The following is a 72,089-nucleotide window of genomic DNA, read 5'->3' as shown; positions in this document are numbered from 1 at the left end:
TTCTTCGGAGCCTCACTTTTCAGGCATCTTGGTATGTGCTTTGAACAAACTGTTTTCTTCCCGTCTTCCTGTTTCACCTCCTCCCACACGCCAAAGGAGCACTTGCAGAACAATCCTACGCACATTTACTCAGTTAGTAAGCTCCATTGAGTTCAGTGGGGCTTACTTCCAGGTAGGAAGATCAGAGAATTCTTGCAGAAATGGAAATGGGAGCTGAAATTGCCGGTGTTAGTTTATTTGTTGCATAGCCGGAAAGGAAATTGATCCAGAAAATACGATCGGTATTTGCTGTTATTGCTTTCAATCAGCAAACAATATCTAATTGAAGACTCCCCCCTCCCATCCCGCAAACCACCATTTGCACTGCATTTCCTTTGCACATAAATGAATGGTGTGGTATAACACAATGATTTTGTAATTACTTCTGCTATTATGTAACATTCTGCTACAGCGGACAGCGAGATGAGTAATGTATCTTTTGTTGGAAGCTGGACTGCAGTGGAATGGAAGCAGTGCTCCTGTCCTGTGGAACACCCTCCCATCAGATGTCAAAGAGATAAATAACTATACCACTTTTAGAAGATTATCTAAAGGCAACCTTGTATAGGGATTTAAAAAACAATAACAACATGTTTGATGTTTTATTATGTTTTTAAATTGATTGGAAGCAGCTGAGAGTGGCTGGGGCAACCCAGTCAGATGAGCGGTTGTCAGAGACCAGGCTGAGGAATATGCTCTGATGAGGAATAGTGGGAGACTCCCCCTCCCCCTGCTCCTAAATAGGATCCTGAAGCTGCCCAGGAGCAGTGGAGCAGTATAGATTTGGAACAGCGGTTTGCAGAGGGGCATAGTTCTGAAGACAAAAGTTGGGATGACCTGGGGGGTGAACAGCAAAGTGAAGAAGAACTGGAAGAGAGAGAGAGCTAACAGACTGTCTTCCTGGAATGTGTCCAGCCTATCAGTCCAGGGTCACGTAGAGCAGATAAGATGGCTACACAAAAAGCACAGTGGATGCGAGATCAGGTTGCAAGACACGAAAGTGACTAGAGGGGAAGTGGGTGGAAACCTTAATCGGGAACACTGTCATTCTGAGAATGGCTGCTTTGTTCTTTTGCTGTGATCATGAAAGACTCTTTAAATGGTAAGTGACTCTTTTTGCTTTGTCCTGCTTATCTACAGTCAAAGGGGGAAGGAAGCCAAGTCCCTGAAGCCTGACAGCGGAATACAAATAATAATATCACCACCACCATCATTAGACGGGATGGTGCTGTGGTCTAAACCACAGAGCCTAGGGCTTGCGGATCAGAAGGTTGGCGGTTCGAATCCCTAGGATGGGGTGAGCTCCCATTGCTTCGGTCCCAGCTCCTGCCAACCTAGCAGTTCGAAAGCACGTCAAGTGCAAGTAGATAAATAGGTACCGCTCTGGCGGGAAGGTAAACGGCGTTTCTGTGCACTGCTCTGGTTCGCCAGAAGCGACTTAGTCATGCTGGCCACATGACCCGGAAGCTGCCTGCTTACATCCCTCCTCTGATGCCTTCTTACATCCCTCTTCTGAGGTTGGTTGTGGATAGGATGGCAGCCTTAAGGCCCCTACTCATGTTACGTTTACGGAATGGGAGGTCTTTTTGCAAAACTCCCGTTCACACTGTAATGGCAGCATCAGAAGCAAAGGTCCCCCCCCCAAACCTTCTCATAGCAATATTGCTCCTCTTGGAAACCTGGTTTCTCCGTCATGGTCCAGCAGGGTCAGCGTGGGTTGTTTTGCCATTTGAGGTGGGCAAGCGGTGGTGAGCATCATGCTCCTCAGAGCTTGGATCTGCCACCTGAGGCAAAGCCATTTCTGACCCCATGGGGGAAGAGAGGGGGTTGCGGTCTTGCCCCTCCCCCCAAGCGCGGGGGCTGGCCTGCTGCCCCCGCGAGAGTTGGGGGAATCCCTGGGCGTGCCTTCCACCCGTCCACCAATCGGCGGGCTGGGGGAGGCATGGCCTTGGCATACTTAAGGCCAGGCACGCCCAGGGACCACCCTCTTTACTCCTGGCCAGCTGAGAGGTTTTCCCGTCCCACCCACCCTTAGGTATAGGTTAGCTTAGGTAGATATGACCTTGCTATGGACTTCGGTTGGTCGCCGCAAGGGGCCTGGTAGGAATTTTTCCAAGTTGGCGAACTTACGGCCTTTTGGTTTTTTCGCCTACCTCGTAGCAAACGTCACAACTTTCTTTAGTATTGGCGGTTAGGCATTGGCTGGGGGTTCAATTGTTATGCAAATGGATCGGGGGGAAGGTACGCCATCACCTTCCCCAAGAAAAGGGGTAGTCCGGTAAAGGACTCCAGGGGGCGTTGTCTTGTCCGAAACCTGGGAATGTAAGGGCCTCCGGCACGCCCCCGAGCGGTGACACCCGTGGGATCCTAGTTGGCGTACTTCAACAGGACCCCCCACGGTTCGTGTTAACCCATCCCGGTCACCATGCCGGGTAGTGGATAGGTGCCAATGCCTAAGGCCAATACCTTCAATTCTCTAATCAATAAAGTTGTGGCCTTTTCATGCCCAATTAACTTAATCAACGTCTCCTGTGTCTTTATTTCTGGGGGGGGAGGGGTATTGACACGCAACTGCCTCACCTTGCCTCATGGGTGGGCTGGTCCAGCTTTCATTATCTCACCTTTGAGCTTCTGGGAGAAAGTGTGCCATTGTTGATTCCATACTGCAGATATAAAGCAAGAAGAAGACACAGGATGAGACTGTGGCATTCTGGAACATTTCATTTCAGATTGCAGGCAGGGCATAAATCTACTGGACAATTTCACACAGTTTGCTTAAAAGAGAAAAACTGGTCTGATTTGCACTTCCTGGATCACAGGCGAGAAACCTATGGCCCTCCACATGCTGCTGGACTCCAGCTTACTTCATGTCTATCTAGTGGACACGGTGGCTGAAGCCAGTGGGAGTTGGACTTCAGAAACATCTGAAGTCACCCTTGTTCTAGAACAGATGCAGATTAGAATGCTGTTATCCATCACTGCTCACATGTCTCTGAATTTTGCAATATAATTATTGAGTAGAAAACTGTTCCAAAATGTGTATAGAAATGCATATTTTAGAGTCAAATCTGCAATTTCTTTATATACAAAAATCCATGTACAAAAATGTGCATTTTAAGGGGGGCGGGAACAGAATCAAACCAGCATTTTGGGTGCATTCTTAATGAAATCACAGATGGATGCTTAAATGAGGGAGAACAGACTTTTTGATGAACTCATGCAAAACCTGACATGAAGCAGAAATAGACTGAGCCATCCATTCCTGGAGGAGTGTGTGGCATATCTTGTTTTTCAGTGCTCACCATGGGGGGAGGGACTCTCTGCATATAAGCAACTAGTGTATCAAGGAGAGGGCTATTTGAGAATGAGCTAGCCAAGACAACTTCCTGTTTTTGCATTCATGAGACATGGCCACTGCCTGGATGCCCACCCCTCCTCATTTAAGGTCAAGTATGTCCAGTGAATGCAACATGTGGCTTCTTCTTGACTGAGGTGTTATTGATCAGTGGTAGGTCATTCTTAAATCATCATGAGTCTCGGTTTGTAAAAAAGACACAACTTTCAATAATAATAATAATAATAATAATAATAATAATAATAATAATAATTTATTATTTATACTCCCAGCCACTCTGGGTGGCTTTCAACAGAATATTAAAATACAATAATCTATTAAACATTAAAAGCTTCCCTAAACAGGGCTGCCTTCAGATGTCTTCTAAAAGTCTGGTAGTTGTTGTTCTCTTTGACATCTGGTGGGAGGGCGTTCCACAGGGTGGGTGCCGCTAGCAAGAAGGCCTCTGCCTGGTTCCTTGTAACTTGGCTTCTCGCAGCGAGGGAACCACCAGAAGGCCCTTGGTGCTGGACCTCAGTGTCCGGGTAGAACGATGGGGGTGGAGACGCTCCTTCAGGTATACTTGACCGAGGCCGTTTAGGGCTTTAAAGGTCAGCACCAACACTTTGAATTGTGTTCGGAAACGTACTGGGAGCCAATGTAGGTCTTTCAAGACCGGTTTCATGTGGTCTCAGTGGCCGTTCCCAGTCCCCTGTCTAGCTGCCACATTCTGGATTAGTTGTAGTTTCCAGGTCACCTTCAAAGTTAGCTCCACATAGAGCGCATTGGAGTTTGGATTTGGATTTGATATCCCGCTTTATCACTACCCAAAGGAGTCTCAAAGTGGCTAACATTCTCCTTTCCCCTCCTCCCCCACAACAAACACTCTGTGAGGTGAGTGGGGCTGAGAGACTTCAAAGAAATGTGACTGGCCCAAGGTCACCCAGCAGCTGCATGTGGAGGAGTGGAGACGTGAACCCGGTTCCCCAGATTACGAATCTACCGCTCTTAACCACTACACCACACACCATTGCAGTTGTCCAAGCGAGAGATAACCAGAGCATGCACCACTCTGGTGAGACAGTCTGTGGGCAGGTAGGGTCTAAGCCTGCATACCAGATGGAGCTAATAAACAGCTGCTCTGGTCACAGAATTGACCTGCACCTCCATGGAGATTTTTATTGTATTAGGTCTGGGGAGAGAGCCTCAAGCCCAGGAGTCCAATGTGGAGGCCTAACCTAAGGCTCTCTGGCCCTTGAGACTTTCCCTGGACCACACCCATTTATGAAGCCACATTCTTCTCCCCAGGACACCCACTTCATTGGTTCTGCTCCATGCCCTCCTTGAATGCTTTTGCCTGGGTAGAATTTGTCCTTGAACTGTGTGATAATGCCTCTGGGTTGTTTGGACAGAGGATTGTGAAGGTTGTTTTTGTGTTTGTAGAAGCCTCTGACTTGTGTGGCTGGAAGGTAGCATTTCTCTGCCAATTTTGGTCTTTAGCCTCACTCACAACTGACATGCAGCCTCCAGAAGGTCCCCCAAGGGAATTTGAAACCTTCAGGCTGAAAAAGTTTCTCTACCCCTGGCATTCAGGAGTATTTTAAAAATGTATTTATTTAAAACAAAAAAAAATCCTTCCAGTAGCACCTTAAAGACCAACTAAGTTAGTTCTTGGTATGAGCTTTCGTGTGCATGCACACTTCTTCAGATACACACGAAAGCTCATACCAAGAACTAACTTAGTTGGTCTTTAAGGTGCTACTGGAAGGAATTTTTTTTGTTTTGACTATGGCAGACCAACACGGCTACCTATCTGTATTTATTTAAAGTTAGCCGTGCTTTGGTTTTAATGCCATTTTTCTTGTTTCCGACCTGTCATTCACAGACCTTGGTGGTTTACAGAAAAGTAGCCTAATCATCAGCCCCAGCAGGTGCCACACACTGTGGGCAGATTAATTTGAGAGCAGTGGTGGGTTGCTATAATATATCAGCAACAGTTGCTGTAAATAAGTAAGAAGGGAGTCAGACAATTGTCTTGGCATGCAAATGCACTGAGAATGGGAAAGCTAATATTGCCCTGTTTCTTCTTCTGAATATGCTAGTGGGATGGGGCCAGTGAAAATAACTCAAGATGGGAGCACCCAGGATGGCTTGGCAAATCCGCCCCCTCCCCACTGCTTTCTCTGCAGATCAGTTCTTCTTTCAGCCTCTCCATGACCCAAGTCGCTCTTACTCCAGTGACTAAGGCTGGGACAAATGGGACATGACAAATGAACATGAAATTCCAGTTGCAGGGAGGAAACCATTGTCAGGGAGAGTCAAACTAGGTTATTAAGTCACAGGGGTAAATGGAGCCCCAGGACTCATCGTATGCCTTGTTTTGAAAAACAATCGCAGCTCCAAGTCGCAGCAGACATCCCCCACATCGCCGTACACATGCACAAGTCTGTACATTTGTGACAGTAAAATCAGTGTAGGGCCACGGAGTAATCTCTCTGAGCTCCCTTTGGACAGCTATCACTGCCAAAGGTGTGGATTTGCATAAATACGCCTTTTCAAAGGCATTAGTGGAATCTCATGTGGCTAGTTCTGTCTCTTATGAGTTCGTGTTTTCCGCTCAGTCAGCTCTGAAGTCTAGTAGACAGCATAATTTAGAAATCTCTCTGGTGAGGTGCAGTTGGCAACATGCGTGTCCCTTGGGGAGAGTTACAGCTCCACCCATCTCCTTTCTCCATGACGGGAACATGCATCTCATCAGAAAACAGGATGCCTGTTGGGGGTTCTTAGCTATCTTGGTGGCCTTGCAGGACTGAGGTAGGAAAGCACAATGTTGTCAGACTTCAACTACCATCAACCCCAGCCAGCAGGGCCAATGGCTGGGGATCATGGGTAGGTGTAGTCTAGCAATATATGGAGTTGACTCAGGCATGTTTGATGCTGGTGGGATGAGCTAAAGAGCAGGAGGTGGACCCTCTTCTACCATCCTTACTGCAGATGACTTTTTTTGTTTTGTGGTACTAGGAGTGGATGACGTGAGTGGAGCTGCACGGTCAGGGGAAAAACAATGTTGTCCAGGGTTGTAAAGACTGTGGAGAGAATAATTGGGTGCACTCTCCCCACCTTGGACCAAATCTATGCTTCCAGGTGCCATAAGAAAGCTGCAGAGATAGTGCAGGATAGCGTGCACCCCGGAAATGATCTCTTTCAGCTTCTGCCTTCTGGAAGAAGGTACAGGGTTATAAAGACTAGGACTAGCCACCTGAGAAACAGTTTCTATCCAAATGTGATTTTGCTTTTAAACACAGTGTAAAGTAGTCTCTATGGGAGTATATTGTATTTAATTATGGGGTATTAGAGTTTTTAGGGTGCTGACCAGGCTGGGACAGCAGGCTTGTTGGTTTCTGAATGTCTGATGTAGATTTTCAATTTCGTTGTTCTGTATGGGACAATGACAACAAAGATTATCGTATCGTATTATCGTAAATGCCTTATCTGTTTGCTATATCGCTGAGATTTTCCTCACTGGCATGTTAGAAGACATCTGGGGTTGCTTTGGGACCTGAGGTGGGCTGGGTGAGATGGTGCTGCAGTCAAAAAGAAGTGGCGAATAGCAGGGTAAGGAAGTCTGTTCTGGCACAACACTCCTTTGCTTCACATGCCACCCCCCCCCACACTTCTTAGCAGAAAAAAATAATGTGTGGGCTAAGATTAGTGAGCTCAACTGTCTAACTTGATCTTCTATGTAAGACATTTTTTAAAAAGAGGGAAAGAGGCACTGGACTAAAAATGCACTGAAAAATAAATACTTCAGCTATCCATTCCTACTCAAAAGCAGTACATTCACCGCCTCCACATTGCCAAGGTGCATCTTGTTGCCTCTTTAAAATATATGAAATGGGTGCTTTACCTGCTTTGAAATTTGTTGTTGTTGCTGCTGCTGTTTAATTTGATTATTTTTAATTACCTGCCCTTTGCCCCAAGGTCCCAAGCTGGGTTATAGCAAATAAAACACAATGTTAAAAACTGTTTAAAACAACTTATGATCCCAAAAATGAATACACTGTGCAAGATACATTGTTTGAAATACAACACATTCTTTCATATCCATGCCAAGGTAAGTTTCGCCTGCTAAATATCTGCGTGCTAGGCAGGTGTTAAAGGCACAGATGCCTCTTTTATTTAACATTTATAAGATTTACAGCTTCTTGAATGGTAAGAACCATTTCTCAGTAGTCACGCCCACCCTTTGGAACACCCTCCCATGAGAGGTCAAGGAAATAAACGACATCTGAAGGCAGCCCTGTACAGGGAGGTTTTTAAATGTTCAAGGTTTTTCGTGTTTTGTTATTTTGTTGGAAGTTGCCCAAAGTGGCTGGGGCAAGCCAGTCAAATGGGCGGCATATAAAACAGCAACAACAAAGAACAGAAAAACTACAACAACCTCTTAGCGCCTTGAAAATTTACCACCACACTTTGTCCTATTACTATAATTTATTAAATTTGTATACCACCCTTCATTCATAGATCCCAGGGCATTTCACGACATAACATTCCTATTATTTGGTCCCTTACAGAGCAATCCTATTTAGCCTAAAAGAATTCTCAAATGTTGCCCTGTATTTGGATGGTTATGAAGAGTGACACAAGACTGGCAAAGGGTTTGTGGAGGGAACCACTGAAACAAATACAGTGGTACCTCGAGTTACATACGCTTCAGGTTACATATGCTTCAGGTTACAGACTCCGCTAACCTAGAAATAGTACCTCGGGTTAAGAACTTTGCTTCAGGATGAGAACAGAAATTGCACTGCGGCGGTGCGGCAGCAGCGGGAGGCCCCATTAGCTAAAGTGGTGCTTCAGGTTAAGAACAGTTTCAGGTTAAGAACGGACATCCAGAATGAATTAAGTACATAACCAGAGGTACCACTGTAAGCAAAATCGGTTGCAAAATCGGACGCAATGGAAAGATCCGTTGTCTATCCTTAGGAGAGAATCACCTCATTTGCTTCATCCAATTTGGTTGCTGTGTGAGAAGCAGTATTTGATGTGAGTAACTTGAAATGTTAACAAGCATGTGCTATGCAAATGCCACCTACCACTGAGATTGGAAATAGAGTCAGAAGTGTTTTGGGTTGATGGAAGAAGCAGCACACTGTGGTGTGCTCTGGCCTCAAAGGCCACTAGCACATCAGGTAATTAGCACAGTGATGGACTGAAATACTTTGTTCCTTAAGATCCCCTGGCTCAATAAACCTATCTGCTTTTTAATAAGTGTGAGATACATAGAGGAAGGGAGGGAGGGAGAGAGGATATTATGCAAATGTACTAAAAGCTTCCTCTTTTACTGTCATTATCTATTCTAATACTATGGTCCCGTCTCAGTTTTTCTTTTAGTTAAGCAACAGAATCCACTTTGTGTCTCCTGAAAACTACACGCTAATTGGTTGCTCTTTTAGCTAATTAGGGCATATTTTATGCAGCAAGGAAATGATTCCAAATAGCTTAACCATTATTTTGTCATCAAAAGTAGAGCCATGAGGGAGACAGTATTAATTAAACTTCAGCTTTCGTTAGGAAAATGGCAGGGTCGGCCTCAACCTGCTGCTTCTAGGGTTGTACAAAAGTGGTTTCATCCATTCTGATATTCATTCACACTTTCCTGTGGCATTTTCTGTTCTGCTGCAATGGACTTGTTGTTAGTTTCTCCTGTTTCGTGATCAGCTGATGCGGAAATATGTGTATTTTTGCCTATATTAGTTACAGATAGGTAGCCGTGTTGGTCTGCCATAGTCAAAACAAAAAAAATTCCTTCCAGTAGCACCTTAAAGACCAACTAAGTTAGTTCTTGGTATGAGCTTTCGTGTGCATGCACACTTCTGCCAATCACCCATTCCCACCACCCTTCTGAGTAATACCCCTCCCCACCTTCTCACTATATAGAAGGGTCTGGAAACTTCTGTTTCAGTGTATCTGAAGAAGTGTGCATGCACACGAAAGCTCATACCAAGAGCTAAATTAGTTGGTCTTTAAGGTGCTACTGGAAGGATTTTTGTTTTGTTTTGCCTATATTAGAACACACATAACAGACATGCATGTCTCAGCCATCAACAGATACTTAAAAATCTGTTGTCTTCCCATTTAGCTTTTTGTAGCAAAAACAAAGAATTTGGCAGCACTTTAAAAACAGAGATAATGAAATCGTCTATGGCTAGGGATGTAATGTTTTCCCTCCCATACTGGGTTGGTTGCGATGAGCATTGAGTCTACTATGCTGCACTTTGACTTTTGCTAAAACCTCTGCTATTCTTCTCTTTATCCACTGTGGCTGAAAATTACATAATTAATGATGTAATTAATTTCAATGCATTTCAGTGAAAGGAATACATAAAAAGAATGCACCAAACAATTGTTTATGAAACATTTGCAGACTAAAAGCAACAACAATATTTGCACATATTTGATTGCATGATTTCCATTCCTAACTTCAGAAGATCATGGAAAATGTGGAAATTTCAGCTGCCATTTCTGCTTCTGGCAGAGCTCTCTGACACCCCTACTAGTGGCCAATCACAATACATCTTATTGCTGCAATTCTAACCATCTTCTCAGAAGTAAGTTTAATTCAGTCCAATGGGGTTTACACCCAGGTAAGTAGGGTTAGGATTGCAGCCTGCCTTGCTCGCTTAACCACATATATGACATGTCTTATTGCAACATTTTCTTTCATAAATGCATATTTTAAACAGAAAATTTCTCTGCTGAAACACTCCAGCTAATTTAACTTTGAGATGTTTCCAGTATACATGATTCTGTGTTTGACAGCTTTAAATCCCCTGTTTTGTGCCAAAGTATTCCTGCCATGTGAAGCAGAACAATAATGAATGATGTGTTTAATCGGTTTTAAAAAGCTATGGAGATTTTCCTGGGAGTAGGGCAAGGATGCTTTTGAAACAAAATATTTAAAACAAAGATTTAGGGGATGGATGGATGGTCGAAGATGAGCAGTGAAATCTGGTTATTTCTGACAAAGAAAAAGTCTACAGGTAGCAAAAGAAATCATATATTTCTTCTCAATACTGAAGCACCTTGCATTTTCAGCATTCCTAAGCTCCTGATTTTGGAGCATACAGTTGCCTCTTCACGATGATTGCGACAGGGACCTTGCAGAAACAGTGCTGAGTCTTTGACCACCTGTGACCTCAGGCTACCACACCACTGCATGTAATTAAATCGAACACTTAGTTAGGGCTATGCACGCTCTAAGCAAAAATACTTCGATACCACTATTTGAAAGAAGTGGTTGATGGAAGCATGAAAGGGCTAACAGTACCCACCTCTTCTCCTTCTTTGGTTAGCTTGTAGAGTATGTTGTCATGGATATTAGTCTCTGCTCTGGAGGAGATTCATGCAGTGAGTAAGGATCATCCCACCCCACACATCCAGCCTCTCCATTCCCTTAATGGAATGTGGTGACGTGTAATGTTTCTGTTTTTCTGCATGCAGGTGACCTATGAAACAATCCATGAGTAGCAACTGAATTTATACAAGTAGCAAAGACCTCTCTTTCCGCTTCTTCTTTGCCAGCTTGGCTCAAAAGCAAACACTGTCCAAATGAAATATTACCAATGACTCCAAATTTATTTTTGGTTCTTTGGACAAATGTTAAAGAGCCCAATACTTCCCTGTGCAGGAATTCTGCTTTGTGGGTTGCCGTGGAAGTAATTCTGACAGAATGAATACCGTTTGCTCAAAGAAAGGAAGGATAAGAAGCAGGGACAGAATGCATCAATAGTCAGACCCAACATCAGCACTTGAAATCCTTGGACAGCTGCTAGAGCCTCAATGCTTTTTATTTCATGGGCCTGGTGTTCCTAGAAGCTGTGTCTATCTGAATAATCATAGTTTAGAGGTCCCAGGCCCTAAGGAAGTCAGATTATCCTCCACCAGGGCCAGGGCCTTCTCAGTGATGGCTCCATGGTGGAATGCTCTGTCCCTTGAGACCAGGGCTTTGTAGGATTTAACTTCCTTCCACAGGGCCTGTAAGAGAGCTATTCTGCCTGGCTTTCAATTTGAACTTAGCCTGATCTTTTATTCTCCTTCCATCCTTCCCCCTCTCCTTTTTATGAAGATTACCCACTCTGGGATCCCACAGCTAATTCTCCCCTGGTCTCCTCGCTGGCCCAAATAGGACTAATTTAGCCAGCTAGTCCTGGTGATCATCTAATGTTTATTGGATGGATTTCCCCCCTAAATTGATTTTTGAATTCTGAATTTATTGTTATCCATGTTTTATACTGTATTTTATGCTGTTTTTTTGTTGCATCAATTAAGTGTTTTAAATTTGTTGTTAGGCACCCTGAGCCCGGTTTTCTGAACTGGGAAGGGCAGGGTATAAATTAAAATTTATTTATTTATTTAAATTTACCACAATCCTTGGGCATTGTGGGAAATTTAAAGGGGCAGCATCCAATCACTTGTCCAGTGACAGCTTCCCAGTATCACTGCCACATGAGCCTGCTAGGGCCGTCCAGGTGAAGAGGGTTTAACAACAACTTGTGAGTATGCCTTAAGCCTAACAAGACCAAAACACTGAGGTAAAAAAAAAAAACAGAGCAGCAAGCTAAAACAGTTGAAACTGATAAAATTTGGAACAACAACCAAACAAACTTACATACAAAAGCAGGCAGGGAGGGAGATGGGCTAAGATGAACCCACTGGATCCCAATATGGTCTTACTACCATTGTGCAACAGCATCAGGCCCATGTGTGGCAGGAAAGTTGGTTCAGTGGTGGCTCTGCTGCGTGTAAAGCCCCACCAACACAGTGGGGAAATTTGGATTATGCCCTGGTGTTGGTGTCAGGTAAGCTTCCCTGGGGAGAGCATTTCAGAAATGAGGTGCCACCACTGAGGGTGCCCTGTTTTGGGCCATCACCTGCTTCATCTCTGAACCCAAGGAAGGGGCTCAGTCAAGATCTCATCCTGTTCTTATAAAGCATCTATGGATATCTGCCAGTTAAGCCTAAATTCTGCTGACAGAATAAACCAGCTGCCTGTAGAGGGAAATAGTATCTAAAGTAGGGTGATAAAGAAGAGAAGAAGAAGAGTTTGGATTTGATATCCCGCTTTATCACTACCCGAAGGAATCTCAAAGCAGCTCATATTCTCCTTTCCCTTCCTCCCCTACAACAAACACTCTGTGAGGTGAGTGGGGCTGAGAGACTTCAGAGAGTAGTGTGACTGGCCCAAGGTCACCCAGCAGCTGCATGTGGAGGAGCGGAGACGCGAACCCGGTTCCCCAGATTACGAGTCTACCGCTCTTTACCACTACACCACGCTGGCTCTCTGAGGAGGTATGCGGGTACTAATCATCTTATGCGTCCCACCTTGATCAGTCAAATGCATGCCTAACTCATGGCTTGCTTTTGAGTTTCCTTATCAGACACTGCACATGCGTTTATAAGCTTTCCTTCAGAACCATAAGTATTTGAAACTTTTCTTTCTCTCTTTCAAAACTGAGAGTCTGAAGATACCAAGCTTTGCGCCAGATGCCGTATTTTGCAGTTCAGAACTGAGGGTGTACAGAATACACAGAGTCCCATTTGAGTGCATATTTTTATCCACATCACAAAATATTGTTCAGCAAGACCTAAAATCTATTATAATGTCAGAAGATTGTGTTTGAAGAGAATTTCTTTAAAGAGGAGAGTGGGAAACTTGCTTTGCATCTTATTGTCCCATTCTGCCAAGTTTATTTGGGCTACCTGCCAAATTACACTCCAACGAACCTCCTCTGCAAAAGCCTTGGCAGATCAGCACAGGCTGTTCGGAGGGCACAGGATTTGAAAGACAGCAAAACAATTTTAAGTGCTCAGTAGGTATTCAAGGAAGCTAATTATAATGGTGGTAACTGCGTATAGACCATATGGAATCAGAATCAGATAATGGAATGATTCTTGATGTCTTTTCAAGGTACCACTCATCCATGCTCCATAATCATTGCCCTGGCATACAAAACTTCATCCCACAAAAATCTATCTCCAGCACTGACTTACCATTATAAATAATCTTACATTCAGCCGAGATGCAAGAATTCATTGCCAACTAAATTTTAATGAGTACTTTTCTCCTGTTGTGATCGACATTAGATCTTACTTTCAGAACAGAATGCACAACACCATGATTTCATCAGACTGGAAAAACACACACACTTCTATTACAGTCTAAGACAGGGCAGGGATAGCCTAAGACATCATGTCCCTCCAGATGTTGTTGGACTACCAGGATAGGCAATCTGTGGCTCTCCAGATGTTGTTGGACTAATTTCTGACCATTAGGCATGCTGACTGGGGCTGATGGGAATTAAACAGCATCTGGAAGGGCCAGCCCAATAAATTTTGGCACCTGAGGTGCACCGTAGAATGCGGTCCTCCTCCCTGCCAGGGAAGAAGGGGTGAGGGAAAATCTACATCAGGAACAAAGGGGGGGGGGAGGGAGAAATATCTACATTGGGATCTGCTGCCCCAATGGACCCTGCAGCCTGAGGCAGCCACTTCACCTTGCCGCATGGGTGGACCGGTCCTGGCATCTGGAATGTCATAGGTTACTCATCCTTGACTTGGACAAATGGAAACAGTTTCCCCTTTTCCTCTAGCTTAGCGGTTCTCAACCTGTGGGTCCCCAGATGTTGTTGGACTACAACTCCCATCATCCCTGAGCTCTGGCCTTGCTAGCTAGGGGTGATGGGAGTTGTAGTTCAACAACATCTGGGGACCCACAGGTTGAGAAAGGTTGCCTAGCTTGACAGCATAAAAGCCACAACTGCTTTCCACCCTGTATAATTGTGGCTGTTCTTGATCACTTTTAGAGCCATCTGACATGATGACATAATCATGATAAGACCAGAATTTATGCATGACACCATTTTATTCCCTGATGGACTGGTGTTTTCTGGAATGCCAATCCAGATAACAGGGGGGAAGGGGTAATGCTCTTGCTCATTTGCTATGCTTTTTGTAGTGAAATGTAACCCAGAGACACATTTTATCAGTCAGCGATTCAGGGTTTTAATAATATATAAATGTGCTTCTCCTTTTTCATTTGATTTGGCATGTGGTGCATGCTCTGTCCCTCTCCTTCTTTTTCTCTCCTTTTGTTTCTTTAATCTGAAGAAGGAATTAGCCAAGGGAGAGATTCCTAGGTTCCTTGTCACTAATGTCAGCAAATCAAAATAAGTACAAACAAACAAACAAACAAACAAACAAACAGGAATAGGGTTTTCTGAACATTTCAGTGTTTTTTCTTCCCTAATTTCTGCCTTGCTCCTTAATCTCAGTGAAAGATGAGATCCCCACACACCCAGTTCTACTAAAAAAAAATATGAACAATTCTTGTATACAATATGCATTAATTTTTATATAATATTATACACATAGACTCCAGATTTTCTAAAGCAAACAGCACATTAGCAGATACATGCAACAATGCAATTATGTAGAAATACAGATTTATTAACGCACTTGTAGATCTCTGCTATGGAAATATAGTACAGCAAAGGGCTTTGTACGTGTTATACATTTGTATGTGTTATACATATAATATACATTTTGTTTTGTGTCTGATTTAGCATATAACTGGTGAGGCTTTTCAGACAACAATTGGCAAGGCATGTGTGGCTTGACAGAAGCAGCCACTCATTGGTAGATATTCAGGTTCTGTTTAAAAAAAAACCCACCCCTGAATTAGAGGGATGGAAGTGGATACTATTAGTGCATCAATCCAAATGAAAACGTAACTAATTTTTGGTGTGTCCAGGAAAAGAAACACAATGGGCTGTATCTGATGAAGTCATCCCATTAGTGCAAGGTCTTTGCCTTGTTCAATTTCATCTGTTGTTGTTGTTGTTAAAAATACTTACATACCACATAATATCATGGCAGCAAACAGATACAGACAGATATACCATATTTTTCCATGTATAAGACTAAGTTTCCCCCAAAAAAATAATGTCCAAAATTTGGGGGCATCTTATACATGGGGGCCATCTCCCCCCCCCCCATTTTCTTAAATTGGAGTCCCCCAAAATAGAGGTTGTCTTATACATGGGGGTGTCTTATAGAGGGGAAAATACGGTAGATAGATGCGGGGGAGAGAGAGAGACAGACAGACATGAATGAGAAACCTCCTCTCATCCTCCTCTTCCCAATAGGCAGGGCACTGGGGTAACATAATAATACATTAAGAGCAACTAAACTGCCATTGAATGTAAATACTTCTTTGCACAAAAGCCCAGCTGGCAAATGTATACTGTGGTATCCAAATATTTGCAGAATCAATAGCTGCAAATCTATTAAACAATCACCACTGTTAGCATTGGGAATTTTATTCCCACACCTGACACATGGCCTAATTATAATCAATGGTACAAGAATCAGAGGCCTGTAACTGTTGGACAATCTCCCAATAATGTTAATTTCTAGAACTGTGTGCAGCTTCTCTTTAATTTTTTTGCCCCAAGGCAATGCAAATATAATGAAATACGTGCAATGCATATTCAACCTCACTTATGCATTTGAATTTGAGCAGTGACTTTATTCTGCTATATTTGTTAGGAAATTAATTCAAGCAGAAAGAAATTGGGTACCACAACCTCTATACCTTTGGTCTCTATGTAAGGGCACAAAGCAGATATTACTGGGAGATGACATTTGGAAGATATTTCCTAACCGCATGAAAAAAAGCTAACTGAAGTTACTTCAGTGATCTATTTAGAGAAAGGCCATATTGCAAAAAGTTGCAAAGTTGCCATCAGTCTGTCTCTGGAGACAATGGAAGAGTGCGCCTTCAGAAGTAAAGTCAAACAATTGGAGAGTTACAGTGACTGCTGTGGTTTTAGAGACCATTACAGGAGAGAGATGTTTTATTACAGGTGGGACAGATGAAGGCTTCCGGTTTTGCTGTCATAGGTAGGTAAAGGTATAGGACCCCTGGAAGGTTAAGTCCAGTCAAATGTGACTATGGCTGTGTTGCTCATCTTGCTTTTCAGGCCAAGGGAGCCAGCGTTTGTCCACAGACAGCTTTCCGGGTTATGTGGCCAGCATGGCTAAACTGCTACTGGCTCAACGGGGCATAATGACGGAAGCCAGAGCACACAGAAACCCTGTTTACCTTCCCTCTACAGCAGTACCTATTTATCTTCTTGCACTGGTGTGCTTTCGAACTGCTAGGTTGGCAGCAGCAGGGACAGAGCAATGGGAGCTCACCCTGTCACTCAGATTCAAACTGCTGACCTTCCGATCAGCAAGCCCAAGAGACTCATTGGTTTAGACCACAGCGCCACCCACTGTCATAGGTGCAGCTTGGTGTTTCTTCTCTCTGTGCTCCTCCCAGTGATCATTCCTCTTCTGGTCGCTGCTGTGAATATACAACCTGACCCTGTGTCTCCAGGCGCTGTGGTCACCTGCAAGAGATTATCATATTGGGGTTAATGTTGTCAGACATCATGTCATGTTTGCAGACATCTTTGTAACTGAAGTCAAGACACATACATCTCTCCTCTGGCACCTCATAACCCACCTACTTTCAGCAGCCAGAAACACCATAACCAGACACTGGAGAGACCTGTCAGGAGTAAGCATGGACCAATGGTACCAAATAGTATGGGAAACAGCCTTACTAGAAAAATTAACCAATAAACTGAAACTGACACGGGGACAAATAGAAGAAGACGCCTTCACCCCGGTATGGCTCCCCTTTATCACATACACAGCCCAACAAGACAATGACAATAATCCACCAACAGCATACAAATCAATACGGCTAACCTGATCCAAAACACCCACCCACCTCACCCACACATGAAAACAAAGATCACCACAGCCAATCACAAACAAACAACCACACCCTAGGCCAACCCCAAAGGAACACAAATTGCACAGAACCTGCACAAGCGATGCTGACACAAAACCCCACATATATTAAGTATATTAGAAACACCGCCACCCGACCCCACCCCACCCATCTCCCACCCCTTTCCCCTTCTTCTTCCTAATGTCTCAACAAATGAAACTGATCTGTAAAAAATGTTACTTGGAGAAAAAGAGAGAGAGAGATTGCACATACTAAGAAAATCTTTAATAAAATCTTTAATAAAAACACATTTAAAATCTCTCCTCTGGCACCATGAAATATGTGTCTACACCAAATGTGGGAGACCTTTGGCATCTTAGCATGAGGAGGGTAGAATGCTTGAGCCCCTCTTTGGTTTTTCTACAGGAACTGGGAGCCATTCACTCGTCCTCTGTCTGCTCTTGAATGTGACACTCAAAGGTGTCTTCTGTTAAAGGGGTAATACCATTAACAGAATAGAGATTATTTGTTTTCCATGTCTAGCTTTGATTATAATGAATGGCACTAGACAATACCACTAGTCGAACCATACAATCTATGCACAGTCAGAAACAGTAACACTTCTGAATACCGTTGCTGCAAACCACAGGGGAGAGTGGTCTTGTGCTTGGGTCCTATTCGTGCGTTTCTCTCAGGCATCTGGTTGGCCACTGTGAGAACAGGATGCTGGACCAGATAGGTCATCCGCCTAATTCAGCAAACTCTTCTTAGGTTCTTATGCAGCATTGGTTCTGCACACTCCAGCCAATGTGGTGTTGTTGGACTCCAGTTTCTATCAGCCCCAGCCATCATGGCCAATGGTCAGGGATGCTAGAAACTGTTGTCTAGAAACATCTGGAGAATATCACATTGGCTACCCATGCTTTTAGTCCCATGCCTTCAAAAATGTAAGCCAGCGTGGAAGACCATGGTGAAGGGGTAGAGCTTTGTGGGTGGTCACTGATTCCCTTCCTAGTGGATCTGATGAATTGGCTGCAATCTGGGAGGGGAAACCTGCTTCTTAGCCAAGAAACTGAAGTGATTAGAAGGAAGGGGAAGGTAAAATGTCAACATACAAGTGTCAACAAGGCTGCCATCTATTCATAGTGGCCGGGAATAAAGACTTTACTGGGGGACACCATTCCTTTGGGAGAAAATTCCACCCCAATAAAGGATGGTCTGGTACTCAGCAGCAGACACCATTATTATTTAGTATTTATTAAATTTGTTAGTCGCTTTATCTCGTTCAAGGCAAAGAAAAGCACCATGGGGAATGCGCCATTCTGGACATACCTTACAATGGGCCCTTCAACGCACCATTCCTCTCTCTACAAAAATCAGTCATCACTAAGGTAAGAATTTTATTTGTACAGAGAACAACCTTTTTTTTGCGTATTCAAAGCACCATGCATGTATGTGCTGTTTTTGGACCCATAAGAGGGCAGAACATGGCAGGGCAGGCTTATGCATGCTCTGCTGACAAGCATGATGACCTGAAATGCAAATCCCACGCAAATCGGGGGTAGCCTGCACTACAAAAGCATGCATGGGTCTCTCATTCTTTGAGCTCATCTCTAAAGTATTATGACTCAAGTCGGCCAAAAATTCTCTCCCTTCCCCCTTCCCCCCGCATCCCCAAGCTATCAACTGCAAATTTTTTGGTCTTCCTTTTAAAACAGCAGCACACAACTTTTGAGCTGCTGAAGGGTTTTTATCAATGAATTCCAGAACTTCCTCTTGCATTCTTCCAGCTTCATTCCTACCCATATTTCCAACTTCCTTTGAGTTACTGGTGTGGGGAATCACTAAGACACCCTGCTATAAAACTGACAGCTAAGCTGGATTGTCTTCTTGTCACACCAATTTCCCCAGGACACACGGAGGAAATGACAGCTATTCATTGTTCCCCTTCTCTTCTGCCGTCACGTCAACAAAGAGCTGGAGCGATCTCTAATGCACCTTCAAATTTGGGCACATGGATTTTCCTTGTCCCCGCTCTCCAATTATCACTTGTCATGTGCAATATGAATGACTTCCACTTTGTCTTATTGTCCAAAGAAATGTGTTCTCTTCAAATGAGATACAGTGGTTTTCAAAGAGTCAAGCTATACATTTGCTCTGAATGGGACCAGCCGCTGTGAGAATTACATGTCTTATCATTTGTAGAAGGCAATGTGCATTTTTTCCAAATGGGCGTCATGTTTCTGCAGTCATTTATAATCTATCAAACACGCATTAATTCTCCAACTGAATATTTTATATATACTTTACATCATTATTATGGTTGTTGCTGTTTATGTGGGGTTTCCCCCCTCTAAAAATGAAACTCAAAGCAACTCGCAAAAACAAACGTTGCAAATAAGAATGGAAACAAGATTAAAACAGCTGAAAATAAACAATATATAAAATAAATGAGCAAATAATATATAAAATACAGAGCCAACTCCACCCCACCCTGCTAAAGTTAAGATCCAAAGGCATGGCTGAATAAGAATGTTTTTAAGGGTAGGAGCACCTGGGCAATCCCAACCTGAATTTGCTGGGATGTGATTGAATTCCACTGCAAAATAGAGACAGCCCAGCATTGCCCAGAATCTGTATCATAGTTAACAAAGCACTGAATTTTTTTAAAGTCACTGCTTAGTTGTATAATGTTCTATTTTGCTACACAACGCCTTGCTGGATTTGAAGCAGCCTTTGTTAGGACTTGGTTGCAAATCTATGACTGCAGTAACAAAATACCCTAAAGAAAAATTGGCATAATGAATGACCCAAATCGTAAACCTTTCAAGCACATTAGGAGGAGGATTTGATGCAATCAAACATTTACAGTTAAATTGAGGCTGCTTAACACAATGGTTTTCCCACAAGACAATAAGTGTTGGAAATAATGAAGAATTTAGTGCTCAGGCTTCACTGCACATTTTTGAAAGACTTTAAAAGACAAATTTCTAGCTAGTTAGCCAAGAAGGGCTTAGCTCACTGCTGGCCTTCCATTTAATGCTGCATAGGGATGTTATATCACCAGCTGAGGTTAATGCAGGAATACCGTGCATAAATGCTGGCACAATATTGATTTGACAGTCTTAGCATAAATTAATACAAATTCAAAAATCTGCTTTGCTTTCAGTAACCACATAGAAGGTCTCATCTTCCACAGCCACCACCAGTTCTGTTACAAAAAGAACCATTGTCAGCAGAGCCAGTGCAAGAGGTGCTGCAACATCAGTGAGTGTGCACACACTTCTCAGGCTAGTTGAGCCCTGTCATATCTGCAAGGAGTGGGTACACTGCCAGCCTCATTCTGCACTAGCTGGTGCTCCTGAATGATGATTAAGGATAGGCCCATGGAGAATATGCTGCAGTAATCAAATTGGGAGGTTACCAATGTGTGGACCATAGTGACCAAGCTATCATTGTCCAAGAAATATGGTGCAGTTGATGTACCAACCAAAGCTGCTCATAGGTTATCTTTGCCACCAAAGTTACCTGGGCCTCTGAGGAAAATGGCGGAGCTTTTTCCAAAGGAGTTTCAAAACATCTAGAACAAATTTACCAAGTCTCAGACTGGTCAGCCTCAGAGTCTCTGTCTTATTCGGGTCCAGTTTCCGTTTATTAGTCCTTATTAATGCATGACCTCTTCTGGCCATCATCCCAATTCACTTCATCCCAATTCTCCTATTGCCTGCTCCCAATGGCGTCATGTAGATGTTAAATACTGTTTGGGGGTAAGATGGTATTCTATATCACCCTACAGCAAAGCTGCCAGGATGACCCCATAAGTAGGAGCAGATCCACTGTCACACAATGCCTTCAACCCACAACTCATTGTGATAGTCCAAGAGGATACTGTCATTAATGGTATCAAAAGCCACTGAGAGATCTGGCGGGATCAATTTCATCTGCCTTTATCTTCGAGGTTACAAAGATGTCTGCAAATGTGGCATGAAGGCTGGCAACATCAAGCCTGCAATGTGGGAACCCCTTGCAAATGACCACAGTGCCTGGAGACAGACGGTCAAGGGGTCCATCCATAGCAGTGACCTGAAGAGAAAACATTGCTGGGACATGGTGCATCTACAGTACCACAACCAGATGCCTTCATCTGCCCCAGCTGCAACAAAACATGTCTCTCTGGTATTGGTCTCTACAGCCACAGCAGGTGCTGTAACCTTCCAACAGTTTGACTTCGCCTCCAAAAGTACACTCCTCCATGGTCTCCGAAGTCAGATGGATGCCAACAACATCCATCAGAGCAACCAAGACTGGGTTTTGTCTCAAAATGGGGTCTGAACCAGATTGAAATGGGTTGTAATAATCGGTTTCATCCAATGATTCAGGGAACTCTATATTTACTGGACGTTGGTGAAAGAGACGGACAACTTGGAGAACAACTAGCTTCAGAAATGGGTTGGTGGGAGAAAGGCTCAAAGGAAGCAGGAGGTTGCTTGTCCTGAAAGTGTGCAGACCCATGGAAGATTGAAGAACCATGCGTGATTGTTACAAGCTGCATATGCTTGGCTTGGCTGCAGACTTTTACCTTTGCCAAAGTAAAAGTTAAAGGAGAGTTCAGAGCAGGGTGGGCTGTGCCAGGACTTCTGTCAGGCTCACTTCCTGTCATGTCCACCCCCAGCTAATTACCTTTCAGAAAGGAATTATGCAGTGCCTCAAAGCAACAGCTCAGTGTGTCGCTTGCCCTCCTTCAGAAAGGCAAATATAAGAATGCTGCCTGCAATTAAAAACTGCACATAATTGCCAGAGGATGGCTGATCCCTCTAAGGCTTCACAAACTTGTAGCAACGCAGTCTTGAGCACAAGACTCAAGACACAGCAATCTACTGGCACTATTCCTCCTCCATCAGAGGTTCGGTGTTCAAAACAGGGCAACTAATCACATTCCCTATAGATCCTTGTTAACTGACAGCTCCAGTTAAGTATATGATTCCCTTGGATGGAATTAGACAAGCAGGAGGAGAACCAGAATGCTCAGTCTTTCAATAAGCAACCCGCGTGGCAAGTCTCTTCTTGTTATTTCTGCAACGGAGTGTAGCCTTTGCAACAACTGCTTGTCGAAATACTTGCATCCCGAGACAGCTTCGCGCTTGCTGTGATGTTACTTTAGCTTGCTGATTTCCCTCCAGTTTTGTCCCAAAATAATGTGTCATCAGTCATGAAATACACTTTGGATAGAATGAATGGCTGTGGATGAAGTGGACTGACTGAAAGCATAGCTCAGTCGGTAATGCACGAGACTCTTAAACTCAGGGTCATGCGTTTGAGCCCCACGTTGGGCAAAAGACCACAGGGGGTTGGACTAGATGACTCTCATGGCCCCGACAATTTTGTGAATCTGTGGTCAGCCCAAGGGTGCCTGGTGGGCCACTATGAGTGTTGTTGTTGTTGTTTTCTATGCCACTCTTCATCTGAAGATCACAGTGCGGCTTACAATATAAAAACACAAACATACATGCCATAATAACAAACAAAAGCAATAATTCCCCTCCCCACACGGTACAGAATGATGGACCAGAAGGGTCTTTGGTCTGGGTCAGTAGGAGACAATGCAGTCAACTGCTTCTGCCCAATTTCCCTGAGTATTTTGTCGAGCCACCATCTTCACTCACAAATAAGCAAAAACAGAGTCCTGGTTTGTAGAGGTAGAGACCATGGATGAACAAAAAAGGTGCAGGATGGGAGCAAGGACCGGGTAGAAATAGTAATGGTGACCTCATCTCCTGTTTGAATGATGATGGCAGCAGCCCGCAAAGAAAAGAGGGATTAAAAAATTAAGAAGTGAAAACAAAAACAAGTGTACATACCGATACTCCACCATATATGTAAAACATGTACCCTAAAGACTCTAGATTTCAGCATTTACATCTAGTAACAGAAATTACCCTATTATATTGAGCTGGTGTTAAATACTATCAATATAATAATTTACTTATGCTAAGTTTGCCCAGGAGTAAGGCTAAATGATACTGTTTTGATTGACTGAAATACTGTCTTTGTCGTTCTGAAACTAGAGTATCGGTACCTTCTTTTCTAAAAGCTTGTCCTTTGTGTTTAAAGCTACTAATGAAATCATGCGTCTTTGGCAGTAAACCTTTAAATTGACTATGTGGGTAGTGTTCCATGAAATTTTTCTTGGGTCTACTCTGAGTAAAGCTTAGTCGACCTACATCCCCATGTGATTGCACTTCCCCAAATTGTCAATAACCTGACTAAATCAGCAGGCCTTAATTTAGAGATTTAAAAGTTTCTAATTTCTAAGTATTGAAAAAGCAATGGAGGCACCTTCTGAAATCTGACCCTTATCTTGTCTTGATAAAATATATTCTTTTTCTATCAAGACTTCAGACTTATCCGCTGAATTAATTTTCCCATTTGTAAAACAGTGAGCTCAGTCTTATTGTATTAATTTTTTCTCATGCGCAAGTGCAGATATATCTGGACTTAATTTATTGTTGCACCTGATTTCTTCTTTCTTTGTTAGCACTCCAAAGTAAAACTTCCAAAGGAATATCTGACTAGATTTATTCTAATTCATGCAAAATGTTATCAGAATTTTGTGGTATTTGTCATGTGAGCCAGCATAATTGAGCTGCCTCGTGACATGAGATCAAATTAGGTACCACTAGGCCTCTCATATGTGATTTAAATTACATGGCATTTGTATCGATTCTTGTTCACTTATCCTCCCAAATAAATGGGAAATTTAAGCTAAGCCCTCATTCTTCACAAATGTTCTGCTTCACTTAATTCCTTTACTAATTTTACTCTTTCTGCTCCTGAAATAGTCCTCTCTCATATATTTCACGTCACTAAGTATTTCTTGGACTCTTTTCCTGCCAACCTTGCCTGCTGTGGAACTCAGCAAACCAGCTAATAAGAAATCCAATTGGATTATTTTTTTTTTAAGGCAAGGCAATTGCTGTTTTTCGTGTATGCAAGTTTCCAGAAATAGAAGTTCAGATTGAAGACTTCTTCTGTTTGAAACGGACATTAAATATTGCATTTGGAAAGAAGGCAATGTGTTGCTGAATCAATGCTTTGGCAAAGTTTCAGGTAGGACTGTCCACTTCTATGGGCATGATTGATGTCTGAAAACTGGTTGACATCACCAGTCAATGTGTAGCTTGACTCCCTTGAAGAGTATTCTGCTTGAGGGCATATGAAATATTATTTGGTATGAAGGTAGTATGCCATGCAAACTACTTGCCCCAAGGCCCACTGCAAAAACCTGCAGGATGCTAACTTATACTAAAACCAAATCCGTCCATTTGGTCCAGCATAGTCTACATTAGCCTTTTTCAACCAGATGTTGCTGGATGACAGGTCCTCTCATGCCTGGCCATTGATCATGAAGGCTGGGTTTGATTGCAGTTGTGGTTCATCAACATCTGGAGAGCATTAGGTCGGAGAAGGTTAGTTTGTGCTGACTAGCAGTGGTTTTCCAGGGTTGTAGACAGGAGCCTTTCACAGCCCTACCTGGACATCCTGGGGATTGAAAATAGGTGGTTCAGACTACAGAGCTTGTTTTCTGCCAGTTAACTGCAGAAAACTTTGAAGGTGACCCGGAAACTGCAACTAATCCAGAATGCGGCAGCTAGACTGGTGATTGGGAGTGGCCGCCGAGACCATATAACACTGATCATGAAAGGCATACATTGGCTCCCATTATGTTTCTGTGCACAATTCGAAGTGTTGGTGCTGACCTTGGAAGCCCTAAACAGCCTCAGCCCAGTATACCTGAAGGAGTGTCTCCGCCCCCATTGTTTAGCTCGGATACTGAGGTCCAGCTCTGAGGGCCTTCTGGTGGTTCCCTCACTGCAATAAGTGAGGTTATAGGGAACCAGGCAGAGGGCCTTCTCGGCAGTGGTGCCTGCCCTGTGGAATGCCCTCCCATCAGATGTCAAGGAAATAAACAACTATCTGACTTTTAGAAGACATCTGAAGGCAGCCCTGTTTAGGTAGGTTTTTAATGTTACATGTTTTATTGTGTTTTTATTATTCTGTTGGGAGCCACCCAGAGTGGCTGGGGAAAGCCAGCCAGATTTGTGTGGGGTATAAATAAATTATTATTATTATTATTCCCTGTGGTGGCAGCTATAAGAATGTCCTGCAGCCCACCATGTGAATCCAGGCATCTTTACCATGCCATTATGATCTGTGCCTGCCACCATATAAAAAGGAAGTCTGAACTGGCTTATTCCTAAAAGGCATGCTCAGGGTAGTATAGCCACAGACAATTCCCTTGACATCTACATGTGCCCACACATTCAGAGCTGCTGAGTGGAATGACAAAGTCATGGGACATGGTTTTGCCATGTTTAACAGTTTGATCTGTTTAAGCCATTTTAAAAGGCATTAAATAAACTAAAACCAGGGATTTTTTTCCAGTCGGAATGCACCAGAACTCAGTTCCAACACCTCTCAAGTGGTCACCATTGCCATTATAAGAGAACGAGGGAGGAATTCATAGTGAGTTCATAGAATAATAGTAGTGGCTAAAATGATGGCCCCAATGAAAGACCATCAGATGTTTGGAATATGTTTGCAAGTGCTTATAAAAACTGCTGATGGCAAGCAATTAAAATTCTCTTGTGCATACGAGGTCTTCCCAGGTAACCTAAAAACAAAGAAAACATATTTATTGCATGCAAAGAACTGCTTCATATGCAAATATAATCAGCCAATAGTTTCATATGCAAATATAATCAGCCAATAGTTTTACTTCATGAAAACAACCCACAGCTACACTCACATGAAATATGAAAATTATATTAAGGAATTTGGAAAGGCTAGTTAATAGCTAATTAATTAGAACCTTCAGCTTCCCAGCATTGCCCTAAAGGAATATGGGATTCCTAGGAAATATTCTTACCACTTCATTTAAAAATAAACATCAAACACTGCCAGCCCCACTCTCACAAGTAGTCTTGCTACCAGGCTATTTTCAAAAAGAGAGAGGCAACAGCTGTTTCATGCTTGCTTTCATTTATGTTCTCACCAAACACAAGTCAAATTGTTAAATTGGGCAATGTATGCCACAGCCCTTCACTTCTAATTCGCAGTTTAGGATGATGAAGACACACACTAATATTCTTTTAAAAGTGCCTTGCAGCTACAGAGGGGGAAAAGAGCAGGTGGATGAATAGGATGTGTAGAAGCAAGTCTAAAACATTTAGCGTGGCAGCCCTTGGATTGATTTTTTTGCATTTTTTTTAAAGGGTAGGTTCTTACTCAGAATGTGGCTTTCTCAAAAAAAATGGTTGGTGAGAAGTTTTTGCATCCTTCATGCAGAATGGCTTTGGCTGATCATTGTTGCTAAGGAAGAGAATAAGTGGAGGGCTATGCATAAGAATTCTCTTGCCGGTTCATAACAAAGTTGATCCAGTCCAAGTTTGTGACAAGGATCACCGGTCACATAACAGTCACCGTGGGTTTGTTACTAAGAATCTGAAGAGATTCTGGAGATTGGAGATTCGGTTCCCACCTCTGCTGTGGACTCACTGACCTTGTTAGAACAAAGTGGTAAACTGTGGTTTTGCGCAGGGATGGGGAACTACGTGAGCCTGCCGATTATATCAGACTCCAACTTCCATCAGCCCCAGCCAGCATGTCAAATGGTCAGGGATGATGGGAGTTGTAGTCAATAACAGATGGAGGGTCACAAGTATACCAGTGTTTGCGTCTCTGCTCCTCCACATGCAGCTGCTGGGTGACCTTGGGCTACTCACACTTCTCTGAAGTCTCTCAGCCCCACTCACCTCACAGAGTGTTTGTTGTGAGGGAGGAAGGGAAAGGAGAATGTTAGCCACTTTGAGACTCCTTCGGGTAGTGATAAAGCAGGATATCAAATCCAAACTCTTCTTCACCATTCCTGGTTTATAATTATTCAAATAAGCCTCAGCCTTGTGTGCTTCTCCTATGCTCTTCTGCTCTGGTGTAGCCACGAGGAGGCATTCATATTTCACTTCCATTTTGAGCATTATGTCTGAACACGAACAAATTGTGGTCTGTCTAATTTCAATCTGCTGAAAACAAGCAACTTCAAACCATGGTTTATAAAGCTTCCAAATATAAGGAAGGTACTCCACCCCAGTAGTGATGTATGGAAGTGAGAGCTGGACCATAAAGAAGGCTGATCGCCGAAGAATTGATGCTTTTGAATTATGGTGCTGGAGGAGACTCTTGAGAGTCCCATGGACTGCAAGAAGATCAAACCTATCCATTCTTAAGGAAATCAGCCCTGAGTGCTCACTGGAAGGACAGATCATGAAGCTGAGGCGCCAATACTTTGGCCACCTCATGAGAAGAGAAGACTCCCTGGAAAAGACCCTGATGTTGGGAAAGATGGAGGGCACAAGGAGAAGGAGACGACAGAGGACGAGATGGTTGGACAGTGTTCTCGAAGCTACAAACATGAGTTTGACTAAGCTGCAGGAGGCAGTGGAAGACAGGAGTGCCTGGTGTGCTCTGGTCCATGGGGTCACGAAGAGTCGGACATGACTAAACGACTAAACAACAACAACAACTCCACCCCTTTGATTTTAGTTGCCTTCATGGATTTGGTACAGCATTTTCTGGAAGCTCACATGCAGAGCATGACCATAACCCTTACCCATAGTTTATTGAAACAATCCAACTTTATAAACCATGGTTTGAAGTTGGCTTGTTTTAATAAACTATAGGTAAGGGTTATGGTTACCGGGACGTGGGTGGCGCTGTGGGTTAAACCACAGAGTCTAGGACTTGCCGATCAGAAGGTTGGCGGTTTGAATCCCCGCAACGGGGTGAGCCCCCCATTGCTCGGTCCCTGCTCCTGCCAACCTAGCAGTTCGAAAGCACATCAAAGTGCAAGTAGATAAATAGGTACCGCTCCAGCGGGAAGGTAAGCGACATTTCCGTGTGCTGCTCTGGTTCACCAGAAGCAGCTTAGTCATGCTGGCCACATGACCCAGAAGCTGTACGCCGGCTCCCTTGGCCAATAAAGCGAGATGAGTGCTGCAACCCCAGAGTCGGTCACGACTGGACCTAATGGTCAGGGTTCCCTTTACCTTTAAGGGTTATGGTCATGCTCTGCATGTGAGCTTCCAGGAAACGCTGCACCAAATCAAAGAAGGCAACTAAAATCAAAGGGATGGAGTACCTTCCTTATATTTGGAAGCTTTTTTGTTCAAGAAAAAGACAAGCAAATTTGCAATTCCAGACACACTTACTAGCAATTAAACCCCCTTGACCACAGAGCCATGTACTTTACATCTTCTGATTTGTTAGGGGTCCTTTTATATCCTATGGGCTTTTTTTCCTACCCAAAGGAGCAGTTATTTCTTAAGGACAGAACTAGGGAACACAGCCATTTTATTCTGATTCTGATCACTACAGGCAGTGCTTTTTTCTGGGGGTACGCAGGGGTATGCATACCCCTAAACATTTTGTGAATCTAAGTTTGGCCTCATTGAGGGGCAGTATTTCAATATGAGTAGGGAAATGAGGGCACCCCTAGACATTTTTTTCTTAGAAAAAAAGCACTGACTATAGATCTCTGCATTTCAAAGCATGGTTTCTATATTTCTCAGTGTTTCCATAAAGCACTGGCTCATATTCCACGGGCTGATTCACAGCACAAGTCAGACTGATTTGTATGCAGTTTCTGGTGCTCCTTGTCCAGCAACATTGCAGCGCCAACACTGCTGCTTCTAATAAACAAAAGATCCACATATCCCAGGGCTGCATTAAAAAATAAGGAATAAATACAAGAGACCCAATGTAGCAAGAGAGACCCAATGATAAAGCACTTGGGTTGACTAGGTAGCCGGTTCTATTTGGGCTCATGACATCGCTGAAAATTAGAGCAAAGCAACAACATACAATTGATGAACAGTAACACAATTTGTGGGGCTATTGTGAAGACTGGCCTGAATGAATCCTCATTGAATTAACATAATATTAGGGCTGCCATGGAAATCTGTCAGCTTCAATTTTTTTGAATGTGGATATTGTTGTTCTACTGGTGTGGACAATATCCCAGAACCCCACGCCTTATGTCTGGTTCTATCTGCTTTAATTTCCCTCGGAACAGAAATTATCATTGGCTGCATGTGCAAAACAGAGTCTTTCTCAGCCGGTTGGAGAAGAGAAGCTTACTGCTTTGATGCTCAAACACATATTGGTTGGGGGGGGAGAGTAGAAGGGTTTGGCCCTATACGGCCTAGGACCCTCGTACCTATGGGACCGCCTCTCCTGGTATGTCCCACAGAGAAACTTACGGTCTTCAAGCAAAAACATCCTGAAGGTCCCAGGCCACAGGGAGGTTAGGCTGGCCTCAACTAGAGCCAGGGCTTTCTTGGCCGCGGCTCCAATCTGGTGGAACACTCTGTCACAAGAGACTAGGGCCCTGCGGGACTTGACATCTTTCCGCAGGGCCTGCAAGACAGAGCTGTTCCACCAGGCCTTTGGTCAGGGAACATCCTTTGGTAATCCTCACAGAACTTTAGCCTAATGGTTGCCATCAATTTGAGTTGAATTAATTTTATAATAAAATGATTTTAGAATGTTGTACTATTTTATTGTTGTTAGCCGCCCTGAGCCTGGCTTCGGCTGGGGAGGGCGGGATATAAATAAATAAAAAATATTATTATTGTTGTTGTTGTTGTTAGAGGCCTACCTTGTAAAAGTTTGGAGAAATGCATGTAAAAGCTGCAAGATCAGCCATGAAACTGGCAGGCTCTCCTCCCACCTTCACCTTGGGTCTGGGAAAGTCCCTCCATTATAGAGATGAAATTGATAAGGCATTAGTAGACGTAGGCAGCTGCCTTAGACCAAGCCAAACTGTTTGTCCTTCTAGTCTGATAGTCTACTCTGATCAACAGCAGCTCTCCAAAGCCTCATGCTAAGCTCTTTCTTACCACCTGCTCCATGGTCCATTCAACTGAAGCTTTCAGCAATTGAAACTGAGCTCTTTTGCATGCAGAACATGTGCTTTAGTGCTAGGGATGGAAGAAAAGATTGTTTTCCATTCTGCTCTGTAATCATCACATGCAGTGCTGTTTCCAATCTGCTGCAGTTCACTTTCTACCCAAAACTGCATCATTTGCTCTTCTATCCACTGTGGCGAAATTATATAATTTACATAATTAGTTATCTCAAATACATTGTCGTTACATTCTTCCACCCAATTCATTTCATTGTAAAGGAAATGCAACACAAAAGATGAAAGGCGCAATCAATTATGCATCATTTGTGGACTGAAAGAAAGAAAAACAGTGACTACTAGTATTCTCTGAATTGATTTCCGCTCCAGATTTGGGACATATAAGTATACACTGGCAATTTCTGCTCTCGTTTCCATCAAAATTTTCTGGCAACCCTACTTACCACTGAGCAAAGGGCCATTGCCAATTGTACTCTAACAGCAAAAGGCCCTCCCTTGAAGGACTCAGAGTAGACCTCTTGAAATTAACGGGCCAAATTTAATCATGTTATTTAATTTCAGAGGTGCTATTTATTTATGAAAGAATTTTAACTTGCCTTTCAGAACACAGTGCCATCCCATGTTGGTGTACAAAAATTCATTGACCAAACATAATACTATATAAAATCACATATTAAAATCACATTACAGCCTTTAAAAAGAAGAAAAAGAAAAAGAACAGTAACAATGACCATAACACAGTTGATGAGTAAATAGGGATCAAAATAAAAATATCTAAAGAGCTTTCTTAAACAGCCTGATATCTGTACAGCTCTTGTGCTTAGAAATGGTGTGATTAGATGTGTCAGAATGTGAATGCACATCTCAGTGAAAGCATGATGGATAAAGAGCACCCATACTCAGAGGTGCATTCCAGTATGTTTCCGAGCACAATTCAAAGTGTTGGTGCTGACCTTGGAAGCCCTAAACAGCCTTGGCCCAGTATACCTGAAGGAGCATCTCCACCTCCATCATTCAGCCCGGAAACTGAGGTTCAGCTCAGAGGGCCTTCTGGCAGTTTCCCTCACTGCAATAAGTGAGGTTACCGGGAACCAGGCAGAGGACCTTCTCGGTAGTGGCACCCGCCCTGTGGAATGCCTTCCCATCAGATATCAAGAAAATAAACAACTATCAGTCTTTTAGAAAACATCTGAAGGCAGCCCTGTTTAGGGAAGTTTTTAATGTCTGATGTTTTATTGTGTTTTTAATATTCTGTTGGGAGCTGCCCGGAGTAGCTGAGGAAACCCAGCCAAACGGGCAGGATAATAATAATAATAATAATAATAATAATAATAATAATAATATACTATCATCATCATTCTGATGTACATTTGGATGCATATCTGATTTGTGGACATGGTTCTTAGTTGAGCATGTGATTCCTAAACATTTCTGTTGCATAAGAGGACATGAACATAACAGCACTCTTCCCAATTACAATTCCCAGAAATTTCAGCACTGCTCTCTGCCACCCTTGCCCATGGATGAAGTGCTAATAATGAGCGTATAAATGGTGGTACAAACAGGGCACAACACTACAACTCTCTATTGCATGTAAAGCCCCAGCACACATGTGTTTAGCTATAATGCACATCCATTTACAGGGCAGCTTTTGGGGGATGTTGTGAAATTTCATACACATAGCTTGGTTCAGCAAAGCAAGACCATCTGAGACAACATAATGAGCTGAAATTTCTCAAACGTATTATCTGCCAATATTTTTTTTGAAAAAATTCTTCTTCAAACTCCCTGGTAGAAAATTCTAGTCTCCCCCTGGGAGAATATTCAGTGAAATTGTCCACCTCCCAAATCTTTTGAACACAACTATTATTTTCACATTGTTGAAGGAAACTATGGGCTTGTACCCCTTGATTTCTTTAACCACCGATAAGAATGGAGTTTCATTCAACATTAAGTGAGCAGAAATTAATTGGGAAAGGATCTTCTGAGTTCTTTGGAGGAGAATTTTACCTCTGCTCCCAAGAACATGTCACAGGCTACCGCTAAATTTCAGTACCATAAATAGCATGGTGAATTTTGGGAAAGCTAGTACTTTTGCTGGCTTTCTACAGAAATGCAAAGCCGTTCTGTAGAGATGAGGGGAACTGCAAAAGGAAAGAAGGTGGTTTTACAAAGCTGCACGGTCTGTCACGATTTCCAATGTATGAAAGCATGAAAACATTTATTTAGATTTGCTGCCACTAAACAAGCAATGTTTGTCAGACCTTGTAGATGAATTTGAACTAAAGGGATGAGTAAATGTGATACATTATGTACATGCTAACTACAATTACCATTTACAAATCTGACTATTGCTTCATCAGCTGTCACAATGGATCAGAGTTAACATTGCCAAGTGCAAGAATGAACTGTAAGGTTGTGGGCTGTGATTTGTGCTGCACTGTGCATATAAATCAATCAGACACATACAGCATCAGCCAAAGAAACACCAGCCAACATTTCACAGGAACTTCTGAGAAACCGGAGCGTGTGTTGTGAAACACTAAACAATTCTATAGAAAGACCTTTCATCACGAATGTAACAAATGCCTCATTGAGCCATAGAATAACAAAATTGTAGAGCTGGAAGGGACCCAAGGTTATTTATTCCAACCCCTGCCATTCAAGCATCTCAGCTAAAGCATCCATGACAGATGGCCACCCAACTTCTGCTTAAAAACCTCCAAGGAAGGAGAGTCCACCACCTCTCGTGGGAGTCTGTTCCACTGCCGAAGAGCTCTTACTGTCAGAAAGTTTTTCCGAATGCTAGTTAGAATATCCTTTCTTGTACAGTGGTACCTCGGGTTACATACGCTTCAGGTTTCAGACTCCGCTAACCCAGAGATAGTACCTCTGGTTAAGAACTTTACCTCAGGATGAGAACAGAAATCCCCATTAGCTAAAGTGGTACCTCAGGTTAAGAACAGTTTCAGGTTAAGAACAGACCTCCAGAACGAATTAAGTTCTTAACCCAGGGTACCACTGTAACTTGAAGCCATTGCCTGGAGTGCTACCCTCTCCTCTCAGTCTCCTCTTTTCCAGGCTAAACACACCCAGCTCCTTCAAGCACGCCTCATAAGGCTTAGTTTCCAGACCCTTCACCATCTTGGTTGCCCTCCTCTGCACACGTTCCAGCTTGTCAACATCCTTCTTAAATTGTGGTGCCCAGAATTGGACACAGTATTCCAGGTGTGGTCTTTCTAAGGCAAAATAAAGGTAAAGGTACCCCTGACCGTTAGGTCCAGTCATGGAAGACTCTGGGGTTGCGCTCTCATCTCCCTCTATAGGCCGAGGGAGCTGGCGTTTGTCCCCAGACAGTTTTTCCGGGTCATGTGACCAGCATGACTAAGCCACTTCTGGCAAACCAGAGCAGTGCAGGGAAATGCCGTTTACCTTCCCGCCGGAGTGGTACCTATTTATCTACTTGCACTTAGACATGCTTTCAAACTGCTAGGTGGGCAGGAGCTGGGAGCCCACCCCGTTGCGGGGATTCAAACCGCAGACCTTCTGATTGGCAAGCCCTAGGCTCAGTGGTTTAGACCACAGTGCCACCTGCGTTCCCTAAGACAGAATAGAGTGGTACTATTACTACACTTGATCAGGACACTGTACTTCTGTTGATGCACCCTTGAATAGTATTAGCTTTTTTTGCTGCTGCATCACACTGTTGACTCATGTTAAGCTTTTGAATTTTGCTTCTGCCTTCTGTGGCATTAGCCACCTGTCCCAGTTTGGTGTCATCTGCAAATTTGATGAGCATCCCTTCAATACCTTCATTCAAGTCATTTATAAATATCTTGAACAGAACCCTATGACACCCCACTTGTCACTTTCCCCCCAGGATGACAAGGAACTATCGATGAGTAATTTTTTTGCATTCAGTCAGTCCACATTTTAACAGCTTATCTGCAAGAATATCATTGGGGGCTGTGTCAGAAGCTTTACTGACATCCAAGAGACACTGAGTCCACATTATCTTCTGTTTGCCATTCAGTTTAAAGTGAAACATGGAAAGCCTCTGACCAGAAGAGTAAGAAAGGTTCCCAAAGCTCATCCAGCTCAATATGTCACATTAACTTCTCATTTAAATCACAGGGTGATTTTATCTAGTGCTGCAAGACTCATACAATGAGACTTTCCTTTCCTCCTCCCTGCCAGAGGGTCTGCTCCAGAGGGTCCCTCAACCCTCTGGAGCCAATTCTGAGTGTTCAGGGGAAAGGATTGAGCAAGCAAAGGTCTGTTGTAGGAGTGGAGTCCCAGCATTGAATGCAACTCATTTATTCCAGTAGCAACATTTGTGGGGCTTTTTTTGGGGGGGGGGGATTCCATACTTCCCAATTTCCTCCATTGTAAGGTACAGTGCAAATAATTTACAAATAGCCTCTTTAAATTGAATTGATTTGTTGTTGTTGTTATTATTGTTGTTCATTCATGGCAATCCTTGTCCAAAGATCACGTAAGCTTTTAAAGGGACTATTCAACGACTACTTACTTTAAGGTGGCATGGTGAGATTTGCCTGCAGCCAATCTAGCTGGCCCAGAATTGCCTTTCCAGGAAACAATTTTTTTTAAAGGAAAAGTATTTTTAAAAATATAAATTGGTTCGAAAGCCATAACAAAGGAGCATTGCTAGAGGACACAAAAGTAAACAAATGCTGTTCCACATCTAAACTACACCCCATGTACTTTCATTTTCCTGCTAGATTCCCCCCCCCCGTAATTGATTTCTGACCCGCTCCCCCAGTCTTAAAGATTCTAAAAATGTGCACAAGGAGAAAAGAAATAAGAGGATTCTGAACTGTTATTCACTGGAGGTCTTCAGAGTTATTTTTCCTTTTCATTATACTTGTATTCTAGTCTAGATTTTTCTCTCTCTTTGCAAACTGCTTAGTTTTTTTATATTACGTGTAGACTGCTTCATATAAACTGATAAAATAAGATAAAGAACATTCAGAACTCCCATCCACGTTTCCCTAGCAATTGTCACATACATGCGCCTGTTGGTGTTCTTTAAGCCTCAAACTCTACACAAAGTAGGCAGCTACAAAATATTCTGAAATGCATTGTTTGATGCCATGCACTAAAACTCCACTGCATTTCCCTGGGTCTCTGGAAACTGGGGAATGGTACATAGTGTATATGGAGCCAACATGATGTAGTGGTTAAGGGCTGTGAACTCGTAATCTGGTGAACCGGGTTTGATTCCCCGCTCCTCCCCATGCAGCTGCTGGGTGACCTTGGGCCAGTCACACTTCTCTGAAGTCTCTCAGCCCCACTCACCTCACAGAGTGTTTGTTGTGGGAGAGGAAGGGAAAGGAGAATGTTAGCCGCTTTGAGACTCCTTTGGGTAGTGATAAAGCGGGATATCAAATCCAAACTCTTCTCTTCTTCTTCTACATGGTCCCAACTGACTGTTTAGCCTGAGAGAGATGTAAAAGACCTTTAGTTTGTGCAGCTCAGAGGGGATATTTGTATACTTGCATGTTGCCAAAAAGAAGGAAACATCTTTTTAAAAAAGGGAAAGGATGTACAAAATTTAGGATAGAAAGCTAATATAAAGTAGCCCAAGTGGCCAGCTCAGGGATGAAAAGCCAGCAGCCCCAAAGACTGAAAATATCCCAAGCAAGGCAAAGAGATGCTTATTTGTTCTTCAGATAGAACCAGGCTGCTGCTTAAGGAATCCTTAAGTTGAAATGCCTGCATCAGCCTCTCTCTCTCTGCTCCCCTGCCCCCCAGCCCAATTTGGAAATGGCAAATCAAATCAATTATTTAAAACTGATGCTGCTGCTGAAACAGGACATCACAATCTACTTGCAGCCTTTTAAATTATATAGATGCTAATGGTGGCTTTTAAAGATCCAGTGAAGAAACTTCAGCCTTGCACTTTCAAAAATGGCAGCTGGAATTGAAAAGCAATCCTGCTCTTTCTCACTGGTGTCTGTTGGTTATAGGCTCAGAAGCCGCCTTGCGCTTGTATAGGTTCAGTGCTTTATCGAAGATGCCAGAAATGGTTTCCATGGGTTGTTGATTCAGGGTTCCTATTCTGGCGCAATCAATACCCCTCAGTTATTGAAGGCTAAAGGGACGTGGGTGGTGCTGTGGGTTAAACCACAGAGCCTAGGGCTTGCCAATCAGAAGGTCGGGAGTTCGAATCCCCACAATGGGGTGAGCTCCTGTTGCTCAGTCCCTGCTCCTGCCAACCTAGCAGTTCGAAAGCACGTCAAAGTGCAAGTAAAAAGTAAAGGTAAAGGTACCCCTGCCCGTACGGGCCAGCCGTGACCGACTCTGGGGTTGCGCGCCCATCTCGCTTAAGAGGCCGGGGGCCAGCGCTGTCCGAAGACACTTCCAGGTCACGTGGCCAGCATGACAAAGCTGCTCTGGTGAGCCAGCACCAGCACAGCACATGGAAACGCCATTTACCTTCCTGCTATAAAGCGGTCCCTATTTATCCACTGGGACACAGGTGGCGCTGTGGGTTAAAGCCTCAGCGCCTAGGACTTGCTGATCGAAAGGTCGGCGGTTCGAATCCCTGCTGCGGGGTGCGCTCCCGCTGCTCGGTCCCAGCACCTGCCAACCTAGCAGTTCGAAAGCACCTCCGGGTGCAAGTAGATAAATAGGGACCGCTTACCAGTGGGAAGGTAAACGGCGTTTCCGTGTGCAGCTCTGGCTCACCAGAGCAGCGATGTCACACTGGCCATGTGACCCGGAAGTGTCTCCGGACAGCGCTGACCCCTGGCCTCTTAAGTGAGATGGGCGCACAACCCCAAAGTCTGTCAAGACTGGCCCGTACGGGCAGGGGTACCTTTACCTTTACCTTATTTATCTACTTGCACTTAAGTGTGCTTTTGAACTGCTAGGTGGGCAGGAGCTGGGACCGAACGACGGGAGCTCACCCCGCCGCAGGTCCCTCAAAGTGCAAGTAGCAGGAAGGTAAACGGTGCTTCCATGCGCTGCTTTTTTATAGATAATTTTATTCAATACAAGTTAAAATACATACATAATCACAACAAAAGAAAATACAAAAGAGAAAAACAAATACATCTATCCAAAGAAAAGGAATTAGAGAATATTTTGTCTCTTTTCATATTTACAGTTATTTATACCTCTATAAAATGCTATTCATGATAACACAGTGAAATGAAATGTAAGATATCAGAATAAAGAAAAAGGGAACAAAAAGAGAATAAAAAAGTAAAAAAACAGGTCATATATGAAATTTTTTAAAAAGTAGATAAGTACTCACAATACATAGCCATTTCTCATCTATATTTACATTCAATTGTATAATTTCGTCTTGTCCTTATCTACCTTAAACAAGTTGTTTCTTTTGAAAGAAATTAGAAAAATAGAAAAAAGGGGAAAAAAAGAAAAGAAAAGAAAAAAAAGACTTCCACCGTTTACCTCACGCGTTTTTAATAATCCGTTCTTCAGAGCCTCTGTTCTTCATATTTTCCCTTTGGGTTTCCTTAATGTCTCACTTTGTATTTTTTTATATTACGCACAAGGTTATTCTAAACACAACCAGATTTTTGTAGTTGAGCCCTGGTTTTGTAAATAATCATTTAAACACTCCCATTGCTTCATAACCATAGTTTTGGATTTTCTCCTTATTATATCTGTCAATTTTGCTAATTCCAGGTACTCGCAAAGTTTCCCCAACCATTCTCTTTTTGTTGGGATGCTTTCCTCTTTCCAATAGCTAGCAATCAAAATTCTTGCCACTGTTGTATAGAAATAAGTTAATTTTCTCTTTGGGGATATCTTTATCTAAGATTCCTAATAAATATGCCTCTGCCTTTTTTATGTGATGTCCTTATCAAATTTTTTTATTTCGTCATGGATCATGTCCCAAAAGATTTTAATCTTTGGGCAAGTCCACCACATGTGATATAATGTACCTTTTGTTCTGTTACATTTCCAACATTTGCCGTTGTTCCTTTTATTTATTTTTGACAATCTGTCAGGGGTTAGGTACCATCTGTGGTGCATTTTTCTGAAATTCTCCCTTAATAAATCACAAGCAGTAAAATTTATATTTTCCTCCCAAAAAGTTTTCCATCTTTCCAGATCTATCTCATATCCCAAATCGTGCTCCCATTTTAACATGTTTTCCCCTTTCGTCTCTTGTTCTAGGGTGGTTTTCATTAATAGTCTATACATTTTTGCAAGTATTTTTTGATCGCTCTGTAGTATTTCCTTTTCTAATTTTGAGGTTTTATTTTCAAATCCCCCCCCCCTTTTTATGTCTTTTTCATAAGTTGCTTTTAATTGATAATATTGTAACCAATTTATTCTAAATGTTTGTAATTGTTCGTAAGTTTTTAATTTAATATTTCCATCTGCTTCCTCTAATATTTCCTTATATGTTGGCCAAGTCTCTTTTACATTACTCCTTAATGCTGTAGTTGCTTCCACTGGCGAAACCCATTGGGGAGTTTTCTCAATAATCTTTCCTTTTGTTCTTTCCCAAACATCCAATAGAGCCTTTCTTACTATGTGGTTTGTAAATTTTTTGTTTTGTTCTTTTTTATCATAGAATAAGTAGCCATATATTTTGTCCCAGCCCTCTAATGTTAGGACTTCATTATCTTTTAATAATATCCATTTTTTTATCCAGCACCAACACGCTGCCTCAAAATACTTCCTTAAATCTGGCACTGCAAATCCTCCACTTTCTTTTGGGCCCATCATTACTTCTGATTTTATCCTTGCTTTTCCCCCCTGCCGTATAAAATTTGCAAGGTCTCTTTGCCAGCTTATAAAATATTTAGTTCCTATTACAATTGGAATCGTTTGGAATAAAAATAGAATTTTGGGGAGTATCATCATTTTAATCATAGATATTCTTCCTCTTAATGATAGTTTTAATTTTCCCCATTTGTCCATACTTCCTTTAATTTCTTTCCATTTTTTAATATAATTATCCTTAAATAAGTTTGTATTTTTATTTGTAATCCATATCCCTAAGTAGTTCACTTTATTTTCTATTTTTAGTCCTGTTATTTCTTCTAATTCATTTTTTCCTTTCTCGCCTATATTTTTAGTTATCAATTTCGATTTATCTTTGTTCAATTTGAATCCTGCTACTTCACCAAATTCTTTCCAATGCTTTATTTATACTTTCTTTTGGTGTTTCGGTTGTAATAATCACATCGTCTGCAAATGCTCTTACTTTATAACACTGTGTCCCAAGACATATGCCCTTTATTTCTTCATCCTTTCTCAGAGCTATTAATAGAGTTTCTAATATTGTTATAAATAGGAGTGGGGATAAAGGACATCCCTGTCGCGTCCTTCTCTCGATGTCGAATTCTTCTGTAATTTCATTGTTTAGGATTAATTTAGCTGTTTGTTTTTTGTGATTGCTTGAATTCCATTCATAAATCTTTTACCTAAATTTAAGCTTTCACATGTTTTGATCATAAATTTCCAAGAGACACTGTCAAATGCCTTTTCAGCGTCTACTAAAAGCATTGAAATTTCTTTACTTGGATTCATTTCGGCATATTCTATTAAGTCTATAATTATTCTAGTGTTGTCCTTTATTTGTCTGGCTGGTAAAAATCCTGCCTGATCTTTTTAAATTATCATTTTTAGCAGAGTTTTCATTCTATTTGCAAGAACTCCAGTAAATATTTTATAGTCTATATTCAATAAAGATATTGGCCTGTAGTTTTTTATAAGTCTCAAATCTGTACCTTGCTTTGGGATAAGGGTTATTAATGCTTCTTGCCACGAGTTACCGGTAGGTATTTCTCCTTTATCTAAAATTTCATTCATAATTAATTGCAATTTGGGTGTTATTATTTCCTCTAATTTTTTTATAATATGTTACTGAGATTCCGTCTGGTCCAGGCGATTTCCCCTCCCTCATATTTTTAATCACTTTTTTAATCTCTTCAAGTTCAATATTTGAATTTAATATCGCATATTATTCTTCTTCTATATCTGGTAGTCTATTTTCTGATAGGTATTTTTGAATTTTCTTTTCCTCTTTTAATTCTACTTTATATAATTTTTTGTAATATTTTATAAAACTTTCTTTAATTTGTTTTGGGTCAATGATTTCCTTTTCTTCGTCAATAATTCTATTTATTACTCTTTCTACCTGTCTTTCTTTGATAAACCATGCCAGCATCCTACCCGGTTTATTTGCCTGTTCAAAATATCTTTGTTTCATCCATATAATTTTTTTCTCTACTTCCCTATTTATTAAATTTGATAGGTGGGCTTCTGCCAACCTAGCAGTTCGAAAGCACGTCAAAGTGCAAGTAGCGGGAAGGTAAACGGCGTTTCCGTGCGCTGCTCTGGTTTGCCAGAAGCGGCTTAGTCATGCCAGCCACATGACCTGTTAGCTGTACGCCGGCTCCCTCGGCCAATAAAGCAAGATGAGCGTCGCAACCCCAGAGTTGGCCACGACTGGACCTAATGGTCAGGGGTCCCTTTACCTTTTTAAACAACACCCTTTTGCTCTCTCTCAGGTCGTCACTCTGTGCTTTCACTGAAATTGTGAATTAGGCACAGTTTAGGCGTTAAAGTTTTTTCTTTTTTTAAAAAAATCATAGCCTCCGGAATTGTGTTTTATAAAACAGATAACTAAACATCAGTGACAAATGAACTCGTTCTTCTCTCACCCCTGTCAGGAGTTCAGCCTACACTCGAGTAGGACTCTGGCAGAGATACATGCCCAACTGGCATGTTCCCTCCCTCCTGGTCAATCGTTCAGGAGCTTCAGAAGCTTTCTTCAGCCCGAACATCACAGCGACCGATGCCAACAGACACTGGCACACTTAGGGATCCGCAGAGTTTGCGCAGTTGCGTAACAGACTCAGCAATTTAGCATTTTGGCTAATCTACTTTATTTACATATAAACACACACGGAGCACTGCAACATGGCTCCCTCTCTCTCTAGCATCAGACAGCAAAGAGAAAAAGAACAAAGGACAATAATCCCACTTGAGAGCCAGTGTGGTGTAGTGGTTAAGAGTGGTGGACTTGTAATCTGGTGAACCGGGTTCGATTCCCCGCTCCTCCACATGCAGCTGCTGGGTGACCTTGGGCCAGTCACACTTCTTTGAAGTCTCTCAGCCCCACTCACCTCACAGAGTGTTTGTTGTGAGGGAGGAAGGGAAAGGAGAATGTTAGCCGCTTTGAGACTCCTTCGGGTAGTGATAAAGCGGGGTATCAAATCCAAACTCCTCTTCTTCTTCTTCTTCTTCTTCTTCTTCTTCTTCTTCTTCTTCTTCTTCTTCACGGAACACAGTAACACAAACATCCTGTCTCCGTCACTTCCCACTCTGTGGAGTCAAAACATACACCGCCATGTGATAGACAAAAATCCCATGACTGCAATCACGGAGCAAGAATTCTAACAACCCCAATATCCTTCTAAGCTGCAAGGAGAGCAGCCATCTCACCTCTTCTCTCTATTTTCTTTCTACAGTGTGCCTGCTCAGGCTCAGTCTTCCCTACAGAGAAGCAGGGGAAGGAGTTAGCATCGTAACCAGTTAGACTACTTAATTTACCTTTCAAATTATTACCCACCATTATTTACATCACCTAACATCATGCAACTATTGTGTGGCTTGAATCTTTGAACTGCCCTGCTTTTCCAAAAGCCTTTTCCGTGGTCAGCAAAACCAAACCAACAGACTGGTAGCCATTGGAGCATGGTATGGGAGCAGCCCACAAATCCCTTTGCATTTGTGTTGACCCTTTGTGTGATCAATAGGTGAAAGAGGTGAAAGACGAGGACTCCACTTGCTTTCTTCAGTGGAATCTAAATTTCGGGGATGGGGCAAAGCAATAGGGCTGCCCTGTGTCTGGAATTTCCTGGACATAGCCGGAAACAGTGCCCGGGCGGAAATGACTGAAATGTCCAGGGAAATCATGTCATATGTCAACCCATGTTGGAAATGTAGATTTGGGCAAATTTCCTTTAAAATAGCTCAACAACTTTGGGCAAAACTAAAAAAAGAAGCTCAAAATTTTTGCCCCCCAAACAACAACAACAACACTCAACAACCCTACAATACACTAGAATGATAAACCGAATTAGGGGACAGCTGAGTAGTTCTATCTCCCTGCAGTTGGTTCCATTGACTCATCTTGAAGGAAAGAATATGTTATAAGGGAAATACCTATAATAACACTTCTAAGACAATTCCGCAAAGACAATACTGCTTTCAGACCCAGAAAGTCCCAGCCTAAACGATTAATAGAGCAGAGATTGGCATGCTTTGTTTTCCAGATCAATAAGTGAGTCATGGCTGTAATGCAAGTACAAGAGACTATTAAGTTTCTCTGCCTATGTAATGCACAGCACTCTCCTTGTACACTTGTAGCTGGAAACACTATTAGTTTCTTAATGTACCTTACAACAACAAAGCCTAAATACATTGGGGGTGGGGTTTGTAATTTTGACAACTCTGCCTTCGAAAGCCTCAGTTCCACAGCTTCTCAGTGCTTTGCAAAAACAAAGGATAGGAGTGGAGGAAAAGCAAGGAGCTGTTGAAGGGTGGGGCGAGGAGAAAGTCAGCTCCTGAAATATTCAATGGTAACATTGAGGCAGGTCTTTAAGGCAGAAGTCAGGGCCCCCGCTCTGCAGAAAGGAGAGCCCCCAAATGCAACAGGGCTGACTCACCATGTTTCGAACTCAGTGAGATAGTACACATTATCATCCGAAGGGCAGGGAGCTGTAAGACCATTTGAAGCAAGACAAGTAATGCACATTACCATCCGAAGTGTGGCTGGGCATATGATGTTCCGAAATGGTACCACCTAAAGAGCTCACCTGCCCCTGGTAAGACCATTAAGTCCAGAGTCTTCTAATTACCTAAGTGCATCACTGGAAACATTACACAAAGAGAACTATTTTATATCAGTTGAAGAATCATAACTCTAATGATAAATTTATTAGAGCCAGTGTGGTGTAGTGGTTAAGAGCGGTAGTCTCTTAATCTGGGGAACCGGGTTTGCGTCTCCGCTCCTCCACATGCAGCTGCTGGGTGACCTTGGGCCAGTCACACTTCTTTGAAGTCTCTCAGCCCCACTCACCTCACAGAGTGTTTGTTGTGGGGGAGGAAGGGAAAGGAGAATGTTAGCCGCTTTGAGACTCCTTAAAGGGAGTGAAAGGCGGGATATCAAATCCAAACTCTTCTTCTTCTTATCTATTTTTGTTGTTGTTAATGCTGACTTCTAGTCCATAGCAGGAAATCTTCATTCTGGTTTATGAAAAGGATTAAAACATAAAGGCTTCAATTCACAGCGTATTTATCAAGGAGCTGACCCCAAAAAGCTCAATCAGACTCACCTCTGGCTAAATATACTTAGGGTTTCCCTGAAAAATCAGTTATCCAGTGCAATTCCATGCAAAGAACATGGCCCCATTCTCTGAGTAAAATGGGAGCCCTGGGAGTGTGTAGAAAGACGAGGCTGTACACTCATTCACAAACCTTTTTTGTGTTGCTTCTGGATAACAAACAGAACAAATATCAGGATAAGGTTCAAAGATAGGGATTTTTATTTTTATTTTTGCAGTTACAAACATTCTGTTTCCTTATCTGCTCATTTTAGAAAGTTATTCATTTTCAGAGCTGGTCAGAGTGTATGGCACACATTCTGTGCTCATGGAAATGATAATTCAGCCCATGTACAATCACATCCCTCCATACTGGTGTTTTATTGACTGGTATGCCCCAAGCTACAATGGCTCTCTGCAGCTCTGTGGGCAGAAGTGGACAGTCTGACACGTTCGCCAGCAGTCCTTTGCTACCAGAACAGTGCTGAGCACTGGGACTGGTAAAACTCAAAAAGTGGAGGGCAGGTGCTGCAAATTCCTCTATTCCCACTCCCTTACTCCTGATGCCCAGCTCAGATATCAACGAATGATAGAACTGTAGCATTGGAAGGGCACCTGAGTGTCATTTCTGCTGTGTTAACGTCCTGAAAGAAATGTACCCCTCCTCTATTGAAGTTGGTCATCCGCGCTAGAACACTCAGTTGCAGCAAACTAAACATGTGCCTTACATAGGCAGCAGCTAACGCTGCGAAGGGCTGAAACAATATGCCAAGGGGATGCCATATAAGGGTAACAAGAAGGGAGTAGCCTATGGTGATTGGATTTTTTAAAAAAAACACTGCAAAGGGGAGGAGAATGCTAATGATGTAAGAGTATATAAGCCTGAACCGCCCTTTTCATAGGGCTCAGCCTTTGGGAAATTATTCCGCTGTGCCTTTAATTTCTGAAATAAAACTTCCTTGTTTCTACTTCTGTTGCTGCGTTGTTGTTGTTGTTTTTAATGTTTAATTGTTGTTCTTGTTTAGTTGTTTAGTCGTGTCCGACTCTTCGTGACCCCATGGACCAGAGCGTGCCAGGCACTCCTGTCTTCCACTGCCTCCCACAGTTTGGTCAAACTCATGCTGGTAGCTTCGAGAACACTGTCCAGCCATCTCGTCCTCTGTTGTCCCCTTCTCCTTGTGCCCTCCATCTTTCCCAACATCAGGGTCTTTTCCAGAGAGTCTTCTCTTCTCATGCGGTGGCGAAAGTATTGGAGCCTCAGCTTCAGGATCTGTCCTTCCAGTGAGCACTCAGGGCTGATTTCCTTCAGAATGGATAGGTTTGATCTTCTTGCAGTCCATGGGACTCTGAAGAGTTTCCTCCATAATTCAATTCTTCAGCAATCAGCCTTCTTTATGGCCCAGCTCTCACTTCCATACATCACTACTGCGAAAACCATAGTTTTAACTATACAGACCTTTGTTGGCAAGGTGATGTCCCTGCTTTTTAAGATGCTGTCTAGGTTTGGGAAACTGGTAAGCGGAGGATCCTGTGTGCAACACTGCAGTGCAGGAATCTCAACTAAAGCATCCATGACAGATGGCCATCCAAGCTCTCCTTAAAATTTCTCCAAGAAAAAATTTCTCCACCACCTTCTGGGGGAGTCTGATGTGATGGCAGCCCTCTGTGATCTGACTGGTGGTGATTTTTGATGCTCTGGCTGCTGTTTGTTTTCCTCACCAGCTTACTTCCCCCAGTTGAGAGCCACAGAGCAAGTGTGCTTGTGCCAAAGACTCACATCTTATATTCCCTGGACGGGAGGGAGATGAAACCGCATTAATTAGTAGCTCCAGGTGAACCTATTCCTTCAGAACACACCTTCTGAACAATTCCAGTCCCATCTCCATCCCCAGTGATACCACAAGCTACCAACAAGTACTGTCATTTACTTGAAGTGTTCCAATGGAGGAAGATGACTAGCAGGACTTTATTTATGTATTGCATTTGTAATCTACCCTTCTTCCACTGTGCATGGTTCTCTTCTTCCTCGTCCTTCTTATCCTCACAACTAGGGCCATGCAAAGTTGGGAATAGGCTCAGACCAGGTAGCAGATGTAGGCCTAATTTCAATAATGTTTACCAAAGGGTCTCTCCCCCCTTGCTTCTACCAGGGGAACTCAATGTAGCCACCTCAAAATCATTGGCCCACCTGTCCCCCCCCCATTCTGCCCTGCTCACAACAACCCCATAAAGCAGGTTAAACCTGAGAGATAGTGAGTGACCCCATGAAGGGCACCCAGTGAATTTCATAATTAAGTGGGGATTTGAACTCAGGTCTCTGTGATCCTAGTTCAATACTTTTAATCACGACACCATGCTGGACATATTTTTAGCACAATTAGCCAAGTCTCCAAGAATACAAGCATTGTTTCCTCACCGAAGAAGCCAATTATTTTCAGGTATGAATGTTTCGTGTGCATATTTTAAAAGAAAGTTTAGCTTGGTCTGGAACTCTCAACATCAGCAACATTTATTCAGGCTTTCACTTCCAATGTGGCTACTTTTGTAGTTGGGATGACTGAATTAATGAACTGGTTTGAAATCTCCAGCTACAAGCCATTTTAGATACTGATCAGGCTGCCAATGATATGTAAATCTTTATATATCCTTCACCCTAAGGCTTGTGAACATGGCAGAGATGAATTAATTCAGGCAGACGAAATCTTTCCCTTTTAATTTGAGGAAAAATAAATCACACCAAAAGAACTTGGAAGGAGAAATGGACTGCGCGTGCCAAATTTTCAGAAGCATAAATCTTAACAAGATGCCGTGATTCTGACTTTGGGACCTAAATTGGTATATACATGAGTCTAAGTATGAGCAAGAGTAGATGTGAAAAAAATGTGGTAGCTATTTTTGGATCCATGGGTCTCGATTCTTAGTGCTTTGTCTCTGTTGAATCCATCCTTTACCCCAGAGCATCCATTATAGTAGCAGGTGGTTTTAAAAACCGGTTGTTAGAATGCCACAGACTCTTTAACCAGAAAATCATGAGTATTTTCCCCAAAAGTGTTTTAGCTGGCAAGCAAAACAGTTAGTGGATAGCTGACATCAAGTTATATCAGATTGCCTCAAAATGCCTCATGCACAGTTATGATTAACAAATCATAAGCAAGAAGCACAGAATCGAGGGAATGATTCTAAGGGTGCAATAGCACACATATTTTTAATTCATTCAATATTGTGCACACTCTATAAATAAAAATAATGGGGTTTTTTTGGTAGCTTGGAATATTTCCAGTTTCTTGTGCACAGCTTAATGTTCTGGGCTGCTTGCATAACTGAACCCTCCAACAGTGATGAACTACCAAAATAAATTTTGCTCTGTGACAGTGTTACCTTTTGTTAAATTAAATTGTTTGTGGTGCAATCCTATGCATATTGTGCTGTATATGAAATTCAAGTCCAGGATTTTGTAAATATCTATATCAACACGTATTAAGGAAGCTTATATGATGTTGATGAAGACTCTGGCCCCATTGGCTGAGAGTGGCTGATGTCACAGAAGCACTTGCTTGGGAGATATTTGTAGGCATTTATATTGCATTTTTATATTCATGCTTTTTTCATTGGCATATATAAACTGCTTAGAGATTTGCGTGTTCGGACCCAGAGGCCTCCCTCCTAAATAAAGACACATCTGACTCAAATTTTTGTTTTGGTTTTTGGCAGAATTTAGACCACAACTTTATTGATTACAGAAAAGTGAGTGGTTGCATAGGCTCTGGTTTGACTAGCCCCCTACACCCTTGCAGGTAGCGCTGACCCAGAGCTGTCATCAAGAGGAACACAATGACTCAGACCTCCAAAAGACTGAAAGGGAAATCTGTGGTTCTCCAGGTAGCCCTCCTGCATTTTGCAGCATTTCTTAATTAAATTAGGTCACTGATGACAATGTATTGTAAATGAAATAAATTTGAACAAGAGCCTTAAAGGTCAGAAATTGAAAAGACGGACCAATGAGTTGGGCCATAAAAGATTGTGGAAAACATTAAATTGGATGCAACCAAACTCTTTAAAATGTGTTATTCTAACTCCACTTTTGATGATAGCACATGCCTGTTTAAACACTTAAACCAGGATCATTGTTAGTAGAAAGTTTCATCCAAAACGACATATTAGGGAGGAAAATTGTCTGCCTTCATTTACTTTGGTATTACTATAATCAAATGTAATTTTTAGTGCTCTAATTTAACTGATCTGGTGTTTAAATGATTTTCAAAATCTCTTTTTAGTATGATGGATTTTATGACTGGATCAAATAAGTTTTTTTTTTTTAAGTAATCATCTGTTTAAGAAGTTAAGGACAGGTGGAAAACCACAGAAGAGACTCAGATTTCAGAGGGGAAAACACCTCTTCTTCTTCTTCTTCTTCTTCTTCTTCTTCTTCTTCTTCTTCTTCTTCTTCTTCTTCTTCTTCTTCTTCTTCTTCTTCTTCAAACAATAAATTTATATGCCCCTTTCTTTCCAAATTTTTTTTATTATTATTATTATTATTATTATTATTATTATTATTATTATTATTATTATTTAATTCTTAACACAATTCAAGAGAGAATGAGAGAATGGAGAACTTAAACTTTCTTCACTCACTCTAGGATGTGGCTGCCAAACTTAAGCAAAGGATTGCAAGCAATAGTTAAATGGCAGATTCGGAGAACTGATGAGTGGCACAAGATGGATCAAAAAGCAGGAAAGAGATTAAAGATTTGAGCAACCGCCCCCCCAATAACCCCAAACATAACAGGAGATAGGGCCGACCAAAATTCTCCCCCAACATTGCAAACTTGAGAAAGCATTTTTTTAAAAAAACATTTATACTTTTCAGATATATACATTTCACTGATTTTACGATCATTTTGACATTTTAAAACTTGACTTCCTTCCCCCTCTTTCTGCGGTTTGGTTCCTTAAATTTATTTTTAATATCTTCTGCATATCCAAATTAACTTAACTTATTTATTTATCTATCTTCTTTTTATATATATATACTCTTATGTAACTGCAGACTATTACAATAATCCTGCCAATGTTTTTATCTGTAAATATTCAATAAACCGTTTGCATTCTTTTATAAAAAGTTTGTTATCTTGATTTCTTATTCTTCTGGTAAGTATCGCCATTTTGACATATTCCATAAGTTTTTGTATCCAATCTTCCTTTGCTGGTACGACGTCTTCTTTCCATTTTTGAGCAAGTAGCATTCTTGCCACTGTAGCCCACATACATGAATGAATTTCTATACAATTTAGAAGAAGAAGAGTTTGGATTTGATATCCCGCTTTATCACTACCTGGAGGAGTCTCAAAGCGGCTAACAATCTCCTTTCCCTTCCTCCCCCACAACAAACACTCTGTGAGGTGAGTGAGGCTGAGAGACTTCAAAGAAGTGTGACTGGCCCAAGGTACCCAGCAGCTGCATGTGGAGGAGCAGAGATGCGAACCCGGTTCCCCAGATTACAAGACTACTGCTCTTAACCACTACACCACACTGGCTCCCAGTCGTTCTATCCCTATAATTCCCAAGGAATTATTGAGGAAGCATTTTGGCAATTGTTGGAAGGGTCCAAAGTGTGAACTCTATTTCTGCAAGCTGATTGGTCAGTCCACCTTCCCTGCTCCCCTCCAGTGCAAGTAAGGTAGGATGAGAGATTCAGTTCATATTTAAAAGTGAACTCTGCCTTTTCTGAAACGACAGTTCTGTCCAGTGCCAGATTTACGTATAAGCTAAAGAAGCTATAGCTTAGGGCTCTACTCTCTTGCCCCCCCAAAAAAACAACTGGATGTACATTTCCAAAATATAAGATAAAAAACAAATAAAATAAAACCTACACACAGCAACAGTGTTTTGTGTTGTGTAGGCTCCTATGATGTAAATTACCATATAGCAACACAAAAAAGCGACAATTTGTTGTTGACAAAGGACAGCTGGACATATAAAGGGCCCCATTACTGTCAGTAGCTTAAGGCCTCATCAAACCTAAATCCAGCCCTGGTTCTGTCAAACTGCCCCCTGCAAGTGATTATTTCTGGAAGAGTTACGAAAGTAACTTTAGGTTTCAGTGATCAGCTCTTCAGCCAGAAACTGCACCACCAACTGCATTCTGTATGGTGTGATAGTAAAGTCACCAAGTGATGGAAAAGAAGTGGCTGCTTGTGTGTCTGTGCCTCGGTTGTACTCAGATTCAGCTTCCACTTGTGTCTTCTTCATCTATTATGGAGTTAATATGCACTTAAAGATGAGGAGATCTGCCTTGAAGAAATGCCAGCAAGTTCATTTGATCTAAGGTTATTGATTTAATTACTCCACCCACCTTGCAGAATTTCTTGAGGAGCCAACAATATGAGTGAGAGAGTCATGTGGGTCGGCCTCTCTTGAGGTAGAGAGCACACCAGCTGTGAGTATGATACATAACTAATTATAAGCACAAGTCACTGTGCCAAAATTAACAAGAGGGAGGATACATCATAGATCATCTTAGGATGTGCTCCACACCCCAGCCGCTTTGCAGTTGCCCCACTCAATGATCTTGGCAGGACTGGCCTGTTGTGAGCGGCTTGAAGAAGGGCGGGACCCATTTTTAGCACTCACCTGTTATTGTGGCCCAGGTGTTCTTGAAAACAAAGACTTGAATCCCAGAGACTGCCTAATTGTTCACTTTCTGCCTTCCCAAAGAGGCCTTCGATGGAGGGGGCCCAAAATTCCGAACTGTGCTGTAGCAACAAATTCAAGTGCAATTCAAAGCAGCAGAGAACTATACTGGTGTATCGCATAATACCTACGTATAAGTTTGAGATGGGCAATGAAGTCAAAACACCCCATGGCTCCATGTAGGAGTGGGGGGAAAATTCGATTCCATTTGCATCTAAAGTAGCAAAACATTTTCTGCAAGCTCAAGGAAGGCTTTTGGAAAGTTGGGAGTAGACGATGGATCATTGGCCCAATCCAGCTTTTGATCCCTTCCTGAGGTTGCAATCCTAACCCTACTTGGTAAAAGGTAAAGGACCCCTGACATTTAAGTCTAGTCGCAAACAACTCTGGGGTTTCAGCGCTCATCTCGCTTTACTGGCCAAGGGAGCGGACGTTTGTCCGCAGACAGTTTTTCCGGGTCATGGGGCCAGCAAGACTAAGCTGTTTCTGGCAAAACCAGTGCAGCGCATGGAAACGCCGTTTACCTTCCCGCCAGAGTGGTATCTATTTATCTACTTGAATTTTTGGTGTGCTTTCAAACTGCTAGGTTGGCAGGAGCTGGGACCGAGCAACGGGAGCTCACCCCACTGCAGGGATTCGAACCACTGACCTTCTGATTGGCAAGCCCTAGGCTCAGTGGTTTAGACCACAGCGCCACCCATGTCCCTACTTGTTTGGGTGTAAATTCCATTGAAGTCAATAGAACTTACCATGAGAAGACATGGTAAGGATTGCATTGTAAGTGAGCGTGATTTCCCCAAGTTAAAAAAATGTGCTTTTTAAAAGTTAAAGCTGCAGATTATATTTTGCCAAGGGTGAACATTTCATGAACTAAAAAGTTCATTTGGATGGACATGAACTGAGCTAGTTCATTTAAGAATGAACTGAGACCAGTTCCTTATTGGGCTGGATGAACGTGAATTAGAACTACTTCCCCCCCCTTTTTTTAAAAGGAACTTTCCTAGCATTGAACATATGTTAGAAGATCAAGACTTTGAGACATATGAACAACACTCAAGACACAGTAAGTCGATAAGGGAAGCCAGAAGCTTGAATGAATGAGATGGCAGTGACAGGTGTGTGGAAGAAATGAGCAAAGACTTACATATAAGGCGTCACACAAAGGCACTTATCTTCATTGTGTAACACACACCCACACACCCGCCCAAGCTTTCCTTCTATAACAACCAAAACATGGAGAAAAGATGGATGATAATATTCTGTGTGCCATCGGAAGTGCTGGACAGCTCGTCCCAATTGCTACAGCAGTTGCCAAGGTAACTGTTTCTTGGGAGAGCCAGGAAGTAAACACAGCTCCGATTCACCAGGGTGCACCTCATTCCAGAGTGAATGCGCTCTCGGTTCATTTGCATGTGCTTTCACAGAAATAAATATGGTAAAATTAGTTGAGCTGGCTCAGGCCACTGGACACTGTGTCAAGCATCCAGCAATTAAAAAGGTTGTGCATGGTCTGTAAAAATTGATTGTAAAGACAATAAATGAGAAGAGAAAGAAAGAAAGAAAGAAAGAAAGAAAGAAAGAAAGAAAGAAAGAAAGAAAGAAAGAAAGGAAGGAAGGAAGGAAGGAAAGAAAGACACAGGTCACCTCCCCTGGTCCAGTAGGAAGGGCTGTGGTACAGGCAGCAGACTGAAACTGAACAATCTGAGAATACACAGATGTAGGAAGCTGCCTTAAAGAAAAGTAAAGGACCCCTGACAGTTAAGTCCAGTCGTGGCCGACTCTGGGGTTGTGGCGCTCATCTCGCTTTATTGGCCAAGGGAGCCGGCGTACAGCTTCCGAGGTCACATGGTCAGCATGACTAAGCCGTTTCTGGCGAAACCAGAGCAGCGCATAGAAACACCATTTACCTTCCCGCTGGAGCGGTACCTATTTATCTACTTGCACTTTGACAAGCTTTCAAACTGCTAGGTTGGTAGGAGCTGAGAGCACTCAGAATAAACCAATATCACCAATGCACACAGGTAATGCACCAATGCACTTTTCTGGCACATAACAATTTGAACATACAGTACACATGTAAGATATTTATTTATTTGGATGCAGTATATAAATAAAGCCAGACTGGACCCTTGATCACTGCTTGATTCTGCAGGACTTCTTTATGCCGTGACATTTTCTTAAGATGCCATTGATGTTTTGTAACAGGGTGTCTAGAGTTGCATCTTGTTTTTATCTATTTATGTTGCTTCGGCTAATGCCATCGGGATTCTGTAATGGCACAGTGACAGGTGGCCAATTCACAGATATACAGAGTGGCATGTTACAGAGAAGCAGAGGCCATGGTACGTTCTTTATGCATTGCACAGTGGAAGCAGGGTAAAACCAGATGGCCCTGTAGTGTAGTAGAGCAGGAATGAATGGGGTGGGGTGGGGGTAAGCTTGGGGGTAAGCTTGGTGGGCTAGAATACAAGACAAGCAATATTCATCCATTTACCTAGTGGAAAACTTTCCTGTGTCCATTAAGATGTCTGTTCTTTGCATTAAAAATATTGTGCAATATATTGCAGGGAATATATTGTTGTGTGCACCCCAATCTCTGACCAGTGATAGACTTCAGGGATTCCAGCCCCCTTGGTTCTGTTTCCTTAGAATGAGCATTACTGAAGATTGAATGTCTTAACCAGGGGTAGGCAACTTAAGGCCCATGGGCCAAAAGTGGCCCATGGGGGTCATTTAACCGGCCCATGAGCCACTCCTGAACCAAGTCGCCCGCTCGGTGAGTCCCTGCGTACTGCAATAAACAGGAGCAGCGTGGCCTGGGGACTCACTTCTGTGGCGCCGGAAATCGTGTCTACGCAGATGTCGGAAATTGCAGGTGTGTGCATGAGGGATCTCCACTGGAATGAACTGGCCCAGGCGAGGTAAACCTTGCTGACCCCTGGTCTTAACTGTCTATACAACTTGAGCATAGGATGGAGGGGCTCGCAGCATTAACACTCCAACAGATCTTGGTTCCTCATTAGGTTTCAAGGAATATCCCCCAAAGTCATAGCTCTTCTGGTCTCAGCACAGACAGCAAGTTCCGTGTCTGTGTCTTTTCAGCTCCCAGCTTCAGAAGGGTTATTTCTGGCACTATTGTTCTCCCACCCACTGAGGGCATGGTCTCCAGCTGGATGATGCGGGGTGGCAGGCTTATCCCCTGCTGAAAGAACATCATCAGTCAGTTCTCTCTATGGCAACAGCTCTGTACTATAGCAGCTCTTTAGACATGTAAATGGATGTCTGACAGACTCGGCCAGGCCCACTACCTTGACAAGGAGACTGCTCTGACCAGTTCGGTGGTCCCTTCTACTATTGACTCTCAGCTTACAGACTGGGTTGAGACTCTTAGTCATCATCCAAACCAACTTCCCAGTACGATAACAATATGTTAGAAAACGACACTCTCTCTTTGCCTTCGCTTAATATTAGAACTCAGAGCCACCCAATGAAGAAGATTGTTGGGGTATTCAGAACAGACCCAATAGATGAGCTATGTTCTGCCTCCACTGTTGGAGGCAGTGTGCTTTGGAATACCAGTTGGGCATTACAAGTGGGGAGAATTCCCTTGTACAGTGGTACCTCGGGTTACAGGCGCTTCAGGTTACAGACGCTTCAGGTTACAGACTCCGCTAACCCAGAAATAGTACCTCGGGTTAAGAACTTTACCTCAGGATGAGAACAGAAATCGTGCGGCAGCAGCGGGAGGCCCCATTAGCTAAAGTGGCACCTCAGGTTAAGAACAGTTTCAGGTTAAGAACGGACCTCCAGAACAAATTAAGTTCTTAACACGAGGTACCACTGTACTCAGATCCTGGTTGCCTATTGTGAGAAAAGGACACGGGATCAATTGGAGTTGCAGCCTGATCCTACAGGGCTTTTCTTATGTTCTTGTGCTCTACAGTCTACAGACTACTTTTTAAAAAGCCTCAAAATAAGTACAGTCATACCTCGGGTTACAGACGCTTTGTAAATCACACTTTGTGCATGTGCAGAAGCGCTGAATTGTGACCCGCATGTGTGCAGACGTGCCGCTGCGGGTTGCGAACGTGCTTCCCGCACGGATCACGTTTGCAACCCGAGCATCCACTGTAAAACGCCAAGCTGTGCATTTTAGTGTTGTTCACATATGTACTCCCGCTTCGCTCTGCTGAGTTCAAGGTGTGCATGACTATTGAATCCTAACAATGCTGTGGGATAGGCTACCAGCGACTAGCCGAAGGCTGCCCAGTGAATTTCCTGACCAATCAGTGATGGGAACAGAGCTGCCTGTGCCTGGGGGTGTGACTATGGGAGCTGTCATCATGATGGAGCTCCTGCACTTCAGATTGTACCATTATATCATGGGTGCTCTCACTCAGCCAAATGCAAAAGCTTGTGAGAGAGCCCCTGTGCTCCAATTACTCTGCCATCAGGGAATAGGAAGGAGGCAGAAGGCTTGAGTTACATTGCACAGAGAGTTCTCCAGATCAAATGTTAGAAATGGAATCTGAGTGTTTACAGTCAGCATATAGGAGCCCTGAAATCATGGCTCCCACTCGGAAGTTGGAGCACGGAAGACCTGCAAATGAATTTAACTTTGGAATTGTATAGCACCTGCAAAATATTTGTTAGGGAACTTGTTAGGACGAACACAGAGTAAATATTTGGAGATATTAGATATTGTGATTCGGCTATAAACAGTCAAGAATACAGGATCTTCGTGTTCATGCTTTAAATAGCGCTGGCAATGAAGGAACAACTTATTTTGGCATGTGGTGCGCGTTACATTTGGAAGAGAGAGAAAAACTGCAGGAAGAGTACTGCCTTACACTCAGTGATTTCCCCCAAGTGACGAGAACACAAATGCACACATACACATGCACACTCAAAGCTCCGGCAGAGGGGAAGGGGGTGGTTGGGATTAGAAAAATGAAGTGGGAAAAAATAATGCCCTTCTGGGTAGCAGCACAGCCCTAGTTAGAATTAGAACCCCTTTATAATCCCTCCCCCTTTTAGAAAACAAAAATGAGGATTGCATGGCTGACTCAATCTTATGTATATGCATTTCAACCCATATATACATGAGGAAGCATGGTTGAATGCTGTGCTCCAGCATAATACCTTTGGGAAAGAAAGAAAGAAAGAAAGAAAGAAAGAAAGAAAGAAAGAAAGAAAGAAAGAAAGAAAGAAAGAAAGAAAGAAAGAAAGAAAGAAAAGAAAGAAAGAAAAGCACACAATGACCATACACATAAACTACCCACCCATGATAAACTGCCTACACAGAGAGGCTGCTCCATATCCCTCACCTTCTTCCAGAGGTTTATTAAATATTTGGAAACTGTTGTCTTTCAACAACTGCTCTCTTTTTGTCTCCCTGTTAATCTCATCCCTTGGCCAAATGTTTGGCATTTCTGTTTACATTCCTCAACACTTTGTACTTTTGAATCCTCTCCAGTTTGTTTATTTGTCATTTTGTTGTGGTGCATGCAAGTTTTTCATAGCCTCCGCATGGCAACACCCCCATCAAAATGCCACCCCCTATTTCACATCCCATAGTGCGCAATAAACTGTTGTGCGGAAGCATCTTGCGTGGAGATGCAAGGCAGGTGTTCATTCCTAAGGGTCATTCTGGCACTGACTCCTAAGATGAAAAGGAGCACTAAATCAAACTATCCACAAAGTCTGAGAGGTGTGTGTGTTTTCTTGCAAGCTGGGAGCAGGGGTGAGGTCAAGGTGATCTAGGAAGCACTAAATCATCCCTTTGCCCCCCCCCCATGCCGCAAGCGGAGATTAGAGGTGCCAGCAAATCCAAAAGGTAAAGAAGCTGGCAAGGAGCTCTGAAGATTGCCATTTGGCATACAACTTGATTGCAATAATGCACGCTAGGATTATTGCCATCACCAGGAATCCATAGCAATTTCTAAACAATGGCAGAAACACAGAGTCAGCATATTACAACATATCTGTGCTTTTGCCAAGAAACCATAGTCGGCCATGCAGTGTGTTCTTGCGGTGGTTGTTTTCACTGAATGGAAGCTATTCCTTGCCAAGGTTGAGCTAAATGAGTGTGTGTGTGTTTGTGTGTGTTTGTGTGTGTGTGTGTGTGTACGTACATGCATGAAAAAATCCTTAAATAAGAGACACGGGGGAATGATTAATGGACTTCAATGTCTGTACACCTAATGCACAAAGCATGGGAAATAAACAAGATGAGCTTGAGCTCTTGGTACAGCAAACTAAATATGACATAATAGGCATCACTGAAACCTGGTGGGATAAGTCCCACGATTGGAATGTAATATGGAGGGATACAATCTATTTCAGAGAAACAGACCAGACAAGAAAGGTGGAGGAGTGGCGTTATATGTCAGGGATGTGTACACCTGTGAAGAGATCCAAGATTTAGAACCTCAAAGCCAAAGTGAGAGCATTTGGGTCAAAATTAAGGGAGAGAAGAATAACAGGGACCTCATTGTGGGAGTTTACTATAGATCCCCAAGCCAAACGGAGGACATAGATGATGCCTTCCTGGAACAGATGGCCAAGCATGCAAAAGGAAGGGAGATAGTAGTAATGGGGGACTTCAATTACCCGGATATTTGTTGGATGTCAAACTCAGCCAAGAGCATAAGGTCAAACAGATTCCTCACTGGCCTTGCAGACAACTTCATTGTCCAGAAAGTGGGAGAAGCAACAAGAGGAACAGCCATTTTAGATCTGGTCCTAACCAATGTTGATGACCTGGTTAGTGGGGTAGAAGCGGAAGGATCATTAGGCACGAGTGATCATGCTCTTCTGAAGTTTACTATACAGTGGAAAGGAGCAGCCAAGCATACTAGGACTCAATTTCTTGACTTTAAGAAAGCCGACTTCATAAAACTTAGGGAAGTGCTGGGTGAGATCCCATGGACAGTAATACTAAAAGGAAAGGGAGTTCATGATGGCTGGGAGTTTGTTAAGAGGGAGATAGTAAAAGCACAACTTCAGGCAATACCAATGAGACAGAAACATGGAAGGTGCCTAAAGAAGCCAGGGTGGCTATCTAAAGAACTTTTAACTGAGTTAAGATTTAAAAAGGATGTGTACAAAAAATGGAAAAGGGGGGAAACCACCAAAGAGGAATTCAAACAAATAGCCAGCACGTGTAGACACAAAGTCAGAAAAGCTAAAGCACAGAATGAACTCAGGCTTGCTAGAGAGGTTAAAAGCAACAAAAAAGGCTTTTATGGGTATGTTCGTAGCAAAAGGAAGAACAAAGAAACAGCGGGGTCACTCAGAGGAGAAGATGGTGAAATGCAAACAGGGGACACAGAAAGGGTCCCCTCAATGCCTTCTTTGCCTCAGTCTTCTCCGATAAAGAAAACAATGCCCGACCTGAAGAATTTGGAGCAAATGATTCAGCAGAGGAAACACAGCCCAGAATAACTAAGGAGATAGTACAAGAATACTTGGCTAGTTTAGATGTATTCAAGTCTCCAGGGCCAGATGAACTGCATCCAAGAGTATTAAAAGAACTGGCAGATGTGATCTCAGAACCACTGGCAGTCATCTTTGAGAATTCCTGGAGAACAGGCGAAGTCCCGGCAGACTGGAGGAGGGCAAATGTTTTTTGTTTTTTTTTAATAATAATATTTATTAAAATTTTGTTTAAACAGTAAGAAAACATACAGAATAACATATAATTTCCCAATATCCACATTTCATTCACCTCCTTGGACTTCCTCGCGGCTCTCGTTCCTGCATTCCAAAATCTTAGAATTTACCAGCAATTTATTAACTTGTTTCAATTCTTATAATATAATTTTCCAATATTATATCCCTAATTTTAGATAATTTAGATCCCAGTTTTAAAAACTTAATTTTAACATAGTATTTATCCAAAATTTATCTTTTCTTTTAATTACATTTATCTTCATATTCCTTTTAACTAATTTCTTGGTGCCGTGTTGTTGCTAATCTTACATCTTTCTTAACATTCATACAATTTGCAATGTTTTTGTAAATAATCCTTAAATTTCTTCCAGTCCTCCTCCACAGCTTCTTCTCCCAGGTCTCGGATTCAGTTGCATCTGCCATTCTTCCAGTGTGGGCAAATCTTGGGTTTTCCAGTATTTGGAGGAGGGCAAATGTTGTCCCTGTTTTCAAAAAGGGGAAAAGAGAGGACCCAAATAATTACCGCCCAGTCAGTCTGACATCAATACCAGGGAAGATTCTGGAGCAGATCATTAAGCGAACAGTCTGTGAGCACCTAGAAAGGAATGCTGTGATCACCAATAGTCAGCATGGATTTCTGAAAAAAAAGTCATGTCAGACTAACCTGATCTCGTTTTTTGACAGAATTACAACCCTGGTAGATGAAGGGAACGCAGTGGATGTAGCCTACCTGATTTCAGCAAGGCATTTGACAAGGTGCCCCATGATATTCTTGTAAAGAAGCTGGTAAAATGCGGTCTTGACTATGCTACCACTCAGTGGATTTGTAACTGGCTGACTGACCGAACCCAAAGGGTGCTCATCAATGGTTCCTCTTCATCCTGGAGAAGAGTGACTAGTGGGGTGCCACAGAGTTCTGTCTTGGGCCCGGTCTTATTCAACATTTATCAACGACTTGGATGATGGACTCAAGGGCATCCTGATCAAACTTGCAGATGACACCAAACTGGGAGGGGTGGCTAACACCCCAGAGGACAGGATCACACTTCAAAATGACCTTGACAGATTAGAGAACTGGGCCAAAACAAACAAGATGAATTTTAAGAGGGAGAAAGTATTGCACTTGGGCAAAAAAAATGAGAGGCACAAATAAAAGACGGGTGACACCTGGCTTGAGAGCAGTACATGTGAAAAGGATCTAGGAGTCTTGGTTGACCACAAACTTGACATGAGCCAACAGTGTGACGCGGCAGCTTAAAAATCCAATGCAATAGGAGTATAGCATCTAGATCAAGGGAAGTAATAGTGCCACTGTATTCTGCTCTGGTCAGACCTCACCTGAAGTACTGTGTCCATTTCTGGGCACCACAGTTCAAGAAGGACACTGACAAACTGGAACATGTCCAGAGGAGGGCAACCAAAATGGTCAAAGGCCTGGAAACGATGCCTTATGAGGAACGGCTAAGGGAGCTGGGCATGTTTAGCCTGGAGAAGAGGAGGTTAAGGGGTGATATGATAGCCATGTTGAAATATATAAAAGGATGTCACATAGAGGAGGGAGAAAGGTTGTTTTCTGCTGCTTCAGAGAAGCGGACACGGAGAAATGGATCCAAACTACAAGAAAGAAGATTCCACCTAAACATTAGGAAGAACTTCCTGACAGTAAGAGCTGTTCGACAGTGGAATTTGCTGCCAAGGAGTGTGGTGGAGTCTCCTTCTCTGGAGGTCTTTAAGCAGAGGCTTGACAACCATATGTCAGGAGTGCTCTGATGGTGTTTCCTGCTTGGCAGGGGGTTGGACTCGATGGCCCTTGTGGTCCCTTCCAACTCTATGATTCTATGATTCTATGCATGCATGCATGCATGCATGGGAACTAAAATGATGCTTTTATTAATCTAGGAAAGAGCCATGATTAGTAGAAGTAATGCTTAACTCTGAGGAACTGGGCTTTATGTGACATTTATCATCATCATCATCATTTTATTTTTATGCCTCCTTTCCATAGTTGAAACAATGCTCAGGGCGGCTGACAACATGGCAAGATTTACATAATTACCAACATAACAAAAGTCATAACAGTAAAACATCAAAAAGTACACAGCCAAATGGAAAACCATTTCTACATACAGTGGTACCTTGGGTTACAGACACTTCAGGTTACAGACTCCACTAATCTAGAAATAGTACCTCGGGTTAGGAACTTTGCTTCAGGATGAGAACAGAAATCGAACAGCGGTGGCAGCGGGAGGCCCCATTAGCTAAAGTGGTGCTTCAGGTTAAGAACAGTTTCAGGTTAAGAATGGACCTCCGGAACGAATTACCGTAAGTTCTTAACTCGAGGTACCACTGTAAATCATAAAATCTAAAACTAAGAATACAGCATTAATATCAATCACAATTTAAAATGACATAGATAAAAAATAAAAGCATTTAAAAAAAAACAAGCCAGAGTTTTCCCAGCAGTGGCAGCAGCAGCACTCCTTTATGGAGCCTGTCAGGCCCCGCCCCAAGCCAGGTGGAGAAAAACAGGGCAGGGCCCTTCAGGCTCCCAGCAGGTAGCAGGGCTGGCTTGTCCATGAAGCAAGGTGAGACAACTGCCTCAGGCAGCAGGAACCACGGGGCAGCAGATTCATCTTCCAAGGAATGCATCACCTTCAGCAGCACATTCCTTAGAGGCTGGATCTGCTATCTCCTCAGTGGTGAATGAACACTGTGAAGTGTGTAGGCATGCATAGACCTTAATGTCAAATGGGGATTTGTAGGCACTGCAGCAGAACACAAGCTTTGATGCAAAAGGTCTCAGGGTTCATTCTTGGAGGCTCCAGGTGGAGCTGACAAATGTTCCTGTCTGAAACTCCGGAGACCTGTCAATCTGTATATCCCCCTGCCCCCTACAAAATATAACCCAAATTTACCTTTCTGAGGGAAATCTGGTAAATGAAACAGCAAACAAACCTATTGATAACAACCTATTTGCAACATCTGAATGATGTTTGGAATGACGCAATGTAAACAATACTGAGCTGGATGCAACAATAGCCTGACTTGTTATACGGCAGCTTTCTCCATTACAGTGGCAGGAAGATGGCTGAGAACGGAAAAGCCTCCTTGACAATCCATTGTGAGCCAAGGGCAACTTACTCAGCTCAAGTTTTAAAACCTGGACAAATACAGTAACTGGATGGTTTGATAATGCCTTAGAGGGATATTTTTCTACATGATTTATTCACAAACACCCTCCTCTTCCTTCTTTCTCACTTGACCCCACTGATTGCATCTTCTACTCTGTTTTAAGGGATCACCACTCTTGGAAAACAGATTAAGCTTGTCCAGTTCTTGTTTTAAAAATTTTATGTTAGTTTATCTTCCCCTTGGCTTTTGATTGCTTTTATTGTGTTTCCCCTTGCCCTTATTAAGCTTTTGGGATTTTTGTTTTGCAAAATTTTGCAGATATGCTTTCTTCTTTTCTCTCCCTGGACCTTTATGATTAATAGCATAACACTGTTCTAGCTTTTTGAATTCATAAATGAAATTAATAACAATAACAACAATAATAGGAACTCTGTAGGAGCTACTCAAGGGGGACACGGGTGGCGCTGTGGGTAAAACCTCAGTGCCTAGGACTTGCTGATCGTATGGTCGGCGGTTCGAATCCCCGTGGCGGGGTGAGCTCCCGTCATTCGGTCCCAGCTCCTGCCCACCTAGCAGTTCAAAAGCACTCTTAAGTGCAAGTAGATAATTAGGGACCGCTTTATAGTGGGAAGGTAAACAGTGTTTTTTGTGTGCTGCGCTGGTGCTGGCTCGCCAGCTGCAGCTTCACCGCGCTGGCCACGTGACTCGGAAGTGTCTTCAGACGGCGCCGGCTCACGGCCTCTAGAGCGAGATGAGCATGCAACCCTAGAGTCGGACACGACTGGCCCGTACGGGCAGGGGTACCTTTACCTAGGAGCTACTCAGGCAGCCGAGATTTGATGTAAATAGAAAGAATGCTCAAGGAACTGAGCTCAGCATAGATGGTTCCTCTGTCCACCATTTTAACTTTCCAACCCTGTGAGGTGGGTTCGGCTGAGAGTGACTTACTCAAGGTCACCTGGCATTGAGTTGGGTTTTACCTCAGGGCCCCCTTATTCATATACAGCACTCTAAGCACACTGGCTCTTGGCTGGCTATATGATTTCTGCTTGCTATGACTGGTTGCCGCTTTCAAATGGTCGCAATTCTATTTTGAGAGGCAATGAAATTTGCCAAAGTTAATCAATCCGGCACCTCATTTTCCTATGTCTGTCCAAGGAAAATAATATGCAGACATTGAAATGTAATTGCGCCTCCTTCTAACTTGATTTCCCCAACTACTAATTATCACCCATTCACCCTTAATTGCTCTTTTAACTGACAAATGATATGCAACAAATTTGTTTATTTCTTATTAAATTTCAGACAACAGCTAAGAGCTACAGAATAACTTCCCAGTCCAAGACCAACAACATTCATATACTCTAGACCATTGCAAATATTAAACATTTATTCCTTGACAGAAAACTTTCATCTCCTGCCATTCGCACTGTTCCAGTTTACATCTTTTGTTTACTCTGTAGTAAGCAGGCTTCACTGCTCATTATCAACATTTTAATAAAAGATAAATATTGTTAGAACATGTTACTAAGTTATTTCCTGTTTGATATAGTGTAAAAGATTTTTTTAAATGTATCTTAGGCTAATGTCCTTTGCACAGTCACATGAAAATGAGTGGGGCTTAATTTTGCGTAAACACATGAAGGGCAAGACTTTAAAGTCTTGATCTTCTGTGCAATTAGGAATGCTGATTAGGGATGCTTCCAGGCAGGAGCTGCCATTTGCAAACAGGTCACGGGCAGCAGACTTTTTAGAAAACTTTTGTTTTCCCCTGGACAGGGTAAACCCAAATTAAATGGGGGAAATGGGTTGGCATGCTGTTTTGTGGATGGTGCAAAAATATGTATGCATGAGGAGCAGCCATCCCACAATAAGCACCAATGTAGAGGCTTAATCCTGGCTTAACTTTTAAAAATATATTGTTATTAAAGATTTTTTAGTTTACAAAAATGCATGCATTGTCTCGTTTTACAAGCTGTGCTTTCTACAGATCAGTTTCATTTGTTGTGAGACATCAGTGTTGCATACAGTGTTAGGTTAGGAAGAAAAGAGGGGGAGGGGAAATGGTGAGTGGGGTGGGGTCGCCTGGCAATGCTTCTGTTCTTCTACTCACTGTATGTTTGGGGTTTTGTGTCAGCGTCACTTGTGTGGGTTCTCTTTCTATTTGCTTGCTATTTGCTTGCTCTCCTTGGTAGTGAGAGAGGTTGGGGGTGGCCTAGGGTGTGGTTGGTTGTCTTAATAATAATAATAATAATAATAATAATAATAATAATAATAATAATTTATTTATACCCCGCCCATCTGGCTGGGTTTCCCCAGCCACTCTGGGCGGCTTCCAACAGAATGTTAGAATACAATAGTCTATTAAACATTAAACAGATCCTGAAGCTGAGACTCCAATACTTTGGCCACCTCATGAGAAGAGAAGACTCCCTGGAAAAGACCCTGATGTTGACGAGATGGTTGGATAGTGTTCTCGAAGCTACCAGCATGAGTCTGACCAAACTGTGGGAGGCAGTGGAAGACAGGAGTGCCTGGCGTGCTCTGGTCCATGGGGTCATGAAGAGTCGGACACGACTAAACAACTAAACAATAACAACAACAATTAAACATTAAAAGCTTCCCTTAACTTCTGAGTTTTGCCGCTGGCGCATGCGCAGAAGCACTAAATCGTGCTTCGCTCAAGCACAGAAGTGCCAAATCGCTCCAGCAGGATGCAGATGCTGTGGGTTGCATATGTGCTTCCATCACGGATTACGTCTGCAACCCGAGGTTCCACTGTACTGCAAACGGATGTGGAAGTGTGGAAGACTGAGGAACTGAGAGTAACTGAAACTGCCTAACTAAAACTGGCGTATTTGTTTCCTTTCCTGTAAGACTTCCATTTTTCTGGCTCAAGGGCATTTCCTCCACCACAGACTCTTACCCTATTAGGATTGCTCTGGCAACAATGCAAGACTCCATATATTAAACTGTAATATATTCAAAACACACTTTCCGTGCCTGTGCTCATGGTCTATAAAATAAAGCAGTTTACATTCAAGCACTGATAATGTTCCATCTCTACCCATCCATGTCTTAGTATCGGCAGTTACCTTAAACTTTATGATTATATCCAAGTTTTTCTGCACTATTCCCCAAATGATTTTTTCTTCTTTTTAAATGCTTCTTCCACTTTTGTTGTTGTTGTTGCAATAATTATATTAGCACCTGCTAGCAGGTTATTCACCAATAACCTCTGTTGGCTTTTTACACAATTTCTTAAATCATTAAGCAAGACTTCCTGGAGTATAAATGTGAGAGTATTGAGCGTATTGCCGACAGCTTCTTTGAAAATCTTTACCGTACCGCTCCAGTGCATTTGCATATAATTTTGCTTTGCCACCAGATATGTGTGGTAAAAAAGGAAGAAGAAGGAAAAGCATATTTAGCATAGCCTCTCCAGCAACTGTCTGATAGAGAAATACACTTTATATATATATATATATATATATATATATATATATATATATATATATATATATGCTTTCGTATATATATTGCTGGAGTTTAATACAGTTCAAGAGATATTTTGTAGAGTTTGTCAAGGCTGCCCTTCCAATTATATATCCTTCTATATTTTCCTCAATCCCTAATTTTATAGACATACATAGGGTTTCCCTGTTAATAAGACCCCACCCCCTGTATCAGAAGAAGTGATAAAAAAATGCTGCTTAAAAGTGGGAATAGATTAAAAGTAAGACACCAAACAACAGAAACGAGAAGAGAATTTCCATGCATAAGAAAAGGAAGAATTGATTTTGCAGCTGTTGCGAATTCACTTAATTGACCAGACTAACAGCACAATTGTACAGTGGTAGCTCAGGTTAAGAACTTAATTCGTTCAGGAGGTCCGTTCTTAATCTGAAATTGTTCTTAACCTGAAGCACCACTTTAGCTTCCAACAAATAAAACACATTAAGAACAGTAAAACACTTAAAACTTCCCTAAACAGGGCTGCTTTCAGATGTCTCTAAAAGTCAGATAGTTGTTTATTTCCTTGACATCTGGTGGGAGGGCATTACACAGGGCGGGTGCCACTACTGAGAAGGCCCTCTGCCTGGTTCCCTGTAAACTCTCTTCTCTCTTCTCTCAGTGAGGGAACTGCCAGAAGGCTCTCGGAGCTGGACCTCAGTGTCTGGGCTGAATGATGGAGGTGGAGATGTTCCTTCAGGTATACAGGGTCAAAGCCATTTAGGGCTTTAAAGGTCAGCAGCAACACTCTGAATTTTATTCAGAAACATACTAGGATAGTTCTCCACTCTGTTTGGGTTTCTTTGTTCATCTGGTTGATAGCATTTTTATAGAGACAGCGAGAGCTACTCATAGTGTGTGTATGGCGAAGAGGTCTTGCAGGTTTGTGTACTGCTTCAAAACCTACAAAACCTGCTTGACTCGAGGTGACAGTGGGACAACAGAAAAGTGTGTGTGTTATTAGAGAAGTATCGCCTCTCTGAAACCACCTTCAACTCTCTTTTCAGATTAAAACCCAGTTGGGTGTCTCCAGCCTCTGTTAACTATAAGCAGACTTGAGGAACAGGCAAGGTAAAGATGACTTGGTCAGGGGTATGAATACGTTTGATAAAATTCTACATTGCTTGCCAGACTGCCTGAGTTCAGTGGCCTTGACAATCGTCTATGATAGCTCACCAGCCACACTCCTTCCAGACATTTTAACGATGCCTCATTAAAGATAAAGTGCTTGGGAGGGTGCTTTAGGCAGAAAAAAAAGTTCCACCTATAATTGCTCATTAGCAATGTTAGTTCACCAGCCAGTTTGTCTCTCTTGTTGTTCATTTAATTCAGACATCACTCAGTTCCTCTGCACCGACAATTTCATCTGTGGTAGAAAATGGGTGAATATAATTTCTTTACAATCTGTTTACAGGGAAGGACTAATTAGACACTTCCCCTATCGTGGAGATTTTTGTGTTTTCGCTAACAATGGCTAACTGGCTAATTTGCTCTAAGGCTTCCTCTAACTCCCTGATACCTTCTTTTCTCTTTTTAAGGGTCAGCAAAATGTTAGTGCCCAGAAATAGGAGCAGAATGCTTGCGTTGGAAATCTGATCAATTTGTCAAATTGGGAACGGTTAGGCCCGGCCAGAGTGAATGGCTTCAAATCCAGCGTAACTTTTCAGCTTTGGAAATGTAGCTTTGTGTGTGGAAACTGGGTTACTTTCAGAGTCTGAACACCATCTCATAAAACGTTAAAGGAAAGCTTTGAGAAGTATATCAAAATTAAAAGTTTTCACAAAGCTTCAGTGCAGCCAAAAGGTATTATGTGTTTAGACCTTTAAACCTCCCCCTTAAATAAATTCAGACAAGAAAGACTCAAATTTTGGTTTGGCTTGGGCAGAATTTAGGCCACAACTTTATTGATTATAGCAAGTGAATGTTGCATAGGCTCTGGTTCGGCTAGCTCCCTGCAGGTAGCGCTGACCCAGGGCACCAGCATAGGTCAGCCTTGGGTGAACACCTGGATAAACAGAAAGCTGGGAACAGGCTATCTCTGCCATCCAAATGCCCCCCTGGACTTAGGCACGGGCACAACCCCCTCACGGGGTGGACCAAACCTTCGAGTCCCTGGATTCCTTTAATGGAATACCCTTCACATAGGGATGGTGAGAGCGTTCTCCCATCCCTATCACCTGAACTGCAACCTTACAAGTTGTGACGATTTGCTACTCAGCAGATGAAACCCAAATGGCACCAGCCAATCAGCCAAGTGGGGAAATTCCTGCCATGCCCCTGTCCCAACACAGACACACAACGGCATAGGAAGGTCAAGCGCACAAGCCCTAAATATTGGGAGAGGTAGGCGGGTGTTCCGATGCACAAGCCGAAAGAGGAAGCTCTGGGTTATGTGCATAGGTATATATAGGTCCCTTGATCCATTTAGCCTGCGTCCCATTGGCCTGATTGAACCCTGCATCAAGGGACCTACCAATTGGGTGTTGTGGGTATCCAAATGTACCCACCCACAACACAGGATCAGGTTGCCAGGTCTCACCGCAACACGTGTCCTCTTTAAGGGAGGACCTGATCTGTGGCAGAGACTCTTTCAAGATGCTAAGAGGTGTTTCGCCCAAGGGAACAAGCTAGTTGCCTTTTGCACTCTTCCCATGCCCTTCCAGTTTTATTCTGCTGATCTCCTCTCTCCGTAAGCAGCCCTTCTAGACCCTCTAAGTGACCCTGTTTCCCAGGGACGTCCCTGAGTTAGTGAAGCCATTTGATCCTTCATTCCTCCCTCTCTCTCTCTCTCTCTCTCTCTCTATATATATATATATATAAACATATCATTTTCAACAGTCATTTAACGTATTTTCTTATCTTATACAATGTTTTGGACTTCCATCATCCGCATCTGAAGATCTTTCAGTCTTTATCACTTAGTCTACATTTCTTAATTTCTCTATTACTTTTAATTGTCCTTAACTAATAACTCTCTTCATAGTCTTCCTTGCAATATTTCGCATAATCCTCCTTACAAAACTTCTTGCAGTCCTACTAGCGTAATCTGTTTCTTACAATTGCTTTTCAAATAATTCAGATATTTACTCCGGTCCTCTAAGAATCTCTGGTCCCGCAGGTTTCGAATCCTTCCTGTCATCTTATCTAATTCTGCATAGTCCATTGATTTCATTTGCCACTCTTCTTTCGTCGGTAATTCTTCTTGTCTCCATTTTTGTGCCAATAATATTCTTGCTGCTGTTGTTGCATATAAAAACAATTTATTGTTCTGTTTTTTAATGTCCTCCCCTACAATGCCAAGTAAAAAGCTTCTGGTTTTTTTTTATATAAATATATATTTCAACATCTTTTTCATCTCATTATATATCATTTCCCAGAAGCTTTTCACTTTCTTACATTCCTCCAGCACTTCATTCCTAAATATCTTCTACGTAAACAGGGCGTAGCTCAGTGGCAGAACATCTGCCTTGCATGTGGAAGGTCTCTGGTTCAATCCCCTGCATTTTCAGGTAGGGCTGGGTAAGACTGGGTAGCCCCCTTCATCCCTCTGTGCCCCCTTTTATAGGACCTTCTGCTTGCTGTACATTAAGCGCCTGCATGCAGCCCGACTCACTGCAGAGCTGGGCAGTTGTTTCCTTTCATCACAAATGAAAGCAATTTCAAATATAAATGTTATATGAGCAACAATCAGAGGGGAGGGGAAATTGTTGAGATGACTATAACCTCAACGGCATGACAGCCTTAAAGCTTTGATGATTTAATGGTGAACATTATTGAACCACATTTAAATGTCCTTCATTTACATTCCTCTTTCCTGGCAATGGCATATATTCCTACAGCCTTGGCCTAGCCCGGTAAACAGCCTTTCAATGCACATCAGCCAAGGTTGCACAACTGATGCAGCCCTGATGCAGACATTATTCGTACAGTATCTGATTCCATTTTGCTTCTTTTGACCCTCCTTCTCCCAGAATTGTGAGTGCAAATATGAAACGAGCCTCCTTTTCCTCCGTTGCTGTTCAGAAATAGTAGCAGAACCACTTCCACTTTGTTTTGTTTTAATATTATCAAACAAATTATTTTGTGTGTTACATCCACTTCGAGCAGTGAGAAGCAGAGGGCCTTCTCGGTGGTGGCGCCCACCCTGTGGAATGCTCTCCCATGAGATGTCAAAGAAATAAACAACTATCTGACGTTTAGAAGACATCTGAAGGCAGCCCTGTTTAGGGAAGTTTTTAATGACTGATGTTTTAATGTATTTTTAATCTTTTGTTGAAAGCCACCCGAGTGGCTGGGGAAATCCAACCAGATGGGCAGGTATACTTCTTCTTCTTCTTCTTCTTCTTCTTCTTCTTCTTCTTCTTCTTCTTCTTCTTCTTCTTCTTCTTCTTCTTCTTCGGCTTGCTTTGGAAGAAGTTTTCTTTGGAAGGAGGTATCTGGAGGTTTAGTGCCATTTCCCCCCCCCCCATTTGAAGTTACTTACAGATATACAGGCTGGCCATAGGTGGAGACACAGCTTAAATAAACAGTTGACAAGCCACTGCTTTCACATCCACTCTCCAGAGAGTCGGTTGGCATCTTGGGATGCTCACAGATCCCAAAACTCAGCTGTCAATCTCTCTGGTTCTATGACCCCAATTGCCATTTCTTTTCACAGACACCTGGATTACCTCATGTCTGCCCCTTATCTAAATGTGAGTGCCTGCAGGCGGTTGGAAGATGGATGGCGGCTACTGGATTGAGGTTGAATCCTGACAAGACAGAAGTACTGTTTTGGGGGGACAGGGGGCGGGCTGGTGTGGAGGATTCCCTGGTCCTGAATAGGGTAACTGTGCCCCTGAAGGACCAGGTGCGCAGCCTGGGAGTCATTTTGGACTTACAGCTGTCCATGGAGGCGCAGGTCAATTCTGTATCCAGGGCAGCTGTCTACCAACTCCACCTGGTATGCAGGCTGAGACCTTATCTGCCTGCGGACTGTCTCGCCAGAGTGGTGCATGCTCTAGTTATCTCCTGCTTGGACTACTGCAATGCGCTCTACGTGGGGCTACCTTTGAAGATGACTCGGAAACTACAACTAATCCAGAATGCGGCAGCTAGACTGGTGACTGGGGGCGGCTGCCGAGACCACATAACACCGGTCTTGAAAGACCTACATTGGCTCCCAGTACGTTTCTGAGCACAATTTAAAGTGCTGGTGTTGACCTTTAAAGCCCTAAATGGCCTCGGCCCAGTATACCTGAAGGAGTGTCTCCACCCCCATCGTTCTGCCCGGATGCTGAGGTCCAGCGCCGAGGGCCTTCTGCCAGTTCCCTCATTGCGAGAAGCAAAGCTACAGGGGACCAGGCAGAGGGCCTTCTCGGTAGTGGTGCCTGCCCTGTGGAACGCCCTCCCATCAGATGTCAAAGCGATAAACAACTACCTGACATTCAGAAGACATCTAAAGGCAGCCCTGTTTAGGGAAGTTTTTAAAGTGTGATATTTTAGTGTTTTTTGGTTTCTATGGAAGCCGCCCAGAGTGGCTGGGGAAACCCAGCCAGATGGGCGGGGTACAAGTAATATATTATTATTATTATTATTATTATTATTATTATTATTATTATTATATGGTTTTCCTGTTTAGAACATCTCCAAAATGAACCTGTCTCAAGAAGCAATTGGGTAGCTATTCAGTTCCCATGCCAACTTATTGGCTACAGTCTACCTATTTAAAAAAACGTACTCTGCCATATTGCCCCATTAACCTTCTTTTGTCCAACCTCCCCCCCCTCCAATCATCTTACAGCAGTATCAACACTGGGGGGGCATGAATCAAATCTCATCTGTCATTTTCTAAGTGTATGTGATTGAGAGACTACTTGAGAATACAGCATATGCTGCAATATCTCACCTTATGTGGTGGTGAGCATCTGAAGAGCTAATAAGTGGTAGATTCTTTGCATACTTGATGACATCATACGACACATGCTATATTTATAAATAAAGCAAATGCTAAGCAAGGAGTGGCAAATGCATTGCCTTTCTATTTAATTTTTATTTTTATGGGAACGTTTTATTTTTATGGGTCACTTTCAAATGTCAGCCTTAAAAAAAGAAGAAGAAAACAAGGCGCAATGTATGGACTTAGAAACTACAGTGAGGGGGGAAAGTATTTGATCCCCTGCTAAATCTGCCCGTTTGCCCTCTGGCGAAGAAATGACCGGTCTGTAATTTTAATGGTAGGTTTATTCTAGCTGTGAGAGACAGGATAATAGGAAAACCCCCAGAAACCCAGAAGACAAAAGTCAGAGATTGATGTGCATTATAATGAGTGAAATAAGTATTTGATCCCTTTGCAAAAGATGACTTAGTACTTGGTGGCAAAACCCTTGTTGGCAATTACAGAGGTCTTGTAGGTGGCCACCAGGTTTGCACACATCTCAGGAGGTATTTTGTCTCACTCCTCTTTGCAGATCCTCTCCAAGTCCGTAAGATTTCGAGGCTGATGTGTAGCTAATCGAACCTTCAGCTCCCTCCACAGATTTTCGATGGGATGAAGGTCTGGAGACTGGCTAGGCCACTCTAGGACCTTAATGTGCTTCTTTCTGAGCCACTCCTTTGTTGCCTTGGCCGTGTGTTTTGGGTCATTGTCATGCTGGAATACCCATCCTCGACACATTTTCAATGCCCTGGTTGAGGGAAGGAGGTGCTCACCCAAGATTTGGTGATACATGGTCCTGTCCATTGTCACTTCAATGCGGTGAAGGTGCCCTGTCCTCTTAGCAGAAAAACACCCCCAAAGCATAATATGTCCCCCTCCTTGTGTGACAGTGGGGATGGTGTTCTTGGGGTCGTAGGCAGCACTCCTCCTCCTCCAAACATGGCAAGTTGAGCTGATGCCAAAGAGCTCAATTTTGGTCTCATCTGACCACAACACTTTCACCCAGTTCTCCTCTGGGTCATTCAGATGTGCATTGGCAAACTGCAGACGGTCCTGTGCATGTGCTGTCTTGAGCAAAGGGACCTTGCGGGCTTTGCAAGATCTCAGTCCTTCACGGCATAGTGTGTTACCACTTGTTTTCATGGTGACTATGGCCCCAGCTGCCCTGAGATCATTGACAAGTTCCCCCTGTGTAGTTCTGGGCTGCTTCATCACCGTTCTCCTGATCATTGCAATTCCACGAGATGAGATCTTGCATGGAGCCCCAGACCGAGGGAGGTGGACAGTTATTTTGTGTTTCTTCCATTTGCAAATTATTGTACCAACTGTTGTCACCTTCTCACCAAGCTGCTTGGCAATAGTCTTGTAGCCCAGACCAGCCTTGTGCAGGTCTACAATCTTGTCCCTCACATCCTTGGACAGCTCTTTGGTCTTGGTCATGGTGGCTACTTTGGAATCTGCTGGATTGATTGCTTCTGTCAACAGGTACTGTACAGGTACTGTAATGAGCTGGGATTACAGGTAAGACCTCTCCTTTACAAGAAGTGCTTCTAATCTCAGCTCGTTACATACAGTGAAGATACCAAGTAGCCTGACATCTGGCTGGTTGATAGGGGATCAAATAT

Source organism: Podarcis melisellensis (assembly GCF_964234715.1).
Source record: "Podarcis melisellensis genome assembly, chromosome: 5".
NCBI classification, from domain to species: domain Eukaryota; kingdom Metazoa; phylum Chordata; class Lepidosauria; order Squamata; family Lacertidae; genus Podarcis; species Podarcis melisellensis.
The sequence above is the reverse complement of the archived record's forward strand: the minus strand, read 5'-3'. Positions refer to the sequence as shown.